General features: G+C 32.8%; 1 protein-coding gene across 6 annotated transcripts; it reads right to left on the bottom strand.

Moving 5' to 3' along the window:
- Positions 1-23473: 23473 nt before the first annotated feature.
- Positions 23474-53916, bottom strand: LOC143065381 (polypeptide N-acetylgalactosaminyltransferase 13-like). Of its 6 annotated transcripts, none has more exons than XM_076238918.1 (16): positions 53828-53916; positions 50823-51087; positions 50090-50155; positions 48495-48663; positions 48016-48182; positions 46959-46979; positions 44688-44792; positions 43767-43869; positions 41053-41223; positions 37794-37911; positions 36898-37078; positions 36150-36289; positions 35439-35537; positions 34305-34439; positions 29334-29406; positions 23474-28565 (listed from the first exon to the last, which is right to left on the bottom strand). In XM_076238918.1, exons 2-16 carry the CDS (start codon positions 51022-51024, stop codon positions 28510-28512), a joined length of 1806 nt encoding a protein of 601 aa, XP_076095033.1. In that variant the 5' UTR covers positions 51025-51087; positions 53828-53916; the 3' UTR covers positions 23474-28509. The 6 variants fall into 6 exon arrangements, with proteins under 6 accessions (XP_076095033.1, XP_076095034.1, XP_076095038.1 ...); XM_076238919.1 differs by lacking the exon at positions 34305-34439 and adding an exon at positions 33618-33743; XM_076238923.1 differs by lacking the exon at positions 34305-34439.
- Positions 53917-54421: the final 505 nt, after the last annotated feature.

Raw genomic sequence — 54421 nt, 5'->3', positions numbered from 1 at the left:
CCATACCACCTTAAGAGTAAAATGTTCTTTAAAATGTTGTATTCGAATATCAACTATCTTCATTACTTAAAACTAAAAAAAGAGTCCAAAGATTTTTTGTCAGCTTTTTCCTGTTTTACCCATTCCAAACAGTAGGTACGGAGTGAGTCGTGGATGATATTACGACACTTATTCCAATTAATAATTGACGGGGACAATATTTAGGTCCATTACTGAGGAATGATTTTAACTCTCGGTCGCGAACGATGTTAAGGTCTCCTGTTATGACATGGGAAATGGGGTCATAAGTGTATTCTGAATTACTGCAATTACATGACATAGGTGTATTTTTAATGATATTAACATCTTTACACAATTGGCTATAATTAAACACATATTTCCGGGTAGATTTCTTGTAAATATAACAAATAAGAGGGAGTTCAGTATTATCAAAATATCCAGAAATTTGGTCTTTAACAGAATGGTCGTTAAAAATACCGGCAATATTTATAAAATCAAAACCTTTATTGACATGTACTTTATTTTAGTAAAATGTTTTTTTATGCTCTTCAGATCAATTTTGGGAAACAGTTTAGAATAACAATATGCCATTATAATTTGAACGATTTCATACTTAGGACTGTAATATGAAATTGTGTTATTTATAGGTAAAGAACAGAGCTTGGTTAACAGATAATGTCTGCCGTTGTTTTTTGAAATAGAAATTAGGTCCGAAATTTTTGTATGGTTGGTCCGAAATTTTCTTTGATTGCGATTTTTTCTACGTCCATGAGAACGATTTTTACGAACAGTTTTAGAAACTATATCTAAAATGTTAACAGAATCGGTTCTTGATATATTACCAATTCCCATGATATTATCATTAAGACCGAGAGGGTAGACTGTCTGTAATTTTTTAATCCAATTTAATTTAATTATTTTCCGTGATCGTACAAACTTTGAATGAGATTCACCAGGCTGCTTATTTACTACTTCTAAAGGTTGAACTGTTAAATATTTAATAGGATGATTGTGCTTCTTAAGATGTTGATAAATAATACTTTTGAATGTATTGGGTCTTTTAAAACGATACAGGTGTTCTTGAGTGCGTTTAGATAAATAAATGCAGTTGTTCCACTTAATTAGAAGTGGTTGATTCGATATACAAGAAAATGTGAAACCCCTAACAAGTTCATTTTCATGTCTAAAGTCACGTGTTTTTGGTGGGGTTTGTGTTTCTCAGTCTTTAGTTTTTTATGTACTTGACTTTTATACTAATGTATGCAAATTCTTGTCTCTTTGACACATTCCCATTTCCATTCTCAATTTTATAATGTATATGTTTGCATGTTTTGTTTCTGCGTACCTATGCGTAGGGCCTCAAGAAAGATAAGTTATATATACTAGTAGCTAACTGTGTAACCCTCTGAAATAAAGTGTTGTTTTTGTTTTTGTTGTTGTTGTTGTTTTGTATATAGTTGTTTGTCTTTTGGTCTTTTTTTCTTATTTTTTTTCGTCATGGCGTTGTTAGTTTATTTTCTACTTATGGGTTTGAATGTCCCTTGGTATCTTTCGCCTCTCTTTTTAGCTCACCTGGCCCGAAGGGCCATGTGAGCTTTTCTCTTCACTTTGCGTCCGTCGTCCTTCGTCGTCGTCCGGCGTCGTCTGTTAACTTTTACAAAAGTCTTCTCCTCTGAAACTACTGGGCCAAATTAAACCAAACTTGGCCACAATTATTATTGGGGTATCTTGTTTAAAAATAGTGCCCGGTGACCCGGCCAACAAACCAAGATGGCCGCCATGGCTAAAAATAGAACATTGGGGTAAAATGCAGTTTTTGGCTATAACTCAAAAACCAAAGCATTTAGAGCAAATCTGACATGGATAAAATTGTTTATCAGGTCAAGATCTATCTGCCCTGAAATTTTCAGATGAATCGGACAACCTGTTGTTGGGTTGCTGCCCCTGAACTGGTAATTTTAAGGAAATTTTGCTGTTTTTGGTTATTATCTTGAATATTATTATAGATAGAGATAAACTGTAAGCTGCAATAATGTTCAGCAAAGTAAGATATACAAACAAGTCAACATGACTGAAATGGTCAGTTGACTCCTTTAGGAGTTATTGCCCTTTATAGTCATTTTTTAACCATTTTTCGTAAATCTTAGTAATCTTTTACAAAAATCTTCTCCTCTGAAACTACTGGGCCAAATTAATCCAAACTTGGCCACAATCATCTTTGGGGTATCTAGTTTATAAATTGTGTCCGGTGACCCGGCCAACCAACCAAGATGGCCGCCATGGCTAAAATTGGACATAGGGGTAAAATGCAGTTTTTGGCTTATAACTGAAAACCAAAGCATTTAGAGCAAATCTGACATGGGGGTTAAATTGATTATCAGGTCAAGATCTATCTGCCCTGAAATTTTCAGATGAATCGTTGTTGGGTTGCTGCCCCTGAATTGGTAATTTTAAGGAAATTTTGCTGTGTTTGTTATTATCTTGAATATTTTTATAGATAGAGATAAACTGTAAACAGCAATAATGTACAGCAAAGTAAGACCTAAAATTAAGTCAACATGACCAAAATGGTCAATTGACCCTCTAAGGAGTTATTGTCCTTTATAGTCAATTTTTAACAATTTTCATAAAATTTGTGAATTTTTACTAACATTTTCAACTGAAACTACTGAGCCAAGTTCATTATAGATAGAGATAATTGTAAGCAGCAAGAATGTTCAGTAAATTAAGATGAACAAACACATCACCATCACCAAAACACAATTTTGTCATGAATCCATCTGCTTTCTTTGTTTAATATCCACATAGACCAAGGTGAGCGACACAGGCTCTTTAGAGCCTCTAGTTATATTCTGTATTGAATATTATATAAAAACTTTCTTACGTAGAAGGTCGTATCCTGACCTCTAGATGTCTGTCTCTTGTTTTGAGTGTTTCTTTTGAGTCATTTGTGTTGCCTTCTTATTGTCAAATACCTCCCATTCCCTTTTACTTATAAACGAATAATGCATTTTTTATAAGTCATATTAAAGTTTGCAGATATTTTCTGAATGTTAATTTGATATAGAAAAATTATAAATGCACAGGGTTCCTTTACCATTGCTAAAATTTTAATTGATATCACTAATTTTTATTAAAAAATGATATCCTTGCAAACGTTGGAAATCGTTCCGTTGAATCCTTTGTATCTGGAAATATGAATCCATAAAGTTCAGAATTAAATAATTTATATATTTTTGTATATATCAGTGACATTAAAGGATATTCTACCAATATAAGAACAAGAAGATGTGGTATGATTACCAATGAGACAGCTCTCGACAAGAGACTAAATGACACAAAAATTAACAACTAAGTCATGGTACGGCCTTCAACAATGAACAAACCCCATATCATATAGTCAGCTATAAAAGACCTCAAAATGACAAATGTAAAACAATTCAAACCAGAAAACTAACGGCCTGATTTATGTACAAAATAATGAACGTAAAACAATAGACGGTATGTTAAAAAGCAACAAACGACAACCACTGAATTACAGACTCCTGACTTTGGATAAGCACATGATATAACAGTATAAAAAAGGTAAAATCACAAAAAATACAGAACGCCGAGCAAAATTCAAAACGGAAAGTACCTAATCAAATAGTAAAATTAAAAGCTCAAACACATCAAACGAATGGATAACAACTTGGTACAGGTATTTTCTTATATAGAAGATGGTGGATTAAAGCTGTTTTTATAGCTAGCTAAACCTCTCACTTGTATGGCAGTCGCATAAAATTCCATAATATTGACAACAATATGTGAACAGACATAATAATTAAAAATGTCCAAAATTGGGTAACATCAGTGAACATTGTGTTATAATCCTGATCACTATTACAGCAAATAAATATGTAACAAAGAAACACAAAAAGTCATATTAGAGACAAAGCACATTAGTGAAAATGAAAGACAAGAATACAAGAATTTACCATATTAACACTATAACACAATGACGGAATGTATAAGTACAGAACCACGTCATATGTTACAAAGAAACACAAAATCATATACACAAAGCACATTAGCAAAATGAAAAACAAGAATTGTTTTTTAACTTAAGAAAAATCTATAAAAATCAGTTGAAAAAGGCTTTATTCATCAGAGGGATATGCATAGAAACACACCTAACAAAAAAAAAACAGAGTGGACGTGGCAGGGTACTCGTACATCCATACAACATAAAGACATTGTGTATAGATCTGAGAGTACTGACAGCTAGTTAAAAGCAAATAACACCTAATAAAATAATTATGCATCGAAGACTTTAATCTATTTGTCACATGTATAACAATAACATGTGTAAGAAAATAACATGTATGTGTCCCACATGTTTGTCTCACCTAGATTACAATAGCATCATGATGTACCCAATCTATTTTGATTGCTAGTAATAATGTACCCTTCATATTTCTCTATGACGATATAATATTATATGACCATTCTGTTTGATTTAAAAATGACAATGGAAATGTTTCACCTTTTTCTAAACATTGTTTAAAATATAACATGTATAAGTTCAAGTTAATTTACGTTTTAATACAATTCTTTGTCGGTTTTATTAAGGCAATCCTGCATTTGAAGCAAATCCCGTTAAAGATGTTGGGATGTTATTCTGATTGAATGACCACGATGGTTTAGTTGGTTTGGTTTTCTTACCAGTTGACGATTCGGGATCTTCCTCCGGTTCCGGTTGTTTGTCTCTTTTATTAGATGGTGATGTTGCTAAATCCGATGGTTCGTCATTCTGTTCAAACGTTTGCAATGGTTTATCCTTTTTGTTTCTATGAGTAGACGATGAAGCTGATTCTGATAACCGATTTGTCTTTTTAGAAGACAACACGGACTCATGTACTTCGGTTGATGATTGTTTGGACTGCTGTTGTTTTTTATCAGATGTCAACGCTGGTTCATTTGAGTTGCTTTTCTGTTCAGACAGTGCTTTTGATGGCTGTTTATTTTGTTGGTTTGGTGGCGTATTAATTGAATCTGTTTGGTCTTGATCGTCTGTTGTGAATATGCCGGACTTTGAATTACCTGTAAAGATATGTTTACGCTGAAAACTAAGGCAACTGTTATTTTTTATTTATTCAATAAAATAATTTCTCTTCTGTGGTTGAACTATGAATTTGGATGAATAGATAGGCATAATTTCCAATTTCACTGATGTTTATTTCACTAACATGGTTTAAAATTTGTGTTTACTAACAAAACAACACATCAGCAAGTAAAAGTACTTTAATTTTTTTTTACAGAACTCGATATTAGTTAAAGATGTGGGTTATACGTCAATGCGACAGGACCAATCGAAAAAACGAACCAAAGGGCATCTAGAGGGCAACATACATTCTCCAACAAACAAAAATAATTATATCAAGCTCTAATATCTCTTCTGTAAAAAATGTGAATAAATCGATCAGAACCAATCAAAGAAAGACCTGTCATTATCATCCTATTTCACAAAATAACGAACAACATTAAAGATGTGATATGCTACAACTACTGTACGCGAATTATTTAGTACTACGACGTCTTTTTGCAAATAGATTGAGATGAATAAGTTTAAACAACGACTGGTCTAAAAGTTGCTATTGAACATTCCGAATATTCCCACTGTGTTATTGTATTGACCCGAAAAGTACACAATAAACCAAACAATTGATGAGTTTTCTATCTGGTGACCAGAAATTGTTCAACTGAATCTATTAAGAATCCTCGTACAAGCCCTCTTTCAACCTTTAGGAAATCGTTATTATATATTTGTCACAAAAAGTATGTTTATGGCTGTTGACGTTTAACCTTTTTTTGTTGTGTAAAAACTGTTTGAATGTCTTGGATACGAACATCATTGTCGAGCCTTCGACTTTAGTCGAAAAGGCGAAACATAGCCATCCTACATTCCGTCGTCATCGGTATCGTCGTCGTCGGCGGTGTCCACAAATATTCCCTTTGTGGTTAAAGTTTTTGAAATTTTAATAACTTTCTGAAACTATCCTGGATTTCTACCAAACTTGGACAGAAGCTTGTACTAGTATATGATCATAAGATAGTATCCAGAAGTAAATTTTGTAAAAATAAAATTCCATTTTTCCGTATTTAACTTATAAATGGACTTAGTTTTTCTGCAGGGAAACATTACATTCACTCTGTGGTTAAAGTTTTTTAAATTTTAATAACTTTCTAAAACTATCCTTGATTTGTACCAAACTTTGACAGAAGCTTGTTTATGATGGTAGGATAGTATCCAGAAGGAAATTTTGTAAAAAAAAAATCATTTTTTCCGTATTTTACTTATTAATGGACTTAGTTTTCTGCTGGGAAACATTACATTCACTCTGGTTAAAGTTTTTAAAATTTCTATTACTTTCTTAAACTATCCTGGATTTGTACCAAACTTAGACAGAAGCTTGTTTATGATCATAAGATAGTAACCAGAAGTAAATTTTGTTAAAAAAATCCATTTTATCCGTAATTTATCTGTAAATGAACTTAGTTTTTCTGCCAAGAAACAATATATTCACTCTGAGGTTAAAGTTTTTAAATTTTTTGTTGAGCCTGCGATTGACAGCAAAAGTAGGCGAGACACTGGGTTCCGCAGAACCCTTACGAATTGTATATAATGTTGTAAGCACTAAAACGGGTATTGTCAAGAATGAGCGAAACATCGGAACTGAGTTAGATATATTAATTAATTTCCTGAGACAGATTTTAGTTGCGACTTTCCTTGGGAAATTATCGTTATTCTAGTTTTGGGAGTCTTTATTTAAACGACAACTTCTCATTTTTAATAGTAAAGCAATTGTTTCAATTATTAAAACAGTTGAGTGTCTTGTAAGTCTTTCATAGGAAAGCCATTTTCGTTTTATAAAAATCAAAGCAATTAGAAATAATCAACTAACATTAATATATATATACATACGTTCTGTGCCACCAGTTACACAGGTATCATATACAAATAAAGTTAGAAAAAGTAAACAGCAAAGTCCATTCATTTTGATTACTCACAAAGAAAAAAATAAAGCTAACTTGTATAACTGTAACAGGTGCTCTGTAACAATTGTTCGTTTGGTCTACTTAAATTTTCTTTTCGACTTATTCAGGCGTAAGTATGACTGTTAAAGGTTAATAATAAAACCGTACATAATATGATCATTGGACATGTTTAATAAATGTTCTTTTAGCTGATGTATAATCGCTTACAATTGACATACATAAAACAATGTATTCTAAAAATCTAAAAATGTTAACACGCATATCAAATAATAAGATTATTTAAACACTGTATCTAGAGAAAATCTCTGTGAGTTATCAAACGAGAGCCGTGTGACTGCTATTTGAACGTTAATTGCGTTCATGCTAAAGTTTGGTTTATCAAGACGAACGGCTGAGAATACTACTGTTAATATTATCTATACGGCGGTTGGTATGCATACTCCTATCCTTAGTTGAAATTTTCGATAGAACATAATTTTATTGTTCTTTTTCTAAATATCGCATGTTTTGATCTGTTTTGCCTTCTTCATTTATACAAATAAACTCAGAAAAGATACCAAGATTAAAATTTTGTATTCGAGCCAGATGCACGTTTCGTCTACGAAAGACTCATCAGTGACGCTCTAATCCAAAAAAGTTAAAAAGGCCAAATAAAGTACGAAGTTGAAGAGCAGTAGAACCAAACATTCCTAATAGTGTTGCCAAATACAGCTAATGAGTTATCTAATCATAAGGTAGAGAAGCCTTAGTATTTCAAAAATTACAAAGTTTTGTAAACCGTTAAAAGTAAAATAACAAAAATAACGATCTCCGAGGAAAATTCAAAACGGAAAGATCGTAATCAAAAGACAAAATCAAAAGCTCAAACACATCAATCGAAAGGATATCAACTTTCATATTCCTGACTTGGTACAGGCATTTTCTTATGTAGAAAATGGGGGATTACTGACCCTTGTTTTATAACCAGCTGAACCTCTAACTTGTATGACAATGGCAAAAAAAAAAATTGTTTGACAACGATGTGTGAACAAAACAAAAAGCGATATAGTAAAATGTCAAAAATAGGGGTACACCAGTCAACATTGTGTTTAATCTTAATCACTATAAACAAACAATTATATGACAAAGAAACACAAAAAGGCATTTTTCCAAAGTCCATTTGCATAAATGAAAAACAAGGATACAAAAATTTATCATAGCACAATTACAATGACGGGATGTATAAGTACAAAGCCACGTCATATGTATCAAAGAAACAACCAGGCATATAGACTAAGCACATAAACAAAAATGAAAGACGAGGTTACAATTTTTTTTATCATAGAACACGGTGTACAAGTTCAGAGCCACGTCATATGTAACAAAAAAACACAAGGCATATAGACACTTGCACATTAACAAAAATGAGAGATAAGAATACACACATTTTACCATAGAACCATAACAAAATGACGGGATGTATTAGTACAGAGTCACGTCAAATGGAAATCAATGTAATCAGTAAAAGTAATATACATCAAGACAAATAAAAGAATAATATAACAAGTTATTAGGATGACATCAGTACCCATAATTTATACTTCCAGACCATCATATATTATTTATGAAGTTGATACGGAATATTTATCAACAAGGTCTTGATACCTTCCGATGCTTCCGATGAACTTTTTTTTAGAACAAGTGAAACTGTGAGCTACTGCTCACTGATGATACCCCCGCCGCAAGTGGATAATTTTTAGTGTTAAAATATGCAAGTGTTCTGTAAACAGGAAGTTGTTGAGTGATGAATCTGAAAAAGCATCACAAGATATAGCTGACTTGTATGAATCCTGAAACCAAATTTCAGAAATCCTTGTATTGGAATTCCTGAGAAAAATGTGACGAAAATTTTCAACTTGGTTATCATGTGTAAAATAATACAAGTGTTCGGTAAACAGGAAGTTGTCGAGTGATGAATCTTCAAACGCATCACGCGGTATAGCAGACTTATATAAACCTTGAAACCAAATTTCAGAAATCCTTGTATTGTAGTTCCTGAGAAAAATGTGACGAAAATTTTCAACTTGGTTATTATTCTGCACTGGCGTAGCACACGGTACGGTTGGTACGGTTCCGACCGTACCAATTTTTACTGCAGGTACGGAAAACCGTACCAAAAAAATCAAAATATTAAAAAAAAAATATGCTAGAAAAGTATGCAAACTTCCATAAAATAAATGTTTTACATTTACCCCTGCCTGTTTTCTTAAATAAAGAAAAAAACGTCTTTCAACGTTAAAAGTACTGATCATGTCAATGTTAATGAATGTACGTAACCGCAGTACCGTAATCAGTTTATTGATTACCAATTAATGATTAATTAATCGAAATTGTTAAAGATGCTGTTGCGGATAATGTTGGGTGTTGTTATTGATTCATGTGCCAATCTGACACAGACTGAATAAACTGAAACGGATGGATAATCTGAAGAATGCTTTAGCCAGCAACAATCGCCTGCTAATTCGGAAAATCTCCACATGATGTTACTAGCTCTTTAAGTTTAACGCATCAGTTGGAAACATTTTCAAGGCCGAAGAAGCCAGCATTTTTTTTTTTATTAATTGTTGCAAGTTTTGATTCCAGATGATGTAGATATAAACCTCAAAACAATTGGAAATAGTAACATTATTGTTTGCACAATGCCATATCCTTAGGTTTGCAGGTAAACGATATATGTAATGATTTCACTCGTTTTTTTTTTGTTTTTTTTTAATAAAACCACCACAAGTCAAGTTCAAAATCAGTTGATTGATTGTTTATTTTCTTAACGTACAGTTGCAAATATTTCGAGCATAATGTCAATTGAAATCAGAGGTGAGGGCTTTTTTTTTATAATGTAAGATACCGTATTGCAAAAGGGGATACAATCTTTATCGGGAATCCGGAATTGTTCATTAAAAGTCGGGATTGGTTATGTTCGGGACTTCGTAAGACCTCTAAGGCTTCATACCCCTTTCTACACTGTGCCTTTGTTTGAGTGCCCTTCCGTAACACAAAACCCGAACAAAAAATCACCATTATTTCACATATCTATACTTCACCAGGAGGCGGTTTTCGTGAGACCGCCGATTTACTCTTTCCATTGTTTATTACAATTATTTTATTTGTTTGTTTTCAATTTTAGTTCTTTCGTGTGTTATGGGGTCTAGAAAAGTGTGCAGCCCCCAAAACACGTTGTTTCTGCACCGGCAGTCCTATAATAAAAGACTTCTGAGGTTCATATCATTTACACTCAACGTTTTTTATCATGTATTTTTTTTACTATCAATGTTTAACCCGAGTTGGGGTTTGATAGTAAAAAAAATTAGATACTATCCAAATTCGAGTTCAACATTGATAGTAAAAAAAATATCCGCTAAAAAACGTTGAATGTAAATGATATGAACCTCGGAAGTCTTATATTATAGGACTACCAGACCGGCTGCAGCTTATCCCATGCATGCAGTGTGTGAGGATTGTCATAGTTGTTTTACCCATTCCCGATCCTCATTCATTTTTCTATTCACTATAGCTCTAAAGTTGCTAGCCGCACTTTGATTGTTTTATTTTAAACATTAAAAATAATAATATTAAGATCTTATAATAAATAAACTGACAGAAATCACTTATAAATCATGAATTTTGCACAATGATTTGTCGCGAGGTATAGTATGGCAGTGTTGTTCTCATTCACCATTCTTGCTATGTAAATGACACAAAAATAGAAAACAAACTACAAAACCCGCAAGACACAGACATTCATTTTTTTCAAATTGTCTTGTAAAAAATGCTGCTGCTCAAAAACATTTGTTAGTACCAGGAAACACTCAGAATGCAGGATTTTAACGCTATAAACCCCAGAGCTTCTGGGGGCCTTGAGCGGCCCCAATACCCATGCCGTAATGCAGCCTCGCTATGCGAGGCTGGATGGGCCACTTCGTGTCCCATATGTCTAATTTGCAGAAACCGTACCATTATTTTTCGGCATGCTACGCCTATGTTCTGTTACACCTTTCCTCAATTTGTGTATTTCCTTCGATTATATTCTTAATCTGTTTATGTGTTCCAGTCTAGGAGGATTATTCATCTTTAACCTTATAAGAACATTAAAACATCGTATCATCGCTACCTTTCCTCTTCTCACACGTATCTCAAACTGAACATTAAAATTGAGAAAGGAAATGGTGAATATGTCAAAGCGACAACCACCCGACCATAGAGCAAACAACAGCCGAAGGCAACCAATGGGTCTTCAATGTAGCGAGAATATTGCAAGGTCATACCAGTTCTGGAGAACTTTTCAAAGGACAAACGTCATCTAGGACACAATTCGTGGCCAACCACAGAGTGAGTTAACTTTACAACATTGTTTTTGAAGCCTTCAAATTACTCTATACATATTTGAACATTCTCTCTGTGAAACACTGGAAATTTAAGGTTCATGTGGACCCTATGGCTAAAATGGCCGTATTTTCACCTCAAAATTTACTCTGAGTACAGGCAAACCTGTGCATTTGGGAAAGTTTTAAGGCATAGCATGCCCTAGATAAATAGAATTTAATTGCATTGTATGATTTAGAAAATTCATAACTTAACTGGATTTTGCCGTACACTTTCTTTCGTCCCTGCAGAAGATGTTAAAATCAATTAACAGTTGAGTTTACCTTGATATGGTCCACTCAGGTACACAGTTTAAATAATCAATTATTGTCAGGTATGTATTGTCCATCTCATGTCCATGTCAAGCAATACAGCTCACTTCAATTATTACCTGTGGGGAAGTTCTCAAACCTGTTTCCCAACTTAGTTTATTTTGGCACCTTCTGGAGGAATGAAAAAAAGTGCACGGCAAAATCCTGGTAAGTTTTTATTTTTCTAAAACATAAAACATATTTGAAATTTATTTATCTAGGGCATGCCATGTCTGAAATTTTTTACAGATGCGCAGGTTTGTCTGTACTCAGAGTAAATTTTGAGGTGAAAATACGGCCATTTTAGCCATAGGGTCCACATGAACCTTAACTGCTCTTGAAAGTACAACATTTTCTCGGATTCAACGGACTGTGCTATCTATTACTTTTGACATTTCGTTTTAATAACATTAATTGAACACATTGTAAAATTGTATTTTATTTGTTTTTCAGCTTTTTACCATTTGTTAGATTGGTTTAGGAATAAAGTATCAGCACCTGCTAGTCTTTCTTGCTTGAGCCCAATCGTCGGTTAAACTTAATGGTCAGGCCATTACAGTAAAAAGTCTACAACTTGCCTGTTGTGTCTCACAGATAACGCCACTCCACGTTAGTTATACAGCTACATAACAACCTACCTGTTGAGCCCTGCATGTACGCGTCATCCCTTGACGTACAGTAAATTGACAACAACTTGTCTACACATCTCCTGAACAGGAAATACAACGGAGCATCGTTCGTAGCTGTTACCTTGACACTACGCAACACAGCTTGTGCGTCCTAGGCAGCAAACCGACACGTTGAACAAACACTGCCTACAGTTAGTCGATTTACATCATGGATCCCAGTCACGCGGAACAGCAAGAAGAGATACAGCCCCCAGAAGGAAATGTCACAGATCTAGGACTACTACAAAATCCGTCTAATACAACACTTTCAGATGAAAATGTCGAGGATAGGCGAGTGCGTGACCTCACAGAAAAAGGTAAAGGAGTTTTCACAGAAAAACGTGACAAGTTCTGTCAGGAAATAGAGACTCTTTGGTCAGATGTAGAACCACAGTTATTGGAGATCACCAAGCCTCCAAAAGAACTCCAGCAACTGCTAACAGTACAGGATAAACTCATAAAAGCCTGTACTAATTATCGTAGACTCACAGACGACTATCTGGACTTTCTGAAAAGGACCAGGACATTGGAGAGTCAAAAAGACATAGACGCGTGTAATCTCTCATTGAATTTTCGTCTGTCCAGAGTGGAACTAGTCATGGAAACCTTACATGAGCATCGCCTTGCCCTTACAAAGGCTAAATCTACAAAAACAAAGACATCTAGAGGCAAGAAATCCTCACACAGTGGGAGCTCCAACGTCTCTGACATTTCAAGTCTTGCACGGAAGAAGCGTGCTAAAGCAGAGGCTGCCAGAACTCAGATAGCCTTTGCTGAAAAACAGGCCTTGCTCCTAAAGCAGGAGGCAATGATAGAAGAACAGACTCTTTTCAAGCAAAATGAAATAAAGGCCGAGGCGGAACAAGAAGCCATCAGAGCAGAACAAGAAGCCATCAGAGCCGATCAAGAAACCACAAGCAGAAAAGCCGAGGCGGAGCAAGAGGCCACACGCAGAAAAGCCGAGGCGGAGCAAGAGGCCACACGCAGAAAAGCCGAGGCGGAGCAAGAGGCTATACGTAGAAATGCTGAGGCTGCACACCAGAGAGCTGAAATGAAACGTGAGACCATACGCAGGAAAACTTTAATGGAACGGGAGGCTGCACGTGCAACACGGGAAAAAGCCGAAATTAAAGCTGCTATGAACATTCTAGAAGCACAAAGAGAAGCTGCAGCCGCAGAAGCCGAGGCTCGTGTCCTGGAATACGACGGCAGCCAAGCATTTAGCGATCTTCCTGATGAAAAGGAAGACCCGCTCCAGCGTGTGCAAGATTTCGTCAATAAACTTCCTGTATCAACTGTTGTAAAGGAAGTAACAGGACCTCAAAAGAAAAAACAAATTCCTGTTAAAATTGAGCTGAATCATGAAGCACCAGCGTTCGTGCCATCCGTGGCACTGAACTTGCCATCACAAACACCTAAGGTCTTGCCTACACGTGCTAAGTCACCAGATGTTAATGCATTCCCAGATCTGGGAACAATAACTGGCATAGGAAAACAGGGCGTTTCAGAAAAGATCCCTGCCTTACACCAAAATCAAGGCGTCATAGAAGAGATCCCTGTTTCACACCCAAAACAAGGCGTAATAGAAGAGAACCCTGTTGCATACCAGCAACAAATCAATCCTACGTCGGAAATAAGCAGATTTCTCCTACGTAAGGACCTGCTTTTCTCCCGGTTAACAAGCTTTAACGATCGGGCTGAATCCCTCCATACATGGAAAGCCAGCTTTAAAAACGTCATAGACGAATTACAAGTTTCTGACTCGGAACAAATAGACCTACTGATTACGTGGCTAGGGCCAGAGTCTGGTAAACATGCCATGAGTATTAGGGCATCAAATGCCAACAACCCTACTAGAGGCCTACAGAGGTTATGGCAAAGACTGGATGAGCGATATGGTGCTCCAGAAATGTTGGAAGCCTCTATCACGAGTAAACTCGTCAATTTTCCTACCTTGACGAACAAAGATAACGCACGTCTTTATGACTTGTCTGGTATTCTATCAGAAATCGAATATCACATGAAAATCCCAAGCTGGGAAGTTTGCTTGCTTATTTCGATTCTTCGTCCGGTATAAATCCTATTGTGGAAAAACTACCATACGGACTCCAAGAAAAGTGGATAACAAGGGCTTCAAGATACAAGTCCAAATATGAAGTTGCCTTTCCGCCATTCACAGAATTCTCTGCCTTCATCAGGGAAATGAGCAAAATTAAGAACGATCCTGGGTTCATCTTTGGATCAAAAGTAACACCAAATACAAAAGACTCTACGCCAAGGTTCACACCTCAGATGTACTCTAAAGACAACGTCCATAAGACGGCTGTTGAACAGCAAACTGAAGACAGCAGTCAACAACAAAATATGTGTATCCTACACAAGACAAAGCATACCTTGAATGAATGCCGAGCATTCCGAGCCAAACCAATCGAGGAACGCAAGGAACTGTTAAGACAAAACAATGTGTGCTACAAGTGTTGTGAGTCAACCACACACAGAAGTCGGGACTGCAACGCAAGTATCAGTTGTAACGAGTGTGGAAGTGAACGACATACCACAGCACTTCACATTACTAGACCACAACAATCTGAAAGTTCCCAGTTTAGCTCACCCAGACAAGCCTACGGCGGGGAGCTAACACAAGCCTACGGCGGGGAGCAGACAGAGTCAGCTGAAACAAAGTTAACCTCTGTGAGTTCGATCTGCACAGAGATCTACAAAGATCATAACAGCGAGAAATCGTATGCCAAGATATTACCTGTGGACGTGTACCACAAGGACAAGACAGACAAAAAAAAATTATCAGGATGTACGCCATTATTGACGACCAAAGCAACCGGTCTCTTGCCTCGCCTGAATTCTTCAGTCTGTTCAACGTTCGGGAGAGACCTGAAAACTACTCTCTTACGACATGCTCCGGCAGAGTAGCTACTTCCGGGAAAAGAGGAAAAGATTTCGTCATAAAATCTGTACATAGTGACGTACAATTTGATCTGCCTACATTAATTGAATGTAATAATATTCCCAATAATCGAGACGAAATTCCTACTCCTGAAGTTGCAATGCATCATCCTCATCTGACAGAACTCAGAGGAAGTGTTACACCACTAGAGGAACGTTGTCAAATTCTACTCCTAATTGGAAGGGACCTTATAGAGGCACACCACGTCCTTGAACAACGCCTAGGACCATCCCGAACTCCATTTGCCCAAAAGTTGAGACTTGGTTGGGTCATAATTGGAAATACATACATTGACAAGCAAACTGTTCCTATTGAAGTCAACACAAAGATAACTAACGTTTCAATCACGGAATCAAAACAACGTCTTGCCTCAAGACCGGAAATAGCCGTTAAGGACAATAATCCAATTGTTGTTCAGTCTAACGACAAAAACTTTCATTCGAATGCCAAGGTCGCTAAATCGCATTCAATACAATCCCTTGAATGTACAGGACCTAGTACCAAGCCTGGTAAACGCACAAATTCATCTAAAGGGACATCACTCGCGTCACTAAAAGCAAAATCTGTGACTTCTATAGAAAAATCTATAGATAAAGAAAGTTTCAATCCGAAATCAACAGAACCTAAAGTTCATGGAGAGGAAATCAATAGCATTCACAAACCTATTCCGAAAGAAGGACCTATTGCCAATCTCAATCTGCCATTGGATGAGCAACGTCTACTACGAGGAGGAAGCAGTATTGCCAAATCTGACTTGAATATAAGTGAAAAGAAACCAGTAGTCTTATCTGGACATCGTCACAGAGTAACACCCTTTCTTGGACATTACTACGACAAAATCAAACATAGAGGACGCCACTCTACAGATAGAGCGACTAGATCTGCAGGATTGAACGTTATGACGAAACGCCTAATTTCGTCTGATACTCAAAAGAATGTGACAATTCGCCAAAACGGACAAGTACCAACTACTTACACTTGTCATGATTATTGGAGGACCATCTTCGATCGTCATCGCCGTCTAACAACGTTGGAGAAAACAGTTCATATTATTGATACAGCAGAAGTGGAACATTCTACAGAACACAACAATGTCGTCCGAGACGCCCTTTATCTAAAGGACAAGAAACTGTGCCAACCCAGTTTCCCGTGGAATGTATACATTCAGGAACCTTTATAAATAGTGAAAAGTCGTTCAGACCTGATATTTCTCACACGACAAATAGTGGATAATTCACCTGTATATATTTAATTTATATTTGGATTTATTCATTTATCTAGATCTTATGTTCATATGCGATTAATTTATGGAATAGTGATATCAGATAGACATCAGACGGGGAGTATTCTGTTACACCTTTCCTCAATTTGTGTATTTCCTTCGATTATATTCTTAATCTGTTTATGTGTTCCAGTCTAGGAGGATTATTCATCTTTAACCTTATAAGAACATTAAAACATCGTATCATCGCTACCTTTCCTCTTCTCACACGTATCTCAAACTGAACATTGCAAGGTCATACCAGTTCTGGAGAACTTTTCAAAGGACAAACGTCATCTAGGACACAATTCGTGGCCAACCACAGAGTGAGTTAACTTTACAACATTGTTTTTGAAGCCTTCAAATTACTCTATACATATTTGAACATTCTCTCTGTGAAACACTGGAAATTTAACTGCTCTTGAAAGTACAACATTTTCTCGGATTCAACGGACTGTGCTATCTATTACTTTTGACATTTCGTTTTAATAATATTAATTGAACACATTGTAAAATTGTTTTATTTGTTTTTCAGCTTTTTACCATTTGTTAGATTGGTTTAGGAATAAAGTATCAGCACCTGATAGTCTTTCTTGCTTGAGCCCAATCGTCGGTTAAACTTAATTGTCAGGCCATTACAGTTATCATGTGTAAAATAATACAAGTGTTCGGTAAACAGGAAGTTGTCGAGTGATGAATCTGAAAACGCATCACACTGTATAGCAGACTTATATAAACCTTGAAACCAAATTTCAGAAATCCTTGTATTGTAGTTCCTGAGAAAAATGTGACGAAAAATTTTCAACTTGGCTATCAGGTGTAAAAATGATACAAGTGTTCGGTAAACAGGAAGTTGACGAGTGATGAATCTGAAAACGCATCACACAGTATAGCTGACTTATATCAAGCCTGAAACCAAATTTCAGAAATCCTGGTAGTGTAGTTCCTGAGAAAAATGTGACGAAAAATATTCATGGGACGGACGGACTGACGGACTGACGGAAGGACAGAAAGAGGTAAAACAGTATACCCCCCCCTTTTTTCAAAGCGGGGGTATAAAAAGGACGAGACGTTCTTTGACATACCCCTGGTTCACCAACTTTCTACTCAGACACTGGTGACGTTAAACAAAGTCTCAGTAGCAGCTGCAAGCTCTTGAATACCGAATAAGTTGTGAAATATATCGACTGTTTCTTTCGCCCTTCTGTTATATATCCCATATGCAGGTGGAGTTTGTATATATATTGCTTCTGAGGTGGGGGAATTGGTAATTTCAAAATTAAAAACGTCTCGTTTGGCACAGATTCTGGTACTGAGATGACCGAGTGTGTCAAATTTTAAGTCTAAAAATGAGGCAGAGGAAGCCGTGACTGTTGTTTCTGTAATTTCTAGTTCTTGGGATATATTAATAAAGGAATCCAATTAGAAAAGTTTGGATAGCTAATGCAAATAACATCATCAATATATCTGAGTGTCAAATAAAATGATCTGGTTTCTTTGATCTTCTCGTTTATGACAATAGTCTTAAGGAATTCTGACTCATATGAAAATAAGAAGAGGTCGGCAAGGAGAGGTGCAGTTTGTTCCCATAGAAATACCGACAACTTGTTGAAAAAGTCTAACCCCAAATCCAACAAATATGTTGTCAATAAGAAATTTCAGCATACTGATCACTTATTTCTGTGTGTAGCATATTTTACCTTTTGGTTCACTATTAACAAAATGTGCCGTATGGTATCCCAAAGGAATAATTTTATAGTCTATGCTACCATTTGTATGTTGAAAAGCATTGTGGATTATTTCTTTTAACCGATTTTTCAACTTCACATGGGGAATAGCGGTATACAGGGTTGAAAAACATAGTAATGTTTTGATAAAACAAATTTCAGAAAAAGATTTCAAATTAACCAGAAGTTCTTTGTAGTTTTTAGAATCCCCATATGATTTACGAGGGTTAACAGTTTCACATTATTTCTGAAGATCCTCTTTCACTGCGGACAGAATTTTTGTCATTCTAATGGAGTCAATGGACAATTCTTTAGTCGAACATGCAGATGAGCAGGCAATGTACTGTTGTTTGTGCGGAATATTGTGATCCCTGGGTATCAAACAAACAAGGTAAGTCTTCTGATTCGCTGTTCAACGTAATGTTCAATGAAGCCATGAAGGACTTATAATATATGATAATGACCATATCAATGATAATTAATGTCAACACATGAGTCATGACTACTGTAATAGCGTATTGATAAAAATTGTAACCACTATACATAACGAAATTCATAATCCATCGGTCCTTGAAAATTATCGTACTCTAAAACCATACAATGATAATAAAATTGAGAATGGAAATGGGGAATGTGCCAAAGAGACAACAACCCGACCATAGAAAAAAACAACAGCAGAAGGTCACCAACAGGTCTTCAATGTAGCGAGAAATTCCCGCACCCGGAGGCGTCCTTCAGCTGGCCCCTAAACAAATATATACTAGTTCAGTGATAATGAACGCCATACTAATTTCCAAATTGTACACAAGAAACTAGAATTAAAATATTACAAGACTAACAAAGGCCAGAGGCTCCTGACTTGGGACAGGCGCAAAAATGCGGCGGGGTTAAACATGTTTGCGAGATCTCAACCCTCCCCCTATACCTCTAGCCAATGCAGAAAAGTAAACGCATAACAATACGCACATTAAAATTCAGTCCAAGAGAAGTCCGAGTCTGATGTCAGAAGATGTAACCAAAGAAAATAAACAAAATGACAATAATACATAAATAACAACAGACTACTAGCAGTTAACTGACATGCCAGCTCCAGACTTCAATTAAACTGACTGAAAGATTATGATTTCATCATATGAGCATCAGGCACAATCCTTCCCGTTAGGGGTTTAGTATCATACCATCATAACATATTTGAGAAGAACATAATGTATGGAAGGAGAACTTGGTTCACTAGGACTATGGGTGACAATACAGACATTGAAAAAAATAAAGGCGCAAGATACAAAGTTGAACATGACACAAAAGCCACGCTAACTCCTTAAAATAATCATGTGGTGAACTCAAGTGTATTACAGTATGAGTAGTTCCTACTATGCTATTAAATAGCACCAGGCAATACATTTTAAAAAACAAAAGCGTTCGGTTATTAACAATCAAGGATGTGGATACAATTGCATCATTTTCAAGGTTATATGTGATAAATTTATACTAGTAATAAGGACGAACTAAATCACGATGACGTCATAAATCTTTCGAAGAAATGACTTCTACTTTACCATTGTGAACCTTATAAGCAGCAAACTTTTTTCATCATTCAAAAGCCCTAGAATGTTTTATCACCTGGGAAATATGATCATCTTCAACATGCAGGAACTGCTGGACTTAAGTTACACAGATGTAGAAAGTGTGGAATGGAAAAACACCTTATTTTGTCTTAAAGATTAATTATCAGCCCACCATTAAATTCTAAACGTAAATCATGAATTTAAAGTGTTTCTGTGGTATCCAATAGTTATATAAAAAAGCAAAATTTAAAATACTGAACTCAGAGGAAAACTCAATCGGAACTCCATAATCACATTTCAAAATCAAATGACAAAACACATCAAAAACGAATGGACAAGAACTGTCATAATCCTGACTTGGTACAGGCATTTTCAAATGTAGAAAATGGTGGATTAAACCTGGTTTTATAGCGCTAAACCTCTCACTTTGTTGACAGTCTCATCTAATTCCGTTATATTTACAATGATGCGTGAACTAAACAGACATAATAAATAATATAGTCAAAATATGGGTACAGCAGTCATCATCGTGTAATTTTAAAAGGAACAATTTAACAGAACACAAAAACATCTATCTACAAACTCATTCATAGATTCGCGTGTCTGACGTCAGAAACGTCACATATTTTTGTCGTTCAATGTTTATACAAACAATTTTAAAATTTCACATGGGCAATGTTAGCAGACAGGTTTAAAAATCAAAAGTATGTCGACTTAATTTCAGAAATAGACTGAGGTTAAAAATAGTCCAAAAGTTATATAGAATTTATAAGAATCCACAAATAGTTCATTACACTACGCGATTGAATAATTTTGACGTTTGTGGTTCGACGTATTTTCTAATTCATAATAGAAATATATCATAATGACATATCATAGAACAATATCATAATGACATATAAAAGAACAATATCATACTGACGGGATCTTTTAAAGTACAGCGTCACGTTATAGCAACCAAAAACATAGAAAGTCGCATATACAAAACACACCAGCAAAAAATGAAAGATAATACAAACACATTGACGGGATGTTTAAGTACCGAGCCACGTTAAATGGATATCACATAAAACAATGCAACAGTAAAAGTAATATTAATAATAGATCAAAGACAAATGAAAGAACAATATAACACGCTGTTGAGATGATAAACAACATCAGCACGCAGAATCTATACATCAAGACCACCATGTATTATTTGTGAAGTTGATGCAATATTTATCAACAAGGTCTTGGTACCTTCTGATGAACTTTTTTTAGAAAAAGGACGAGACGTTCTTTGACATACCCTTGAATCGTCAACTTTCTGCTCAGACACTGATAACGTTTTACAAAGTCTGAGTAGGAGCTGCAAGCTCTTGAATATCGAATAAGTTGGGAATTTATATCCCATATGCATTGCTTTCTTTCAATATCAAGCTTACTGTTAGTGTCATATATGGGCATGTGTATGTAATCAGAATCTTCCATAGATTTTATATCCAGTATATAAAATGGTAAAATATCATTTCTTTTGGGTGTATCCATGGCAACAATCTGCATTTATTTGTTATAAAATATTGCAAAAAGGGGGGAAAAGATGTCACATATTTCCCCAAAATTTGGCTAAAAGTAGAATTTCAATCGCTTGAAGTAATACCTTTTCTCAAACTGTGTACATATATCATTCAGCAAATCCAATGAAAATCATATGTCTTTCATCTCATTTTTTTTTGTAAAATTGCGTCAAAAACTTCGTGTAGAAAAAAAGTGTTTGTAAACATTACATTAATTTCTGGACCAATGGCCGGTCTAGCTATGAAAATACGGATTGTCAAACAGAAAACAGCCCATAAAACATGTAAAAAATAATCTTGATGCTCTTATAAACCATCTCTGAAGGCTAAATTAGCACTCAGCTGTCTAAAAATGAATTTTATTACACAATAACTTTCCTATTTGAAAAATCCACAGGGGCCAAAATGCGAAACTAAACTCCTAACTGTGTATTGCTACCTAAGTTGAAGAGCATTGAGGATCTAAAATTCCGAAAAGATGTGCCAAATACGGTAATCTATGCCTGGGATAAGAACCACTGTCTTTTTCGAAAAATTCGAAGTTTTGTAAAAGGGAAATTTATTAAAATGACCACATAATTGATATTCATGTCAACACCGAAGTGCTGCGGACTACAAGGCCGGTGATACCCTCAGGGACGAAACGTCTATCAACAGTGGCATCGACCCAGTGGTGTAAACATTTATCAAAGGTAACTGGATTATAATTTAGAATCCAGACGTACAATATAAATAATTTTAAAAAGTTTCTGAACATTAGATTATTCAGTGATGAAACATCTGAATTTGTGGGACATTCAAGGCCCCCTTCCGTTCATGTTTATGTACAGGAGTGTCCAAGTTCAACATGATTATTAGCGTATTGCTGAATTCCATTTACCAGATACACTTTCTTTTAGGGGTGAATTATAATGCCATGTTTCAAACCTCAACTCCAATTAGTTGATAGACAAAACGTTAGAGAGTGGAAACTATTTTTGTAAATGAGCATGGTAGACTATTTTTGATCTATGACTTTAAATGTATGATTATCTTCATCAGAACTTTGGTGTTTATTAATGCACTATGTCACATCCCACAATACGTTACTCTCTTGAAAGGTTTAAGTTGGAGTGGGGGTTTTGAGGTTAATCGAAAAGCTGATTAACGAAGTATAACACAGGTACCTTGACCACTTTGCCATTCTGTTTTAGACTTCCAATAACTTTTGCCATCCTGATATTATATTAAGATTGCTATTGTGGCAAGTACCACTACTTTATTTTCCCTGTTTCATAACCAGATGCTCCACAAGGCCCAGCTTTATACGACCGAAGAGGTCAAACCCTGAACAGTTGGGGCAAGTATGGACAAAACATTCAAGCTTGATACAGCTCTGAATTTGAATTGTGATTAAATAGTTGCTCGTTTTTGGCCCTTAATTCCTACTGTTTGCCCCATAACCCTTCAAATAAATCCCAACCTTCTTCGTATGGTATTTAACATTGTGGCACAATTTCAGAGCAATTGAAATACTTATTCACAAGTTATTGTCCTAAAACTAGATAAATGCTTGTTTTGGGCCCCTTTAGGCCCATAATTCCTAAACCTTTGAGACCATAACCCCAAAATCAATCCAAACCTTCCTTTTGTGGTAATAAACATTGTGTTAAAATTTTATTGATTTCTATTTCCTATACAAAGGTTATTATCTGGAAACCATCAGTCTTCGGACTACGCTGAAGAAGTTGCCTCCACCGATGATGACAACATGATACTAATATACAACAATTTTTATTTTTATTTTTGCAGTTGTATAAAAAGATTGGCAGCCTTAAATGACAGGTATGTTTCAAATTGACAACCTATGTTTTTTTCCAACATAAAAAGGGTCAAGTGTTGAATCATATTTTTTTCCAACTCTGATGAGTGTCAGTAGGGTTAAATAATTCATTAAAGGTTTTTTTTCTAGAACTGTTTTTGTAGGCTGAAGTAAATAAAGCTGATATAATTCATATTTACCATTTTTTTATTTTTACCAATCTATGCATCGAAATTCATCTACTGTAAACAATAAATAACAATACAGAATTATCATCTAAACATTGACCATCTAGTTAACAAAGACAAAAACTAGCCACAGAAGATGTTTCAATGGAATGCAAAAAAATAAATATAGCTCTTCTTTTGAAATAATGATTTTTATATTCTAAAAAGCATGGCATGTTATTTTTATAACACATTCTAATATATATATTCATATAAGATATTTATTCATCCCTTGTAACGATATTGAAATATCAGGATTGCAAATTAAATAAGTAAAATGTGTAGGTCTCTGTGAAGCATTGAATAGCCAAAATAAAATAAGCAATGAGAAAACTCCAAAACCCATGTGATAAATTTGTTTAAGAGGAATAAAACAATTTTCATATATATACATAGTACTGTATTTAGATAAAATGACCAAGGCTATATCAATGCTCAATCATATTTTGTAAGTCTTTTCAAATATCAGCAACAAAATGGATTTTGTCACAAAGAAAACAAATGTTCAAAATTAATTTCGTTACGACTTTCACTCTTCTTCGCCCAAAAAAGACCGTATTATCAAAACTGTAAGTTTATTTTTTAAAGTATAATTCATCCTCTTGAAATTTCAATAATACATGTAATCTTTTTCATTATTTTTATAACATGAACATAGTAAATTAGACTCCCTTGCCTTACTTTTTTCTTAAGTACAAATTACAGACATACTGATACAGTAACATAACATTTTAACAAATCTTATTTATTAAAACCTGCTGTAATTCAAACAATAAAATCAAATTCTGAAGGTGTCTGCATATTAAGATAGAATTTATAGTAACAACTTCAGTCTACATAAATAACAGCTGACAAGAAAAAATAATCAAGTACATATCCATTTTATTTTCGTGAGGAAGTTGTAAAAAGAAAGGTGTTCTCAAAACATATCTCAATTCAAACGAACATTTACTAAGAAAATTAAAAAACAAAATCAATTGAATAATATTTATATATTTAATCAAAATATCAAGTGTTTTACAGGATTTTACAGTAAATTTTGTTTCAAATTAAGATAAAAGGCATCTCTATTATTTATACTGTTTAGGTATGAAGCAGAAAACTTATATCAATCATGAGATTATCAATTGAACTGTTCGGATAGTAGGGGAAAGTGAGAAATGCCTCTCCAGTTCTACCCATAACAGTTTAGTCATGATCATTAATTTTATACAATAATAAGCATATCACAAAAGGGTTTTGATTTTTTTATAATCGGTGGTATAACCATTTACCATGCATAACCTTCTAAAAAGAATAAAAAAGCTCAAATACAAACATATAAATGTGGTGAGATAGAAATCTTAAAATGATCACATTTAATCACATTCATGGTTTAATAAAACTCTTTGAGCCTATACATAGAAAATTATGTAAGAACTCTAAACATCTTATGAATATAACTTAAAAAAATTATACATTTTCACTTTCTTTACATAATGAACACAACATATACAAAATCTTTAAACATTTCTATGTTATATTATTCTTCCATCGAGACATCATATACAATAAACAAAATGAACAAATTATTTACAATCAAAATATTTAAAAAATAGAATATATGATAAAATGAATATAAAATAATCAATCAATTACATCGTTTATATAAATGGTTAGGGAATGTTTGTTTTTCATTTTAGTACTCACTTTAGTACATATTTTTTTTTTCCTCTGTATAAAAATAACCAGTAACTTACAATTAACCAGTAACTTTTACAATATGGCAGAACAAAAATGTAAATGAATCCCTATTATAAGCAATGTTTGTATTTATATTATGTGGCATGGAACAAAAGCTAGTGTTTTCATTATGCTGTTGGCAAGATCGAAAATCTATACACTAATATCTGCACCTTTGTATGTGAATTCAGAAATTTACAAAAACTTTTGACATCCCAAATCTTTGAATATCAACTATCAAAATACCTACTAATTATGATCCATTTTTAAAGACTTGCATTTCACAATTAAATTATCCGTAGTTCTGTAGTGTGTTATTTGTGTTGAAGGCGTATTCAACTATGGAGGTATTCCTAAAAAAATATCTGGCAGGAAAACAAACATTTGGTTTACCCAAATGTAAACAAACCAAAACTTGTCTAAGCAGACAATGAATGAGAATGACAACCAAGGGCAAAGTTTTGACTTGTTATTTTATTCCAGACTGATGCATCATTTTTATAAATAAAATGTTATGGTAGTCATTTCTGAATTCCTAGAAATCTACTTTAAAGTTGACTAGATTTGTGCCTTCAAAAAAATGGCTGACACATAAAGTAATCACTATTTATTCTTTTGAAAAATTATTCTTTCATTGCTATATTTTCAAAACCAGGGAACACATATTAAAAATGATTATACTGGGATTCAGTGTCATATTATAATGCCTAGCACAATATATCTTATATGCAAAGAATACATGGTATACACTTGTTTACTTTTAGACTCTTTTATGAACTTATTTATTCAATTCAAAGTATTCTATTGTATAAAATCCTCTGAACCTGTAATGCATTATATTTAATAACGAACTGTATAGCACTAAAACATACTGAATTAATGTGACTAGATTAACCACACTGTAAATGCCATGTGTATGAATTATCTACTAGGATGTGAAGCAGCCATCCTTAATCAACAGCAATTATCTACAGAGGTTAACGTGCACCAATATACAAAGCATAATATGATGTCTTTATTTGCGTAAATTCATCTGCACATATGTCCCTATTTATATTCATGATATACATAACCATCATGGATAAAGTTGTTAATTTTGAAATTAAATTAACAAATCTCATATCAATATTTCTCCTGTGTTCACTTGTTTTATGCAGGAGTTTAAATCATTAAACTTAAACCTAAACATCCAATAATGAGGGGACACAAAATGTTTTTTCATATTGAAATAAACAGATTAAGGTGGTACCCAACACTTTCACTAAAATTAATTTGGCTCGTTTAATTTTCATAAAATTCTGTCAAAGTATTTACTTTGACCCTTTAACAAAAATATAAAAATTTCAAAAATTTTGAACCAACCGTTTTGTCAGAAAAAATACACTGGTTATATAGCAGTTTGACAAACACCAGTTTTGATCATTGAGAAGCTTAATATTCCTTTTACAACACAACGTAATTAAAACGTTTAGCTGACTTTACAGAGTTATCTCCCTGTAGTGTTAGGTACCACCTTAAATAAATAATTTTATTACAATTAATCATAAATTTTTTAGTGAAAAGTAGAAAATATTCATTGACTACTATACAGCACCTTACAATAAAAAAACCTTCATTAGTAAATTTACTTTAAGCTTTTACTATTTACATGATCTCCAATATAACTCGCATCTTTTAACATTTCAAAATATACATTTGAACTAGCGGTGGGATATTCTTCTTAAATAACTTTTACAATAAGAATTATTATTCTCTGAATTCGTATAAAATGAAATAGGATTTTATGCTATAACTTGGGCTGTAAGAATGTTCCCTATGTTTAGAAGTGTGTTAGGTTTTTATTATTTAATTTGATTCCTGAATTCAAAATTTAAATAAGCAGACCAAAAGATAGTCGTTGCACCTGATAGGTACCTGAGCCTTATATTTTACAATCCCTTCATACTGCGACAGCATGCATTCCTTAAGTCAATGTTCAGAAAACAACCTTAGAAACTGACTATGCAAACAATTAACTTCCAATTTGACTGATCAAAAACATGCTTTTTAAAGCACAGAAGTTGACTGATGGAAGTTCAATTAAAATACATGTTCTGTCCAGATAGAAACTGCATCATAATAATAATGATTTTGTCATTCCTCAAGCGATGTCTAATTCTTCCACTCTTAGCTATATATGTACAAGTTGTTTAGAAAAAGAAAAAGCTATAAAATACTGCAAAATTAAAAACAAAAATACTGATAAGTTTTCATGGAATTCAAAAGTACAAGTACATAATATAGCATTAAATAACCGTATCACTTCAAAAATATCTAATTACATTCAAATTCAACCTGCACGATCACAAATTATCAATCAATCATTACAAATAATTATGTTGTATTAAAATGCTAAGAACTGAATGAGAACACACAACAGATCTGTTTGAACTTGATAACTTCAACCAAAGGAAACTGCTTTGTAATATAACTGTTTACAATGGCTTAATAATTATCAGGGTTTAATACAGGTCATATTTTCTAGACATAACTATTAATGTGTTGTTTTTTTTCAAATAAATGTCTGCATAGATATTCTTTAAAATACTAAGCACATTTTGTATACTATTCAGAAAAAAATCAAGATAATGACTATTTTGTAATATTAGTGAGAGAAACTAAATGATGCATCTAAAAGCTTTCGTAACACATAATTCTAATGTCATTTATCTAATGCTCATCTACTTTGTTTTTACTTAAAAGAATTACATGAAAAGATTTTCAAGAGACATTTTGAGTTTTTAACTGTCAACATTCAAGTTTCAATACACCATTTTTTAGGAACAAAATTCTTAGTGTAATTGCATTACAGAAGAACCAATTATTGGTAACATTCCATATTAATATTAACCGAGGTAAAAGTTGGTTGTGTGACCAAATACCGTGCCCATGATCTCTCAGTGGCTACCTTATCTAACATAAATGTCAAATTACAAATTGAAAGAAAGTTAAAAACTAGATAAAGAAATGTCCTGCAAATTCTTTTTCTCAAGAAAAACCCATAATACATTAACATAAAACTGAATATGTGATGATGAATTAATTCTATCTTGTCTGATATGTTCTTCTTTACTATTACAGGTGACAAGTTTATAGAACTGTGATGAACACATTCCCTGGTCACACTGCTGTCAGGACAATCATGTTTCATCCACCAATCACTTTTGACTGGTAAATCACATTATTACTCCATTTTATCACAGATATTTTCTTGGAATTATTATAACTTATTTTTCACCATTTCATATCTTTGATTATCCATTTTTGACTTTGGCTACCATCACAAGTACCTGAAAGTAGACAGTAGAAATGAACATATTTTCTTTATCATGCTGCAAGGATTCATATCACTCAAACATATCTTATTACTCAAACATATCTTATTACTCTTTTTTTATACACTCTGTATAATTTCACTTTAATAAATAACAAAAGTGTACATTCTGAAATGTCTGGTCTGTTCTACTTATCAATGAATTCATATTAAAAGAATGTTATATGAAATTTTAATACAAGTATCATATAAACTTAGCATTATCAATGTTCTTTGAGAGTGAGGTCATGGTCAGATGAACCATGCCAGACATAAACACCTTACAATCATTCCATACATCAAATATAGGTGATCTATTGCTTCAAAATACAGACTTAAAGATGTTTTTATATAGATTAGACCATTGGTTTTCCTGTTTGAATGGTTATACTAGTAATTTTTTGGGTCCTTTATAGCTTGCTGGTCAATGTGAGTCTAGGCTCTGTGTTGAAGGCCGTACCGTGACCAAAATGGTTTACTTTAATAAATTGTTACTTGGATGGAGAGTTGTCTCATTGGCACTCATACCACATCTTCCTATATCTATACACATCACCGAGGAGCCAAAAAATTCTAGAATTAGAATGTTTTTTATTAACCTAGATTTTTGGGTTTATATGACTGTAAACTGTAAAAAAAATAATTGGTGAAGAAAAAATCATATGGTGATGCACTTCTTTTTTTTATTGATGATGATTTCAGTCCAGCAGCCAATATTACAGGACATTTAAGTAATTATACTGACCCACAGTTGGTTCATTATCATTTTGTTTTCCTCCTAAACACTGTTTACTGTTAACATGCTTCACTTCTAAAGTCTGAAATAAAACAACATCTCCATTATCTAATTCTATCAATTCAATTATCATGATTATTTTTACAAAAGCAAAGACACTGATAGTTGATAAACATTTAGTGATATTTGACTGTTGAACCCTGACAAATATTCAGATATAGAAATCTCACATGTTCTTTTTCTTTTCGTGAGTAATCATATATATGTATAACACGTACAATGACCTCTAATGAATTGAATATTAAATTTTGACAATACAATCAACTTGAACCATGCAGTATTAAGAAAATAACCCTTTAAGGTGTTTAAATCTATCAATCTTCATGATCTTAGCATAGTTCAATAACTGAAATATATATCTAAATTAACATAAACTTTGATTAGCTAGTTACTATTAAGGATGACATTACTAAGCATATAATACAAAGTTTTCCAGGAGTATGACAATTGCCACTAAATAAAACATCACAAACTTAATTGTGCTAGCCTTTACTAGGGTTCAATAAGAAAATGTTTATATCACAGAAATACTATTCTTCTTGAAAAGAATGAAGTAAATATATTTGTTAATGTGTGTATGGTCTTCTATTTTTTGTTGCATGATATGTCATATTAGAAAAGATGAAAAATGTTGTGAAAACTTATAAATATCTAACACAGAAGTTTGGATTTTCTCAGGATGACATATCTTAAATATGTACTATTTAGCAATGTTTCAGAGGAGAAGATTTTTGTAAAAGTGAAGGACGACGGACGAAGACGACGGATGCCAAGTGATGAGAAAAGCAAAGGGCCCGGTGAGCTAATAAAAAAGGTAAGATAAACTAGAGGCTCTAAAGAGCCTGTGTCGCTCACCTTGGTCTATGTGACTATTAAACAAAGGAAGCAGATGGATTCATGACAAAATTGTATTTTGGTGATGGTGAAGTGTTTGTACATCTTACTTTACTGAACATCCTTGCTGCTTACAATTATCTCTATCTATAATGAACTTGGCCCAGTAGTTTCAGTGGAAAATGTTAGTAAAAATTTACAAATTTTATAAAAATTGTTGAAAATTGACTATAAAGGACAATAACTCCTTAGAGTTTCGGTCATGTTGACTTATTTGTAAATCTTACTTTGCTGAACATTATTGCTGTTTACAGTTTATCTCTATCTATAATAATATTCAAGACAATAACCAAAAACAGCAAAATTTCCTTAAAATTACCAATTCAGGGGTAGGAACCCAACAACGGGTTGTCAGATTTATCTGAAAATTTCAGGGCAGATAGATCTTGACCTGATAAACAATTTAACCCTGTGTCAGATTTGCTCTAAATGCTTTGGTTTTTAAGTTATAAGCCAAAAACTGCATTTTACCCCTATGTTCTATTTTTAGCCGTGGCGGCCATCTTGGTTGGTTGGCCGGGTCACCGGACACATTTTTAAAACTAGATACCCCAAAGATAATTGTGGCCAAGTTTGGTTAAATTTGGCCCAGTAGTTTCAGAGGAGAAGATTTTTGTAAAAGATTACTAAGATTTACGAAAAATGGTTAAAAATTGACTATAAAGGGCAATAACTCCTATATGGGTCAACTGACCATTTCGGTCATGTTGACTTATTTGTAAATCTTACTTTGCTGAACATTATTGCTGTTTACAGTTTATTTCTATCAATAATAATTTTCAAGATAATAACCAAAAACAGTAAAATTTCCTTAAAATTACCAATTCAGGGGCAGGAACCCAACAACAAGTTATCCGATTCATCTGAAAATTTCAGGGCAGATAGATCTTGACCTGATAAACAATTTTACCCAAGTCAGATTTGCTCTAAATGCTTTGGTTTTTGAGTTATAAGCCAAAACCTGCATTTTACCCCTATGTTCTATTTGTGGCCATTTTGGTTGGTTGGCCGGGTCACCGGACACATTTTTTAAACTAGATACCCCAATGATGATTGTGGCCAAGTTTGGTTTAATTTGGCCCAGTAGTTTCAGAGGAGAAGATTTTTGTAAAAGTTAACGCAGGACGACGCCGGACGCCAAGTGATGGGAAAAGCTCACTTGGCCCTTCGGGCCAGGTGAGCTAAAAATGCAAATCATATCATGACAATATCTACAACCATTGTATAAAAATGTATCACATAATAAGTCCCATCATAAATGTGTCTTTTGGCATTAAGAAATCATGCATGGGCTCTGTGGAAATACTTTTGTGAATAAGAATCAATAAAGACACAGTTGGCTTTATTATTTTTTGACAATCGAAGAAAAATGTGATTTTTAACAAGTTGGTTTGTCCCAAGTCAGGAGCCTGTAATTCAGTGGTTGTCGTTTGTTTATGTGTTACATATTTGTTTTTCGTTCATTTTTTTTATATAAATAAGGCCGTTAGTTTTCTCGTTTGAATTGTTTTACATGGTCTTATCTGGGCCTTGTATAGCTGACTATGCGGTATGGGCTTTGCTCATTGTTGAAGGCCGTACGGTGACCTATAGTTGTTAATGTCTGTGTCATTTTGGTCTCTTGTGGACAGTTGTCTCATTGTCAATCATACCACATCTTTTTTTTTATATTGAAATTAATATCCCTTTGAAATAGTTTACAGTAAACAGTACTTGATTAACTGCAAGCAAGATATCTGACAAGTACTGAAATAACAGCAAATCAATACTTGAAGGACAACTAACCACATTTTTGCACAGTACTTGAAAGACTGCAGGCAATATTTTTTAACAGTACTTGGTTGACAGCAAGCCAGTTTTAAACAGTACTTAATGGACTGAAAGCTATGTTTGAGCAGTATATGATTGACTGCAAACTAGATGTTTGAGCAATACTTGATTGACTGAACACCACTTGTTTGAAAGGAACTTGATTGACAGAAAGCCAAATGTTTGAACAGTACTTGACAGACTGCATGCCATTAATGTAAGAACAGTAATTGATTGACTTAAAGCCAGATTTTTGAAGTTCTTGATTGATGGCAATGTTTGAACAGTACTTGATTAATAATCAAGTATTGATTAACAGAAAGACCAATGTTTGAAAAATACGGATTAATGAAAGCAAACCAGGTATTTGAACAGAACTTGATTGACAGCATGCCAAATGATTACTGTCAGGAATATCTTCAGCACTAAACATTTTTATGTTTGTACATTTGATGATGTTGAGATCTTTAATGCTGTTTCAGTTGTTATACATTCCTTTGTTGTGTTTGAGCTTTTGATTTTGCCATTTGATTAGGGACTCTACATTTTGAATTTTCCTCGAGTTCAGTATTTTTGTGATTTTACTTTTTCAGACTAAAACTAAGTAACGTATGTTCAACCCATAATTTTTTCTTAAAATGTCCTGTGCCAAGTAAGGAATATGGCAGTTGTTATCAAACTGTAACAGTTCAGTGTTTCTGTTGTTCTGCTGTTTTCCTGGGTAATTGTTTGTGACCCTGATTTGTTTTTCGATTTATGACTATTGAACAGCAGAATACTACTGTTGCCTTTATTTACCTTTGAATGCATTTTTCAGCAAAGTTTATTGTTTATAATATAAAATTTGGTCTTAAAAAGTCAAAACTGTCTGTGCATGTCATTAAAATGGAAAAAAAATACAATATAAATAAACAAAATATAAAGACAATCAATTATAAAAATGCCATTTATAACCCCTGCCAGAACATGCCCTCTTCCAATGTCATGCCTACTTTCAAAAGCAACATAATAAATTCTGTTAGATAGTAGGTATGAAACATTCATTAAAATAACAGGTAAGCATAAAATTCACTTTTATTGAAGCAAAGTAAAAGAAAGTATTTAGTATAAAAAAAGGAAACATTTTTTATCTTATTTTTTTTTTTAAAACATTTATGTTTTGGATTTATCTATTTAATAGGATGCTATTGACTTTGTCAAATTTGAACAAATAAAAAATAAACAAAATGGCTGTGACATTTGTTTAAAATACGTGGCAAAAGTAAGAATCTGTCTTGTTCCAGTATATTTACATGAAAAAATCGACTACAGGAACATTGAACTCAATCAAAAACTTTCCTCCTATTAAAAAAAATCACACTAAAGTTCTATAAAAACTTTAATATTCCTACATGAACTGAATATGCATCCTACCTTAATTTTAATATATCAAAAGGTCTATCGACAAGTGTTTAAGGTTAAACAATTAATTAATTATGTTGCTTTATGAAGTACTCCCGCGTCTAGAGATAAAGATTATTGCATGTCTACCTGTCTTATATATTGCCATTGTCCATGACTGGTATCACAGTCTACCAACATTACAGAATAGTATTGCACATCAACACACATGTTATCATCTGTTCGTAGCTGTTTACTCTGGGTGTAGCTGAAAACCTAACATGCGGAGAGGAAAGAACTAAGGTTATAATCAAACAAAAGTTACACCTAGTAACACAAAGGATATGTGGCTTGTATTTGTTACTTCAGTTAGAATATCCTACATATGTAAGCATCGTATTTACTATACAACTTCTTAGTACTTCATGTAACCTGGCCAAAATATTTGTTAAAGTTGTAATTGATATACAATATGTAATTATTATAAGTTGTTTTAAATGTTTTTAATGTCATTTGGTACAGAATAAAAAATTGTAAATCTTATATCAATGCTTTATTTGTAGAAATCTTTAGTCTGAAGCCACAAATAAAACTATACAAACACACATACAAAGGAACCCAAAGCATGCAAACAGCCATCTGAAATTCAGAAATAAATATATAACATCAAACATGTCATTGTCACAGCAGTGGTTGATGATCAGAGGTGCATAGAAGAAGACGATTACAGTAAGAATTTTTTATTTACATGTGAAATTTGAAAAACTGCATTTTGATTGGTCATCAATCACCACATGACAAGAACATTTAAGAGAACAACAGTAAACAATGTTATACCTGTCGATCATATTCCCATTTTTGATTACCCCCTAAACCGTGACACTGAAATAATTTAACGGGGCCGCCTATGGCTGACACATCCAAACAAACATCATCAGTCTGTAAAGCTTTCTTTTTAGTATAAGAGAAAATCTGAAATATGGTTAATGATAGATAACATATAATATTTAAACACAAAAGCTTACTAGTCATCCAAATCATGTCTGATGGCAGAAGATTTAAGTTTTTATGATCATAAGAGGGTAAAAGTAAAATGATTCCAATACTGTCAATTCAGGGTTTTTTTAATGTTTTAAAAATTGGGACAGGATAGTTTTTTTCATACTAAAAAGTATTTTTTTGAAGAATTTTTCTATTTTTGAAAATTCAGGACAAGAGATTATTGCTCTTTTCATGTTTCTCCCACAAGTACCTTATTTTTGGTTTAAGTTTAATTATGTGGCTTCAAAACTCTTAATTAATGTACAGTATTACTGATTAATCATACCCTGGTTCTAAGTATTCTGTAAACAGGACGATTATGAACTAACAATGCAATTGTTTATACAACATGGTCATGTAAGGATGTAAACCAAATGAATGATTCAATAACCAGACTCCTCATCAGTACCAGTAATATACAATCATATCAATTCAACATTTCTATGCAATTTCTGTAAATTCAGAAATTATTGTGTGCATATATTATTGCAATTTTGTTGTTTTAGACTAAAAATGCGATTTTTATTTTTTGAGGTGTTGAGAAAAATCATGTGTAATGCATATAAAAAATTTTAAAATGTGAGTTAAAATTATTGCGATTATAACCCTGTCGCATTTTTGCAATAATAAAAACATCGCAATAATTTCTTAATTTACAGTATAACAAAATGTTTAGAAAGTAATCATATTAACTCAGTAAGACAATGCATTCAAATTTATACAACCAATGTAAACATATTTTGTTCTGTTAACTATGGGAACAATCTAGAATTATCTCTCTTTAACCAAAATTTAGAAAAACTATTTTAAAATCGATTTAGAATATATCCGATATTCTTTTGTTATAATTTAAGTTAATTTTCAGATGTAATCCATTATTTCAAAAAACTCTCTTCCAACACCATCTGTGTATCTATAACAGACACTCACCTGATTTCCTCCTTGGCTATGACAGTGGACAAGTCCTGTTTTTTCACCACTTTTTCTTCCCATGCTGTCTATACATTTATTAGTTGCTTTATTTCTTATCTTTAAAATATAAATGAATTAACTTATGAATTATTTTTGATTCTAATAGGACAAATACGGCAATTCTTTTGGATTGAAGTGCTCTAGGTGGAGGCAAATATTTGCCGTTCCCATAAAAAAACACTATTAAACTGGCGTAAAAGAACCGAGCAAAATGAATAAGTGACATGATGAAACCATTAACAATAACATATTTAGAACGTTTTTGATGTACTCAAAGCGTTTGAAGGACGTCATGTTAGAAATTCTTAATATTTACAAGTCTGGATTTGTTTCAACTCTTTGTTTTTTATTCCAAGCAAATAACATATAACATAAGGTTCCCAAATTGCACCTATTTTGACAGTTTATTCACCTCATTTTATGAAACAGACACAGGTTTCCATTCTGTGTTTATTTCGTATATACATGTATGTCACCTTATTACTTTTTATTTAGTAATTATACTTCAGAACAATTTAGAACCACAAATTTAATTTGTAACTGAATCATAAAAAAATATGTTTGAAATTATCTCCATACAATGAAGATTCAATTTCACTTCAGAACATTTCCCCTATCAACCATGATGTGAAAACTCCCACAAAATATTACTTCTTTACTCATACCAACCTCTCCCAGTGCAAAATAATCTAATGGTAACTGTGACTCAGGGTAAACGTTTTCTAGATACCATCTAAAACTTTTACATTGTAATCTCTTTCTCATACTTTGTCTTTCTTTCACATCTCCATAGCTGGTACTTCTAACACCTAGAAATTAAACAAAACTAGCACAAGTTTAAAAAGATAATTGCATGAATAATTGTCTTAATTGATGAATGAGAAGCACATTGCAATGAAATGACTGATATAATTTTTCTAAAACAAGAGCAATACAGTGTCCGGACCCGAGTTACATGGTACTGGTTGGAAGAAATACTGAACTATATAGATGAGAAAATGGTAAGAATTACATTTGAAGCATTTAAAATGAATGAATATTATTGTAGTTCAGACAATTCTCACACTGAAGAGTGTATTATCTTGACAGCACTATAGACAGATGAGTGTATTATCTTGACAGCACTATAGCCAGATGAGTGTATTATCTTGACAGCACTATAGCCAGATGAGTGTATTATCTTGACAGCACTATAGCCAGATTTAATTTATTCATAGCTAGATTTGTATGATATGTAGGTTTGTTTTACATTTTGGTAAGTATCTGAATATAAACTTAATTTGAATATTCAAGCTTAAATACAGATTGACTTATGAAGAAAGGAAAATGTTGGAGTGTAGGATGACCCAAATAGGTACACACTGGTGACCTGACCTCTACATATGCCATTAGTTTCTGATTCTGGCATATAACATACCTGGATTAATTTTATAAAAGAAATCTTTATATTCATCCATCCAAACTTCTACAATTCTCTGTGTGTTGTGATTGATAATTCTAGCCACACCCCCTGGCCATGAATATGGAGATGTTTTACGGAAGACATGACCCACTCTTGAACAGGTAACAATATATACTTTTCCTCCACACATCCATACCTAGGGAATGTATAATCTGATATTACATATTTGTTACGAATACGTTAGGTTTTGCATATGTAATACCCTCAAAATTGCACGGGACAAAAAAGAGTATATTGGTTATTGTGCCTTGATTTCAAAAATCGTGACTTCATTGGTTAATTAACGACAATTGATAACACTTAAATGATAAAATGTTTAAGATTTTACCTGTTATGTTTCATTAAATTATTATAATTGATTTTTTTCTCTCTCCTATCTGTAGAACTTAAATATGTGATAGATTATAAAGATATCTTTTCCATATTGGCCCTGGTATCATCCCTCAACCAATATCAGCCCCTAGCTACAGCCTCAGGCATATATGGCAGTCTCTGGATGATACTAGGGCCAATATGGAAAAGGGCATGTTATAATCTTCACATATTAAATGATTTATTTTTATATTCACTTTGTTCTTGATAGACACATACTGAAAATGCTGAAGGGACAGAAGGTCCCAGACAGCAATCAACGTAATTACTATTTCATCTATATAAAATATCATTTATCAAGAGCACTTATTTGGAAATCATTCACTGTAAAAAGTATGTCTGGTCTGTTTTTGCATTCATTTAAAAAAAGGTTGTATATTACTCCTTGTCCACTGTATATTTTGGAGTGTATATCAGTTCTAGTGTATCTATAATCTACTAAATAAGGAAACTTTGCCTATCACTATGTTTCAACTTACCCTGAATGACATTTCTAAATTCTCTCCTCCCCATATGTCCATTCCTTCATCATACGATCCTATCTCATAAAAGTAGTCTCTGTCTATAGAAAATAGTCCTCCTGCCATTGTAGGTGTTCTAAAAGAGATATATCAATATAGTGTCAGATAAAAACATTCAATAAACAAGTTAATCTTTGTACTATAAAAAAAAGCCTGTCTATTTTAGTTACATTTGTTGACAACTTCAATATTTATATTAACATCCATTTATTTTTTCTATTAAAATAAACGCTATCCATGTTTTTGATCAGGTTAACTTTCCATGTTTTAGATCAGGTTAACTTACCATGTTTTAGATCAGGTTAACTTTCCATGTTTTAGATCAGCTTAACTTTCCATGGTTTAGATCAGCTTAACTTACCATGTTTTTGATCAGCTTAACTTACCATGTTTTAGATCAGGTTAACTTTCCATGTTTTAGATCAGCTTAACTTTCCATGTTTTAGATCAGGTTAACTTTCCATGTTTTTGATCAGGTTAACTTACCATGTTTTAGATCAGGTTAACTTTCCATGTTTTAGATCAGGTTAACTTACCATCAGAATGTCATCAATGACTGATATATACTCATATAATGCTTCAAGTTTTCAGTATTCTGTAGCGCGTACAAGTTATCATTAAAGAAAACAAAACAGTTATTTCATTAAATTTAAAACTTACCAAATAAGTTAAGAATATTCCAACATACAAGAATGAAAAAAATACATGTGTTCGAGATACATAATAAACATCTATACCACCATCATACCACGTGATATACAATTAAAATAAGTAGAACAAGAGTGCACACGCTGAAATGTCTCGCCGTCTATACTAATCATTGATATTATGTTGATAGTCCTAGGTATAAAGCTAAGCTTTATTACAACTGTCACATAAACTTAACATTAACCAAGATAACTAAACAAAGACCAATGAACCTTGAAAATGAGGTCAAGGTCAGATGAAACATGCCAGGCAGACATGTACAGCTAACAATGCTTCTATACAACATATATAGTTACCCATTACTTATAGTTTAAGAAAAATAGACCAAAACACAAAAACTTGACACTGTGCAATGAACCGTGAAAATGAGGTCACGGTCAAATAAAACCTGCGCAACTGACATAAAGATCATAAAATATTTCCATACACCATATATACATGTAGTTGACCTATGGCATATAGTATTAGATAAAAAGGCCAAAACTCAAAAATTTCACTTTGACCACTGAACCATGAAAATGAGGACAGGGTCACATGGCATCTGCCCGCTTGACATGTACATTTTACAATCATTCCATACAACAAATATAGTAGACCTATTGCATATAGTATGAAAAAAACAGACCAAAACACAAAAATTTAACTATAACCACTGAACCATGAAAATGAGGTCAAGGTCAGATGACACCTGCCAGTTGGACATGTACACCTTACAGTCCTTCCATACACCAAATATACTAGCCCTATTGCTTATAGTATCTGAGATATGGACTTGACCACCAAAACTTAACCTTGTTCACTGATCCATGAAATGAGGTCGAGGTCAAGTGAAAACTGTATGACAGACATGAGGACCTTGCAAGGTACGCACATATCAAATACAGTTATCCTATTACTTATAATAAGAGAGAATTCAACATTACAAAAAATTTGAACTTTTTTTCAAGTGGTCACTGAACCATGAAAATGAAGTCAAGGACATTGGACATGTGACTGACGGAAACTTTGTAACATGAAGCATCTATATACAAAGTATGAAGCATCCAGGTCTTCCACCTTCTAAAATATAAAGCTTTTAAGAAGTGAGCTAACACCGCCGCCGCCGCCGTAGCCGTAGCCGCCGGATCACTATCCCTATGTCGAGCTTTCTGCAACAAAAGTAGCAGGCTCGACAAAAACGTAAACAGAGAGAAAGTATGTTTTCCGGATTTGTTGCTATGCAGATTTTGTAAACTATATAGATTGTAATATTCTATTAACCACTGGTTCATTTGATAATTAACACACAGGGATAAACCTATTTGGGATAGTTGTACCTTTTAGGGTATTTGTTAACAACCAATTGTGCAGTAAACGGAATAATTATTAAAAAAAAAAAAACAAGAATGTGTCCAAAGTACACGGATGCCACACTTGCACTATCATTTTCCATGTTCAATGGACCGTGAAATCAGGTAAAAATCTAATTTGGCATTAAAATTAGAAGGATTATACTATAGGAAACATGTGTACTAAGTTTCAAGTTAATTGGACTTTAGCTTCATCAAACACAACCTTGACCAAAAACTTTAACCTGAAACTCCCACTTTCATTTTCTATGTTCAGTGGACTGTGAAATTGGGGTCAAAAGTCTAATTTGGCTTTAAAATCAGAAAGATAATATCATAAGCAACAAGTGTACTAAGTTTCAAGTTGATCAGACTTCAGCTTCATCAAAAACTATCTTGACCAAAAACTTTAACCTGAAGCAGGACGAACTATCGTAGGTGGGGCATAAAAAAAACGCTATCGAGACAATATTATCTATTGATTTTTTAAAAATTACTGCTTTTGAAAGTTCTACTTCAAACTTTGATTTGCCAAAAGACGTGTGATTCAGAGCTTTAGAGAAGATAGACTTTTGATATCTTGCAGTATATTTTAAGGGTGACATTTGGTAACTATCTTATTGACTTTACCCCCACATCGTTATCATATGGATTCTTTATGATTTTCTAATTCAAAATTAAAATAAATGGGGAAGTGTCCATTGGACACAAATGATGCCCCACTTGCATATAAAGTAATGAAAGGACATAACTACAGAACTGTAAATGTGACCCTACCTAAATGTGTACTTGATCTGAGTTTTGTGGTATAAAGTATTGTTTATAAGTTTCTTAACATTTAGTTGAGGCAAACTTAAGTTAGAGAATGGAAAAGAAAAATTCAGCAATTTTTCAATTTGTAGAGGGCATAACGCTATAATAAAGGTAAAGCCACCAAAATTCAAACTTGATCTTTGTTTTGTAGTAATTAGCATTGTGCATAAGTTTCATAACATTTGGTTGAGGCAAACTAAAGTTAAAGAAAAAAAACCAATTTTGGGATGTACAGACAGATGGACATACAGACAAGGGTAAAACTTAATGGCCCCTCTGCTATGGTGGGTCATAAAAAAATCAATTAAAATAAGAGTAATTTCTGTAAAGATTATTGTGGTAAAATCTTCATTTGATATGTAACACACCTTGTTGGGTTACTCCTTTCTCCACCTCTCCTGTCTAACTCTCTCTGAGGAACTGGGTACCAGCGGAAATTTAATTTCCAATTAAACCCTCCCCATGTCATATCAGATCCAGGAATGTATTCAAATGTATCATCACTGATCACATCAATTATGGGACATACAACTGCAGTTCTGTAATAGAAAAGATATCACTGATTACATCAATTATGGGACATATAACTGCAGTTCTGTAATAAAAAAGACATCACTGATCACATCAATAATTGAACATACAACTGCAGTTCTGTAATAGAAAAGATATCACTGATTACATCAATTATGGGACATACAACTGCAGTTCTGTAATAGAAAAGACATCACTGATCACATCAATAATGGGACACACAACTGCAGTTCTGTAATAGAAAAGATATCACTGATCACATCAATAATGGGACACACAACTGCAGTTCTGTAATAGAAAAGATGTCACCGATCACATCAATAATGGGACACACAACTGCAGTTCTGTAATAGAAAAGATATTGCAGTTCTGTAATAGAAAAGATATCACTGATCACATCAATAATGGGACACACAACTGCAGTTCTGTAATAGAAAAGATGTCACCGACCACATCAATTATGGGACATACAACTGCAGTTCTGTAATAGAAAAGATATTGCAGTTCTGTAATAGAAAAAATATCACTGACCACATCAATTATTGGACATACAACTACAGTTCTGTAATAGAAAAGATATCACTGATCACATCAATTATGGGACATACAACTGCAGTTCTGTAATATAAAAGATATTGCAGTTCTGTAATAGAAAAAATATCACTGACCACATCAATTATTGGACATACAACTACAGTTCTGTAATAGAAAAGATATCACTGATCACATCAATTATGGGACATACAACTGCAGTTCTGTAATAGAAAAGATATTGCAGTTCTGTAATAGAAAAAATATCACTGACCACATCAATTATTGGACATACAACTACAGTTCTGTAATAGAAAAGATATCACTGATCACATCAATTATGGGACATACAACTGCAGTTCTGTAATAAAAAAGACATCACTGATCACATTAATAATTGGACATACAACTGCAGTTCTGTAATAAAAAAGATATCACTAATCACATCAATAATGGGACATACAACTGCAGTTCTGTAATAGAAAAGATATCACTGATCACAACAATTATTGGACATACAACTGCAGGTCTGTAATAGAAAAGATATCACTGATCACATCAATTATGGGACATCCAACTACAGTTCTGTAATAGAAAAGATATCACTGATAACATCAATAATGGGACATACAACTGCATCTCTGTAATAGAAAAGATATCACTGATAACAACAATAATGGGACATACAACTGCCGTTCTGTAATAGTAAAGATATCACTACTCACATCAATAATTGGACATACAACTGCAGTTCTGTAATAGGAGAAAAGATATCACTTATTACATCAATAATTGGACATACAACTGCAGTTCTCTAATAGAAAAGATATCACTGATCACATCAATTGCAGGACATACAATTGCAGTTCTGTTATAGAAAAGATATCACTGATTACATCAATTATGGGACATAAAACTGCAGTTCTGTAATAGAAAAGATATCACTAATTACATCAATAATTGGACATACAACTGCAGTTCTGTTACAGAAAAGATATCACTGATAACAACAATTATGGGACATACAACTGCAGTTCTGTAATAGAAAAGATATCACTTATCACATCAATTATGGGACATACAACTGCAGTTCTGTAATATAAAAGATATTTTTGATCACGTCAATAATTAAACATAAAACTGCAGTTATGTAATAGAAAAGATATCACTGATCACATCAATAATGGGACATACAACTGCAGTTCTGTAATAGAAAAGATATCACTGATCACAACAATTATGAAACATACAACTGCAGTTATGTAATAGAAAAGATATCACTGATAACATCAATTATGGGACATACAACTGCAGTTCTGTAATAGAAGAGATATCACTGATCACAACAATTATGGGACATACAACTGCAGTTCTGTAATACAAGAAAAGATATCAATAATTACATCAATAATTGGACATAAAACTGCAATTCTGTAATAGAAAAGACATCACTGATCACATCAATAATTGGACATACAACTGCAGTTCTGTAATAGAAAAGACATCACTGATAACAACAATTATGGGACATACAACTGCAGTTCTGTAATAGAAAAGATATCACTGATCACATCAATTATGGGACATACAATTGCAGTTCTGTAATAGAAAAGATATCACAGATAACAACAATTATGGGACATACAACTGCAGTTCTGTAATAGAAAAGATATCACTGAGAACAACAATTATGGGACATACAATTGCAGTTCTGTAATAGAAAAGATATCACTGATAACAACAATTATGGGACATACAACTGCAGTTCTAATCCACCATTTTCTACATAAGAAAATGCCTGTACCAAGTTAGAAATATGACAGTTGTTGTCTTTTTGTTTGATGTGTTTGTGCTTTTGAATTTGCCATTTGATTAGGGCTTTCCCTTTTGAATTTTCCACGGAGTTCAGTATTTTTGTGATTAAACTTTTTTCTATAATTAATATTCCATTGTAAGGACTAAGGAATGGATACACATGTTAAATCTGTCATTGGTACTTAGGAATTAGTGACTTCCTTACCTATCTTTGTGTATTTCTGATAGCAGTGGTTCAAGCCATCCCTCTGTACATTCACAATGGGCATCCAGAAAAGTAATGACCTTCCCTTTAGAAGCTGCAGCACCTGTTTAAATGGAATAAACATAAATTGTACAGAAACATTCATTACAGTAAATAGGCAACCAATTTCATGTTGTATATAGTATACACTTATAATTCATTTGTTTAAAGGAAAAGCAGTAGTCTAATGTACCAAGAATTCAATTATTTCTTACAGAAAATAGCCTGTATATATATATATTTTTTTAACAATTTAGCTGTACTTCAACTTTTTAGAATATATAACTTTAGTATTCAAGACAATCTTGGCAAACATCAGAAACCAGAGCAAGTTATTTGGTAACTTAACATGAAAAAGTGAAGCCCTACTTAGAAAACTTGGTTCTTCTAACTAACATTACACATTTAAAGCATGTACCATCTAGTCTCAACTTTAAGCTTTCATCTCTATAATAAAAATACAATATCACACTTATCTTAAAGATTAGCTTAAGTTATAAATGTCAGAACTGAATCTGAATACATTATTTTAGTACGTTGACCTATAGTTATTTTTTGTGTCATTTGGTCTCTTGTGAAGAGTTGTCTCATTGGCAATCATACCACATCTTTTTTAATATTTGTACCTGAAATCTATGCACATGCATGTTATGCATCCTCTTATTGTAGTAATCCTTATTACCGTTTTACTTTGTGTAAATACTTCTGACAAGTGAACATGTATAACAAGTATAAATAATACATTATTTTTCACAAATATATTTAAGGTGTCATTTAAGACAAGAAATAGTACAATATCTTAACTTTTTTAGAAAACCCTTCATTTTTCATTATTTTCTTTAAACCCTGTGTATTACATAAATCAACTACAGTAAAACTAACCTTTCAATCTGGCTCTTATTAAACCAGTTCTTGATTCTGATCTTATAACATAAGTCCTTACTGGTAATTTTGCTACATAGTCATCTAACTGTTGTCCTAAATGCTCTATAAGAAAGTAACATAACATATCACATTTGTTTTATTAGTCTGAAGTCTTGATCCTATTCAGACAGTAGAATTGAAACTGTCAGATATTTCATTTACTTCATTTGTATTGTAAATAGAATAAAAAGCCTTAAAATGTCCCCTGCCAATCCAATAATATAACTTCATTATATTTTCATCTTTTCTTTTTTTTTTAAAGTTTTTCATAAAAATCCTGTAAGGAATGTCATGAATGTAGGCTTGAGAGGTATTATAATGCAGGTTTCCATTTAAAGTATATTTCTAAGTGGTAAAATACTTAGCAATAAATAGTTGATCATCGCTCATTTCATAAAAACAATGCGACTTATTTTTTCTAGTATTAAAGACATAACCCTGACCACAAAAACTTAGCATTGATCAGTGAACCATTTTATGAGGTCAAGGTCTGGTAAACCCTGCCTGACAGACATGTAGACCCTGCAAGTATCCTATAGACCAAAGAAAGATATTGCTTTACTGATAAGTGAAAATTTTACATTCATTCATTTTTTAAAGCAAGCAGTCACTGAACCATAAAATGAGGTAAAGGTCAATGGACACATGACTGACATTGACTGATGGAAATTAAGGCTTCAGCACATTTACAAAGTTAGAAGTATCCAGGATTTTCCCTCCTTACACCAAAAACTTTAAAAAAAAATAGTTTACACCACTGCCTTATTAACAGTCCTTCCTATGTCTCACAATCTGTCACAGACAACACAAAAAATATAAAAAAGGGCAACTTGTCCATTAACTTTTAAATCAGCCATACATATTTTTTAACCTGTTTTAAATAACTCTGTATTAAATGATAAATAATAATAAGCTAGTTATAAACCTCACAATATTTCTCATTAGTAATAAACCTCACAATATTTCTCATTATTACCATAAAACAAAATAATTTGTGCAGAGAACAAATGGGAAATGTGAAACACCATAAGCACCCACTGTGTTATTATTAGTAGCTAAAACCCACATGGAATAAAATCTAAAATTAGTACCAATAACTACATACAATTAGTATCAATAACTTAATACAATTAGTACCAACAACTTAATACAATCAGTATCAATAATTAATCTATTAAATATATACTGTAAATTCAGAAATTATTGGGTGCATTTATTATTGCGATTTTGTCATTTTAGACTTAAATGCGATTTTAACTTTTACGATTTTGAGAAATATCCTGTTTACTTCATATAAAATATTTCAAAATGCGAGTTTGTATTATTGAGTTTACAACTCTATCGCATTTTTTGCATTAATAAAAACCTCACATAAATTTCTGAATTTACAGGATAATATGTGAATTAGTGAATATCAGATTTTTCTAGGTTTCCATTGTCTATAAGGATGGGCTATTTAACTATAATAATCAGAAATGTCTAAGGTCTGTACAAAATTATTAATCATTTAGGTATATTTGTGTTTGTTAGAATTTTATAAAAACACATTCCTTATAAACTTCAAATTCATCGTAAAGTAAAAAAAAAAATCATCAATAAAAATTAAAAAAACAAAAATTCCATAACAAAGCGTAAAAAATGCATGCTTTCAATTAGAACACAATTTAAATCAAAATCGGACCATAAGCAGTTCATTGTGAAATGGAAAACAAACATTTACGTCAACAAAATCAAATTTAAAAATTACAAAGATATTCAATCTGTGATTCCGAAGTGAATGAGTGTTTATCTATGCTAGGCTCAGGCTGCACACAGGTGCTTCACACTGGAGGTTTCTCAAAGCAAACAGAGATATCTAAAGAGCCACTTAAAGCAGCACACAGGGGGTTATCCCGTGATAAGCATGATAAGGTGTACGTCAATCTAAACTAAACCTTATTCAATAATGACTATTAAAATAGTTATCTTTCAAAAACTTTTAAAAAAGTAAACTAGTCATTTTGTTTACCAGTACCATTCCGAGTTAAAAAGGAATGGCTGACAATTGTGATATAAAGTATTGGAGTAATGACAAATGTGATATAAAGTATTGGAGTAATGACAAACTTTATAACTAGTTTATGTATAATAAATATGTGTGTATGGTTAATACAAGCAAACTTCACAGTATATAATTCTAACCCTATATCACCTCTAAGAAACAATGGCATTATAAACCTCACTACTTACCCATATGTGCCTTTGTGTTATCTAGAATATTATAATTCTTTCTTGTAAATTTTTTCAATATTTTTATATGATGCTCTTCTGTAGCATGTCATGTGTTTAAACAAAGTCATGCTTGTATCCCAATAAAACGTGAAGGATATATGCTGGATATTAAAACTGAATTTGCAATGCCAGTTCTATTTTGAATTATGCTGGAGATCAAAATAAACATATCGTCTAGAGATGCTAATCATGAAATTTAAAATAGATCCTTAACAAAGTTAGTCTTTTTGTATACTCTCACCTTCATCATGTTCATATTGTAAAACAGTTTTTTTCAGATTTTTTTTTAATAAAAGACTACCATGCCAAATTTTCTTAGAAAGAAATGCTTTGAACAAAAAAAGTTGTGAAATTTAAAAAGCAGAATCAATATATTTCTTTCATGTACAAATGTATCATTATCTTTGTCAATATTCAACACCTTGCTTTATATAAATGCTCAGTATACGGTTTGTTTTTATAATTTAAAAACCAGTAATTACTTGGCTGAAATTCGTCTATTAATTTGACTGGATAGCCTTAAGGTATAAAATATAAATAAATTTGTAAGTGAGTGAAACCTGCTCACACTGTTATGTTATATCTTTATTATTTGATTTAGATTGTTCGAATTAGACGTAAAATTTTCACGTACAGCAGGCTATGAAAGACTGATTTCTTGATTCAATATTTTGGAACTTTTTAAAAAAAGGGTCAAAGTCTCAAATGGCTGTGCTGCAATATTTGTGACTAATTTAGGTAGAATATTTACAATTTGTCTACTATTAATTCACAAATGTACAATTAAATCTCTTTCAGGAATATTCAACAAAACTCCAGCATGTATGAATTTTATAGTCATAAACTGAACACATACATTTTTTTGCCAAATGGCTGCTGAAAACTACAAAAATTTGAACTCAATCAGCTCAGAAAAATTAATGTCATCTTAAAGCAGCATATTTCTCCTATTGCCATAACAAGAGAAGGCTAAACTATCATGACTTTGGTGTTATCAGACAACAAGACTATTTACCTCTTTCACTGGCATCATCCACCAGTATTATTTCTTCTAAATATTCTATTGGAGATCTGTTTATAATACTGTGTACAGTACGTAGTAACGTTGACCAAGCCTCATTGTGGAAAACTATTACTACACTTGTTTTCGGTAAACCTGTAGGATAGGACTTTCTTTTACAACTGAAAATACAAATGTTTGAAATTACTTTTACACTGTGATTTTGTCATTTTTTGTTATACTTAAACATTGAATGAAGCTCTGGGTTTAATTTCCATAAAAGATATTGAAAGAAAAAAAAATGCAAATGTTCAGTCAAAATTACCAAGTATTTAACACTATTTCTAGACGTTTTTGTTGGGAAAATCCAGACTTCACACTCACAAACTTTACAGATAAGTCTCAGAAGATCTTTGTCAAATAACACTTCACATTTTTAGCAATTAACCTTTCCTATCACAGGTAAGACACAAACTATTGCCTGGATGACTTACCCATCCATTCTATAATCAGGCAAACTTCTATTTAATGACATCATGTCACTGGCAAGTAAATTAAACTGATTAATCTTAAACTTCTCTTTTGATTCTGCCTGCTTATCTTGAGGTATAACCACAGCTTTACCCATCTCTCCTGGTCCTGTTGGGTTCCGCCTCAATATATCTGACAAAAGATAATCAGGATAAAGTGTTCCTTTTCTTCATATCTATATTAGTATATGTGGATATAAGTGATTTTCCTTAGCTTCACACAAGAAGGGATTTTAATAAATAAACCCTGCATATAGCTATGTCATATCAGTTATTTAAAGGATGTTTAAATAAATAAACAGTTTAGTTGTATTTTAACAATGATTCAGTGATAAATACAATATTGTTACAGCGATTACCAAATTTTGCAGCAGCTTAGCTAAACATATCTAAATTTGGAAATTATAAAAAATGTATTATTATCTACATGATCTAGCAGTACCACACTAAAAGGAGAGGTATGATAAAAGCCAGAATTTGGTCCCTGAAATCGTGAAAAAAAATAAATCATCAATGCTCACTTTAGTGATCTAAACATTGCTAAATGATAACAGCAGATTGTCATTTGTGATTTGAATATGACCCAAAGTAACCATTTACACATTTTTTTCTCAGTTGAATTTATCGATCGAAACAAATGTAAATTTTGAGCAATTACTTGTACCTCAAGCAAAAAGATATTTTTCTATAAAAAACTTACATGAGTGATGACTTATAATTATATTCATGACTAATAAAACGCAGCAGTAAAAATCTTGTTAGGAAAAGCTTATACATGTACTTAAACAGTCTGCAACATTTACCACTAGTCCGATGTCCCAGACTATTAAATTTTATTCAGAGTACCGGTAGTAAGTTTTTGCAAAAATCTGATTAGATCACAAATGTTAGAATATTGGGTAAGGAGTAGTATTTTCAGAAAAAGATTTTGGTGCAGACTGTCATACATGTATGCAATAACATGGTATCTAAATATGTAAAAATATAATTTAAAAACAAGGATCGATATTTTGACTGTTTTTGTAAGTGTGATAAAATACCTAAAACAAATATGTAAGACAAAATTCAAATAATTGAGTATTAAAATGGAGACTTGTGTATATTAATGTCAACTCATGCTGGATATTATTTGATAAATTTATTGTACTTAGTGATATTCTATTTCAAGGAGCAAAAGGACCTCATCATACCCTCAGTTTAGCAAAACCATGTAAGGTCCCCTCATAAGCATTACCAAATTAACATCTTATTATTACATGTATTTGTCTTTTAATTTTTCTTCCTAAGAAAACATCACATGTCATTTCTACACAGCTCAGAGCTGTGTGCTGTAAATAAATCTGATGTCACAGAATCTCTGGTCAAGTGTTGGAGAATACAAAATAGCAATTAAGTATATATATAATGTAATTATAAAAATCCTTAAGACAGCTGATTTTTGATTTTGGTCTCGTTTCTCTAAATTCCCTTCATAAATAATACAGCACACCCATCACCATAAGGGAGTAGAATAATTGTTACTTCCAACATGCTTAAGCCACCTTGCTTGGGGTACCTACGTTGTTTTTTCTCCGGTAAAGGAGAAATCCAAATGCTTCTTGCTTCAAAAGATTTAATTTCTGGTTCTGAAAATATGAATTGGACAAAGACAAACATATCATTTTCTGAATGACTTGCAAATGTTTGTATATATATTTACCCAGTAGAAAATAAAACTTAATCGGTTGTAGTACATGTACAATGTACAAAAGCCATTACCTCACCTTCTCAAACTCCCAGAAATTGCATAAATAGCATGAATAGTAAAATTGTTTAATTCCTACTAAATAATGTAAATATTGGTGTAAATAAATCATGATCAGGACAAAGGAGGGTACATAATCTGCTGAAGAAACCTTTTCAAAGTTAGATTTCTGTTTGGAGGTTGAACCACTACTGAGGGCCTCAGGGAAGATTAGCTTTACAGCTAACTGTGTAACCCTCTTTAAATAAAGAATTATTATTATTATTATTATTACTACTTAAAGATCATGATGATTATGAATTTTAAATAATAAATCAATGTCACATGTTTAATTTTTATGATTTATATACTGTACATCATATGTACATTACATGTATATGATTAGTATCTGGAAATACATAAAAACCAAAATCTCATTTCTAAAAAAAAACTAAATCCAACGACTAATTTTCAAAATATGAAAACCAACAAATACATGTACTTACAGCAACAACTCATCTATGGACTACAAGTAAACATGGTAAATGCAAGCATATAAATTTACATACTTTTAGGCAGAATTTTTTCAAAAAATCCTTTTTCTTCTTTTTTGTGTTGTTTTGTATTGTCTTTATTATTACAATCACTAGAGTTTCCCATTGCAGCACAGTCAGTGTAATACATGAGTAGAATGACATCTATCAGGAACCACACCAGTGATGTGGCCAAGATGATTTTACAATACTGTAGTTTTCTGTTACTGATCATCATTCTGAATATTAAGGTCTGTTAGCTTGGTTTATATTTTAAGTTATAACCTCATGTCATGTTGACCTACAAAAGAAAGTCTAATTCATTGTGATTTCAATTGAAGCATTTAATCTAGTACATGATTACCAACTGTTCTTTCAATTTCTTAACCTGCAACAACAATTGTCATATGCATGTATACACTTTTATGACCTCATGCATCAATGCCAAATAAAAGTGCAAGTGTGGTTCCAGTTACATGTACAACCTGAAAACATGGTGTTTAAAATCAATAGACCACTTTCGAGTTTGTCCTTCACTAGAACAAAATCCTTAATTAGATTCACTCTCTGCCATATAAATCGTGCAACTACTTGAGTTGGCTTTGGACATTTTGAATTTATGAGAACTTTCAAAAGCATGGCTCCTCAATAAAATAAACATAAGGCCAAAATAAATTAATAGTGTGTTTCCGGTTTCCTGACCCTACCTGCGTTTCTGACGCCGACCCTAAACATTTTATTGACAAAAATATTTATTTTTTTATCAAAAATCCAAATTTTTCAGTCTGTCCGGATCCGACTATTCGTTTAGAAAACTACAGATCTTCAAAACGTTTGATAGCAATGACCATTTTGAATGAGTCAAGCGCTTCAAGAACCAAGATTTTAAATAAACAAGCATGGCTTTTTGACAACCGTGCAGCGTATAATTTAGCTGTCAAATATGCAATCACAATGTGATCACATTGCTGCAAAATATAATGGCATTAAATCCGGATAATTACGATATGATGAATCTTCGTAAAGAACACCATGATGGACATATAGACGAAAAAAATACGAAGTTGATGCATTTTGCTCAACTTCTTTGCACAGGTACAAGACGAGATTTTTTAAATAAATGTATATATAGTGAATAATGCATTCAGTGTATATACATATATTAACAAAATCTCGTTTTGTACCTGTGCTTCTTTAGACCAAAAATCAGAATCGTTTCAGGTTGGAATTTACACAGACTGTATCTAATTCTGTCGGTTAATTGACAAATAATTTAAGAGTTAAAAGAGATCAATTTACTGCTAAAATCCTAGAATTATTCAGTATATGGAGATGGATAGTAAACTGCACTTTGCTAGAAAACAAAAAAATAGTGGTGTCAACGTCTGATACGTTAATAAAGTAATACAAATAGACAGGAAATACTAAAAATTGACGACAAGGGGCAGACAATGTGAAACGAGAAATAAAGCTTTCCCTAGTAGGCAGACATGGTGTATGATTCATGTTCATTTATAAATGAATCTGCCCCTGCACCATGCCTACTTTTATTCTTTTAAATTTTCTCAGGCTGGTCCCACAACAATTTATACTAGAGAAGGAAAAAAATTCATGTCCTAATATCTACAATTTTTTTTCCATATAAATTTAATAAGAAAGATTCTCACTCTTCTCAAAACCGGAAATTTAAATATTATCAGAACCCCACTCTTCAAGATAAAATTCTGTCAAACATAAAAACATCTATTTATTAAATAAAGAGGGTGCAAGAGTAAAAATCATAGTAATCCACTGCTTAGGATTGATTTGCAGTGTTTTCACTACTAAAAAAAGTGGTAGGACTCTGTTCCCACATGTACAAAAATGTATACCCTATGTGTCATTTACATTGTTAGGTTCAACGAGGCCAAACAATAATACCATGCCAGATTTTTCACTGTTATTTTTGCTTTAAGATAATTAATCGGCAAGAACATATTCCTTTAACAACCCTAAGTTAAAATTCATAACATTTGCATTAAAGTTTATTTTCATATTTCTTCGTACAGAGAACTAAAACAGAAAATTAAAAAAAACTGTAGATTTAAGTACTACATGTATTATAAATACATGAAATATCAAAGAAACATGCAGGCACATCAAATTATTTCATTTGGAACCAATTTCTGCTGTTATAATCAATAGAAAAAAATAAAAAGTTTTCATAAAATAAAATGTTTTACCTACCTACCTACCCTACCTAATTTTTTTCAGGACGAAATAGGAAACACACTATTTATTTATTTTGGCCTAATAGTTCTTGAATAACTGGTCAATATCATGATATATGGACTATTATATATGTAATACCCTAATGAGAACAGTGCTGATTATTAGTTATGAGAATTTAATTTGCTGACTAATTTGGGCAATATAGCATCATAGTTTTTCCAACCACTCACTCAACATGGGAACATTAGTGACGATGTCCCTAAACGCATGAATGATGTTCACTAAAACCAAAGTTTTTGACGGGAATGCATTGAACTCGAAAGTTGTCTGTTGTTTTCAACAGCTTATCAGGGGCACAGGTCTCTCTTCAAGGAAAACGTATGATTGAATATCTACCCAGTGGGAATTGGAATGGCTGAAAAGATCAGTGAAGTCTTGGTTATTAAGTTGATGTATTCATGTATGTTAGGTTCAGCTGAGCCCCAGGCCAATTAGTTACATGGGAAATTTGCTTGAAAAAAATAGGTATTTGTAACCAATTCCTGCATTTTTATTTGATATCAACCAATAAATAGATGAGTTATAAACCAATTGTTTTAAACAGCTCACCAGGAGCACTAGACTCTCTTCAAGGAACATGCATGCTTTGAATATATACCCGGTGCGAACGGCAGTCGCCGAAGAGTTCAGTGAAGACTGATGTCTTGGTTATTTTGTTGATGTATTCATGTATGTTAGGCTCTCTGTTAATCAAGCTTATGCTTTCAATGCAATTTTAATGCTTAAAAGGAACAAAACAAAAAGTTAAGAAATTGACTATCTAAACTTACAACAATCCTATCATTAAGTTTATGCGGACGTATTTTTTCCACGTCCGCGGTTCGACTTCTAAACAGGAAGTGACGGTTTATTGTTCGTAATCTGCAGTTAATATATCTCAAAACTATATATAAAATAAAAATAAAAAAAAACTTTCATTTTATACAAGATTTTAAAAATCTATATTAACTTAATACTAGGATTTATAAACGCTAGTTAATTTCAGTTCATTTTTTTTGTTTATATACATACAACACCAATGATTAAAGTAAGGTAACATTACACCACAACGTACATGTATCCCATACACCTTATCGCTAATCGGCCCTGCTGACCCGGCCGCTTGAACTTTTGACGCATACAACAATCACTTTTCCATTGTGGCGTCAGATATTTTGTTTTATGACGTCAACATTTTATGGGAACCTGTGTGATTTTTAAATTTAAATCCTTAGAATGTGTTAATAATTTATCAAAATGTAAATTATGTCATGCTTTTTTAAAAAATATGATAATAAGTATGGGGTTCAACGGGAATTTTCTACATTGGCCAGAGGTATAGGGGGGGTTGAGATCTCATAAACATGTTTAACCCCGTCGCACTT

This window comes from Mytilus galloprovincialis, chromosome 2 (genome assembly GCF_965363235.1).
Source record: "Mytilus galloprovincialis chromosome 2, xbMytGall1.hap1.1, whole genome shotgun sequence".
NCBI lineage: Eukaryota > Metazoa > Mollusca > Bivalvia > Mytilida > Mytilidae > Mytilus > Mytilus galloprovincialis.
Note: the sequence above shows the minus strand (reverse complement) of the source record. Positions and strands in the feature narration are given on the sequence as shown.

Excerpts from the sequence above, each read along its gene's own strand:
- LOC143065381 (XM_076238918.1), bottom strand. The coding sequence starts at position 51,024 with ATGATGATCAGTAACAGAAAACTACAGTATTGTAAAATCATCTTGGCC. Across the intron at positions 50,156-50,822 it reads TGAAAAAATTCTGCCTAAAA|AACCAGAAATTAAATCTTTT; the intron begins GTATGTAAATTT and ends TCATATTTTCAG. Across the intron at positions 48,664-50,089 it reads TTTACCGGAGAAAAAACAAC|ATATATTGAGGCGGAACCCA; the intron begins GTAGGTACCCCA and ends ATCTTTTGTCAG.